This window comes from Dasypus novemcinctus, chromosome 4 (assembly GCF_030445035.2).
Source record: "Dasypus novemcinctus isolate mDasNov1 chromosome 4, mDasNov1.1.hap2, whole genome shotgun sequence".
NCBI classification, from domain to species: domain Eukaryota; kingdom Metazoa; phylum Chordata; class Mammalia; order Cingulata; family Dasypodidae; genus Dasypus; species Dasypus novemcinctus.
In genome coordinates, this window is record NC_080676.1 from 1,162,565 (window position 1) to 1,226,863 (window position 64,299).

General features: G+C 37.9%; 2 protein-coding genes across 4 annotated transcripts; one reads left to right on the forward strand and one right to left on the reverse strand.

Moving 5' to 3' along the window:
* The first annotated feature begins 4,858 nt into the window (after positions 1 to 4,858).
* On the forward strand, positions 4,859 to 17,588 carry UBA5 (ubiquitin like modifier activating enzyme 5). 3 transcript variants are annotated; one of them, XM_012518325.4, is made up of 12 exons: positions 4,859 to 5,178; positions 5,675 to 5,720; positions 5,830 to 5,919; positions 9,152 to 9,261; positions 9,946 to 10,032; positions 10,639 to 10,723; positions 11,611 to 11,715; positions 11,893 to 12,020; positions 13,927 to 14,062; positions 14,327 to 14,402; positions 14,554 to 14,660; positions 15,538 to 16,556. In XM_012518325.4, the coding sequence occupies exons 1-12, from the start codon at positions 4,988 to 4,990 to the stop codon at positions 15,619 to 15,621; spliced, it is 1,245 nt and encodes a 414-aa protein (XP_012373779.2). In that variant the 5' UTR covers positions 4,859 to 4,987; the 3' UTR covers positions 15,622 to 16,556. The 3 variants fall into 3 exon arrangements, with proteins under 3 accessions (XP_012373779.2, XP_058150945.1, XP_058150946.1); XM_058294963.2 differs by lacking the exon at positions 4,859 to 5,178 and adding an exon at positions 5,541 to 5,557 and having other exon boundaries at positions 15,538 to 17,588; XM_058294962.2 differs by lacking the exon at positions 5,830 to 5,919.
* LOC101411864 (nephrocystin-3) lies at positions 16,708 to 60,047 on the reverse strand. Its single transcript, XM_058294961.2, has 28 exons — positions 59,649 to 60,047; positions 57,347 to 57,472; positions 56,641 to 56,791; positions 54,713 to 54,865; positions 50,254 to 50,387; positions 48,546 to 48,706; positions 45,852 to 46,008; positions 39,927 to 40,001; positions 38,335 to 38,508; positions 37,371 to 37,474; positions 36,306 to 36,420; positions 35,906 to 36,049; positions 35,331 to 35,428; positions 34,217 to 34,319; positions 33,703 to 33,785; positions 31,553 to 31,691; positions 28,181 to 28,345; positions 27,168 to 27,262; positions 26,601 to 26,723; positions 25,200 to 25,389; positions 24,773 to 25,014; positions 23,889 to 23,964; positions 23,009 to 23,136; positions 21,939 to 22,179; positions 20,332 to 20,457; positions 19,677 to 19,792; positions 18,985 to 19,158; positions 16,708 to 18,606 (listed from the first exon to the last, which is right to left on the reverse strand). Exons 1-28 carry the CDS (start codon positions 60,045 to 60,047, stop codon positions 18,558 to 18,560), a joined length of 4,041 nt encoding a protein of 1,346 aa, XP_058150944.1. The 3' UTR covers positions 16,708 to 18,557.
* Positions 60,048 to 64,299: the final 4,252 nt, after the last annotated feature.

Consider the following 64,299-nt stretch of genomic DNA (forward strand, 5'->3'; position numbering starts at 1 on the left):
AAACAGATATCTACCAAAACACTTGTACATAATGTTTATAAGAGCTGTATTCATAATACCTCAAAGGTTGATACAACCCTATTTCTCTCTAGCCTAAAACACCGTCTCCAAAGAACAAGAGTGAGGCCAGACAGAATGCAGCAGCAGCTCTGGTGTCTACAACTTTCTCATACAAGCCAGACCCATCCTCCCCACCAATCATATCAAAGGGCACTGAACTTGGCATCACTTAATCCTGTGTATGTGTGTGTGGGTGACATGGGACAATTTTATTGGAGAAGTTGCAAAGAGTCAAATTGTAATGAACCTTAAAGCACTTTTTTTTATGCCAAATGTCTGACTGGATGCATTTTTGATGATGTAGTTCTTGACTTATATATGAAGTATGGAACTTTCATGATAATAAATGAACCAGATGAAATATAAAGTGAAAACTAAAAATAGTTACCAAATGACACATCAGTTCTACTCTTCAGCATATATCCAAGAGAAATGAAAAGATATGTTCACACAAAAAATTATGCACAGATGTTCATAGCAACATTATTCATAATATCCCAAAGGTGGAAACAACCCACGTGTCTGTCAACAGATAAATGGGTAAGCAAGATGTGGTATGTTCAAACAATGGAATATTATCAAACCATTAAAAGGGAATAAAATACTGATATATGCTATAGCATGGATAAACCTTGAAAACATTAAGTGGAAAAAGCCAGAGAAAAAGATCACAGATTACCGCAGCTACTGTATATACCAACGTCTGCATCCATTCTCTGTCTTCCCACCAGAGTTGCTGGAATGTTCATATTCCTATCTAAGGATATCCCCTTCTCTTGTGAACTAGATCTCAGCCTACTCTTGTCTACTCAAGGACTTCATTCTGGCCCTTTCTCCTCCACAAATTCTCTCTTCTGATTACTGTCATCAGCAGACAAGCATGCTATTATTTCAAGCATAAAAAAAGCCTTCTCTTGACCTAACACCCCTCTCTCATGACAATATTTCTATTTCCCTTTGGCAGAAAAACTCCACAAGAGTTGTTTATACCCGTTCTAATTCCTTTCTTCCAATTCTCCCTGAAAACTGCTTAAATCAACCTTTTCTGCCTATCTTTCCACTGAAACTGTTTTTTTCAAGGTCACTAATAATGACTGTTACCAAACCACGGTTTTCTTCAACCTAAACCACTCCTTTTCAGACTCCCTTGCAGGTTCCTCCTCGATTTTCCAATTTAAGTTAGAGAGTGCCTGAGACTCAGTCTTTAGACCTCTTTTTTGTAGACTCATTTTCTAGGTAAGTTCTCTACACTTGTAGTTTTAAATACCTTCACTGTGTTGATGACTCCCAAATTTATATGTCTAGTCTAGACCTCTGCCCTGAACGCTAAACTAATACATATTCCTTTGTATGTCTAAAGGGCACCTCTAAACTTACCATTCCAAAACTGCATCTCTTATATTGCCCCTTAAATCTGCTTCTCTGGTCATGCCCATTTCAGTTTATGATAACCCTGTACTTAAAATTATTAAGGCAAAAAAGGAATAGTTGTTTGTTTGTTTGAATATACCCCACATCTGATCAATCTGCCAGTCCTTTAAAATATATCTGGAATATGACCACTTCTCACCTATTCTACACTATTGTCCTGGTACAAGTCACTAATATCTCTTTGCAGGATTGGTGCAAATAGACATAATAACTGATCCGTCTTCTTTTGCTTTTGATCCCTTTCGGCCAACCCTCAACACAATAGGCAAAAAGATTTCTTTCATATAAGGCAAATCATGTGCCTCTCCTGCTCAAAAATCTCTGCCTCCCCATCTCAGCTCAAAGTAAAGGCCAAAGTCCTCACGATGGTGGAAAGGGTCATTGTTGCCCACCTTTACAGTACTCCAAGCCTGTATTCCCTCCACACACCAGGTATGCACCCCCTCAGGGCCTGTGTTCTTGCAGTTCCCCTCCCCAGACAGCCACATGGCTCACATCCTCACCTCCCTCAAGTCTTTTTATTCTGTCTTTCCCAAATGGAAGTTCCAAAAAGGCAGGGATTTTTTTTGTTTGCTATAGCCTCAGTGGTTGGAACAGTGCCAGATAAATATTAGGCACACAGCTGCAAATCACAAGGTTTGCTGTATCAAAGAATGAAATGCTTTAACATAGTTTGTATTTCCAATAAGATCTGTTCTACATTTTGCAAATTTTTTAAATTTTAATTAGTAAAAAAGAATACTTGCAAAATTTGTAAGGCATAAGGAATAATATAACAGCAGTGTTTTCACTACCCACTTAAAGAGAAAATTACATCTCTCAAGTTCTCAGAGGTAACTCAATTTTGTATTTATCATTACTTTCCTTTCTTCATACTTTTACTGTAACGTTTATCTCCTTAACCAAAATGTTGCTTATTTGTCCCTTTTTTATTTTTAAAGATTTATTTATTTCTCTCCCCTTCCCCAACCCCCCACCCCGGTTGTCTGTTCTCTGTGTCTATTTGTTGTGTCTTCTTTGTCTGCTTCTGTTGTTGTCAGCGGCACGGGAATCTGTGTTTCTTTTGGTTGCGTCTTGTTGTGTCCGCTCTCCGGTTGTTATGTCCGCTCTCCGGGTGTGCAGCGCCATTCCTGGGTAGGCTGCACTTTCTTTCTTTCCCACTGGGTGGCTCTCCTTACGGGGCACACTCCTTGCGCGTGGGGCTCCCCTACACTGGGGACACCCCTGCGTGGCAGGGCACTCCTTGCGCACATCAGCACTGCGCGTGGGCCAGCTCCACATGGGTCAAGGAGGTCCAGGGTTTGAACCGTGGACCTCCCATGTGGTAGACGGATGCCCTAACCACTGGGCCAAGTCTGCCGCCTTGTCCCTGTTTTTAAACGTTACTAAAAGGAAATCATTGATTTGCCTGTTTTCCTCACCAGTGTTCCTAAGAGTCTATGTTCTTGTGAATAGACAAAGCTGAATCATTTTCACAGCTATGTGATATTCCATCCTATAACTATATTGTTTATTCATGCATTCTATTACAAACAGAAACTTTACAATATTGAATTTTCCTGTCCATGAACATGGCCTCTCAATTTATTTAAGTCTCGTTTAAGGTCTAATACAGTTTTATAATTTTTGCTACGAAGGTCTTACACATCTTTTTTAGATTTATATTTAGGTACTTTACATTTGATGCATTTAATAATTATATCTTCTTCAAAATTAAATTTTAATTTTTGAGGTACAGAAATTTAATTGATTTTAATATACTAAACCTTGATCAACTCTATTATCAAGTTAGATTATTGGTTCTTTTATTTATGAATTTGTTTCTTTGGTTTGTTTGAGGTACCAGGGCCTGGGGATTGAACCTCATATGTAAGGTCTGCACTCAACTTGAGCATTATCTGCTCCCTGTGAATTATTAATAGTTCCTAAACATGTATTTTAGCTCTCCTCTATTGGTTTCTAAAACTTTGGGCACTTATATTCTGAAAATATGGTCTTTATAAGATTGAGACTTTAGAGTTAGAGAACGTCTTTGTGACCTAATATGTTTTCAATTTTTATAAACTTTTTTCCTGGGTACAAAAAATGAGCATATATTCTCTGTGGATGCATATTTCTATACATACTTATATTAAATTAAGATATATAACATTTCTGGAAGCAATGTTTATGCCACAGCTAATTTCATTTATCTAGCATGATTCTGGTTATTTAGCACCCAAGCTAATTCAGAATTAAGTGTCTTTCAGTTAGGTAGCTCTTCAACAAAGCTAGGACAGATATAACCATCATAGTTTAACAAAGTGAGACACCATGCTCAAAGGGTTAAATACCTAGTCCGGATTACCACAGCAAGTGGCACACCTGTAGTTTGAACTTTGATTTGTTTTGCTTTGTTTATAATTTAAGGCAAGAAACCTTGTATTATAATTCCAGGCAAGAAATCTCAACTACCCCTTTATTCCACCTTCTCGTTGGCATTTCAGTAACCACTGGGGTATGGTGCTCTATAATTCTACACCCCAGAGCTCTCTCCCAGCCATCTCCTTTACTGCTACTTTTTATTTTCACTGAAATAAACATAAATGCATACACCTGTATTGGGCAACGGTCACGGCGGCCTCAGGCTCGGCCCTGAAGCCCGGCAGGTGCCGGCTCAGGTAGTCCTCCAGGGCTCTGCGATCCAGCCTGTGTTGTGGCAGCTCTTCGGCCGCCTCGGGTTCGCCACTATTCCCGCGCTCCATGGCTGTCGCCGCTGCAGGCCGCAGGCCCCACGGGGCTCCAGGGTCGTTTTCCTCCAGCCCCAGCAGCGACTGCACCGCCCGGCGGGCGGGGCGGGGCGGGGGCTGGTCTCGGGGCGGGGGCTCCAGCCGGTCACTTTGCGGGCACCACTGCCCAGCGGGCGGTGACTGCGGCTCCGCTGGGAAAAGCCAGAAGTGCCGACTGTGTGTTCGGACTCCAGAGGGTTTTCCAGTCAGCCTCAGAGCTGGAGGCCTCAATTTGTAAGAAAGCGAAGTGGCGGTCAACGCTAAGAGGGAACAAGAAGGGAGAGACCTCCACCCCAAATGTAAAACGCCGGCGGCGCAAGAGCCTGGAGGGTGCGGGTCAGAGGAAAGCTCCTCAGAACCTCCAGCCAGGATAAAAGAGCCTGGCGTTTTTCCTGCCGGAGCAGTGGAGGCTTTGGACCCCGGCCCTGGAGTCTTACACCCCGGCCTTGCCCATCTGGGTCTCCACGACCCCGGGAACCGGAAGCCAACGAAGAGAGGGGTCCCGTTGAGGGCGCGACGGCGGGGACGCACCGGAAGCAGCGGCGGGGAGGGGTTTCGTTGAGGGGCACGATGGCGGCCACGCGCCGGAAGCGGAACCGCGGGGAGGTGGAGACGTGTCTGCGGGGCGCTGGGCCCTCCCCTGACTGAGCCGAGAGGCCGGCGGGGGCCTCCTCTCTTACCCTGGTGGGCAGAGCCGGCCGGCAGCGCGGGGCGGCGGGGAGGCCGGGATGAAGGCCTCGGCGGCAGCGGGCCCGGCCGTGGCCGAGTGTGCGGAGCGGCTGCAGCAGCGGGTGCAGGCCCTGGAGCGGCAGCTGGCCGAGGAGAGGAGCCGGCGGGCCGTGGGGGGCGCCGGCGGAGGGGTCGTCCGGCCCCGCGTGGAGCAGATGAGCTCGGAGGTGGTGGACTCCAACCCCTACAGGTGAACGGCGCGCCCCCAGTTGGTGCCCCCTGCTTCCCTGTTCCTCATCGGAATTACGTTCCCCGAAGGGCAAGGCTACGTGCTACGCTGGTCAGACGCCCTTTCTCTTTAAAAAACCCACGCGAGTCAGCCATGTGCTGCTGCTGCCGTGCCAGCAGAGGACACGAACCCAGAGTTCTCTCGCCTCTGCCTCGAGGCCACCTCCCTCCACCTGAGGCGTTGATCATGCCAGTCTCGAGGAAGCCCTGCAGCTGGTGAACTGCCAGAAGGCGACGTTCCCTGTGAAATCCCTTAAGCGTAAACGTCCAGTTTTCTAAAGGGCCCTTAAATCAGGGGCCGGGGCGAGGAGCGCAGGGTTGGCGCCGCTCATAGGTGTTAGGTGCTCGGGAGCTTCTCTGACCATTCTCCTTCCCCAGTCCTGCCTGTCCCTTTCCCTTCCTCAGGCTTGTTAATTCAGCAGGAAAAATGTCTAAAATATTTTTTTCCTTTTTTTCAGCCGCCTGATGGCATTGAAGCGAATGGGAATTGTAAATGATTATGAGGTATGATAAACCTTTCCAAATTTTTGAAGATGATTTGAATAAATGAAATTTTCTGGTGACATATTGCTGAAGTTACTAAGCAACACATACGTAATTTTTCATTTTACAGAAAATCCGTACTTTTGCTGTAGCAATAGTAGGTGTTGGTGGAGTTGGTAGTGTGACTGCTGAAATGCTGACAAGATGTGGCATTGGTAAGGTAAAAACATTTCTCTTCACCGATCATACAGAGAAATACTAACTCCTGGAGTAAACGAGGTACAGGTTAGGATTCTTTCCTCATTACTAATGGTTTATTGATTTGTGGCATATTTATTCAGACGTTAGTTCTTCCGAGGGTTTAAGACAGATCCCCACTCAAATGGAAGCTGATGTTATTGCTAATTAAAGAAAGAACTACGTTGTGTTCAGAAACTTTTTAGTTTGGGTGATATGACCATTTGGACTTACATGTTTTAGATAAAGAAGCTTAGGAAAGAAGCTTTTAAATTGATAGCATGTGAGTAAAACACTGAAACATCCAATATTCTAAACACATCCTTTATGCTAGATAGATTACAGCATGTGCCTTTATTACTATTAATTTGAACTGGAGAATGATCCAGATTTTTTTTAACCCATTCATATTTTACTTTTTAATAAAATTTATTTGGATTGTGGGTGGTAAGTTTACCAGTCTTTAATTTATAAAGCTAAATGTTAGATACATGGTAATTGGATAAGCTTTCCACAATCATAGACCTTCTAGTTTATCATTTCAGTAAGGTTGGAATTCTCCTACAAAGTACCAATGCTTTTAAACATGTGGATTCACGTATATCCCAAATTCTTAAAAGAAGATGGTTTTAAAATTGGCACTCATTTATCAAGATAGAAAAGCCAAACAGCAAAATAATAAAAATGTTTATTAAAATGTTAATACCTCTCGAGAAGTTTTAAAAAGCCAGTCAAAAATTGCTTTTAGCTGGCTTGAGTACTCTAGATGATTGAATAGGTCAGGGGTTCTTAACCAGGGATCTCAGGGGGTCTGTAATCTTGAATAAAATCAACTTACTGTATTTTTTCTGATCTCTAACTGAAATCTAGCATTTCTTTCACTTTTGAATGTATGCAATAAATTATAGTAGTCTTCATATATTATAGTTGTTGAATATCTCAAAAAATCACTTATGCTCATCCATTCTTCAAAATTACGGTTGTTATCAGACCTGACACTAGTCATTTGTCATAAAACTATCTGTCGCTACATTCTGAGAAGGGGTCTGTGGTTTTCACCTGACTGGCAGAGGGTTCCATGGAACAAAAAAGGTTAAGAAAACCCCTGGACTAGGAATACTAGAGACCATCGAGGTCAGTGGTTCTTAAATTTGCATCAGAATCACAAGGCTGGTTAAGACACAGATAGCCAGACTTGACCCCAGTGGTTTTAATTCTGTAGGTTTGGGGTGGCCTAAGAATTTGCATTTCCAAGTTCCCAGGTGATCCGGATGTTACTGATTCAGGTATTACAATTTCAGAACCACCATATTCTTGTTATTCAAAGTCTAATTCGTGGAGCAGCAGGAGCACCAGCACCAACATTTAGGAACTTGAAGACTCGAAGCCTAACCCAGACCTACTAAACCAGAGACTATATTATAAGATCCCCAAGTGATTCACGTGCACATTAAAGTTTGGGGCGCTTGCCTGTATTTCTAACAAGTTCCCATGCTGATGCTATTGGTCCAAGGCCACATTTTGAGCAGTAAGGATCTAGATCAGTGGTTTTCAAATACTGCTGTAATTAGAATTACCTGGGGAGTTTTTAAAAAATTCTGATGTCAGACTGTAATGATGGGACTCAGATACCTGTCTTTTTTAAAATTCTCCAAGTGATTCCAATGTGAACTTGAGTTTGGAAGCTAAGGATCTACCTAGATAAATTTCAGGAAGTCTTTCTTCAATATATAAAACAGATAAGAAACTGATTCATGAGTTTTAAGTAAGGAAGTGGAAGATGAAGACCCAGAGTCTTTTACCTCTTAATGGTATCTGGAAACCCTTGAGTGTCCTAGATTACTACCAGATCCAGATCAGCTGCTTTACTATAGATGCTACAAGCCTAAAATGTGAATTTTTACCCACAATTAGCAAATTAGCATCAGAGATTGAGTTACAGGTCACACCTTCTATTCCCAAGTTAGTATTTCCTACAACCTACTCATAAGAACTTATGAGACAAACTCAAATTTAATAGTTTGCCAGACCTAATAAGTATTTATTAAATGAACTTAAATCACGTTTTGGAGAAATTTTCTATGATTAGAAAATTACCACAGAGGGATAAATGGTATCTTTTCTAGCAGTTAAGGGTTATCTAGATTTTGTTATGGGTTAGATTAATTTTTTTCTTTATAGTTTCTGTATTTAGAAGAAGAAAATCCCATATTTGTTTTCATTATTAAATTTAAGATACTGAAAATTGTAGACTCCCATAATTGTAAATCAGGAAGGGACCTCGGAAATCATTGGGGCCAACCTCTTTTCACTGATAAGGTGTGGGATCTGTGACCCTTGCATACACCATGTGTGTTGGTGTAACAGAGAGACAGATGCTGTTTGAAACAAGCCTAAGTATATGGCAGGAAACAATTGGTTTCTGTAGTAATGTGAACAATCCTATTTGAATTGGTGTTTGCTGGCATGAGTATATGTAGTGTCATATTCACAAAAGGATTCAGGTATACTATAGTTGTAAGTTATAACATTTTTATCTTATTTAAAGGTTTCATTTATGTAATAGGTTCTTGGTTTTTAGCATAATATTAAAATTTAGAATAAAATAGGATTTTGGCAGTTTTTAAAAATCCAAATGAATAAGATGAAAATTAATTTTCAGTGACTCATTTACTATACAGATTCTTAACTGTTTTTGTTCCAAGGACCCTTTTGCCAGTCAAGTGAAAACCACAGACCTCTTCTCAGAATGTAATGGCAGATAGTTTTATGACACTCAACATCAGATATCAGAGAAAATAAAGATAATAAGTTGATTTTTTTTCAATTCAAGTTCACAGATCCCCTGAAATCTTTTCACAGACTCTTGGGCATCCATTGACCCCTGGTTAAGAACTCCTGATTTAGAGGGGCAACACAGCATTCTATTTAGGGTGCAGACACTGGATTGAGAAAGTGTGATTTTGAATCCCACTTCTACTGAATATTAGGTAAGAAGTGGTTGGGCAAGTGTCCTTGTTGCCTCACTTCTGAAATGGAGATGATAATGTCTGTGTACTTACCTTGTTTGTTGTTAGAAGCATTAAGTGAATTAATATGTGGCCATCTAGTGTTTTAGTTAAACTGTTTTAAACATATCAAATGTGAAGTCCACTAGTTTATTTTTTTAGTCAGTTTTTCGATAAGATTTTCACTAGAGTACCACTATTTTTTAGTTGCTGCTCTTTGACTATGACAAGGTGGAACTGGCCAATATGAATAGACTTTTCTTCCAACCTCATCAAGCAGGATTAAGTAAAGTTCAAGCAGCTGAACATACTTTGAGGTAAATGGAATAGCCGTTAAGGACCATATTAAGTGAAATCCTTGTATATTTGGGTATGAGTTAACCTGGTATATAAAATGGACCCCAATTTTTCACTATACAAATGCAGGTTTCAGTTAACAAAGAATTCGCTTCCTGTTAGAGGTGGATTGGTAAGCTTTTATGGACCCTGAAATTTGAATTTCATAATGCTCCTGTCATGAAATGTTATTTTCCTTTTGATTTTTCCCTAAACATTAAAAAAAGTAAAAACCATTCTTAGCTTTCAGACTGTACAAAAATAGACGGTGGGCCAGATTTGGGCCATGGGCTTGGAGTTGTCATTTGCCAACCCTGCTCTAGAAGTTCCTCTGTGGTACTTGCACTGAATTGAACGAGGAACGAAAAACTTTTTGTTAGGCTAAACTCTAACTACCAGAGATGGTAAAGATTTAATTTCCAGCATATAGATTGACCAAGATTGGGGTAGGAACATTTTTATAGTTCTTATCAGTCTACTTGCTTTTGAACCTAGTCCTTGAAATGCAACATGAAATAGAACAGGACTTTGGATTTTCCTTAAATAGCTTGAATTCTTCTTTATTCTGTTAAATGCTCTTTAGCTTTTTTCACTCTTTTTCCTTCTTGCTTTCTCTTATTATTCCTACTAGTAATCTTTATCTTCATTCCCCTTTTCTCTCATAGAAACATTAATCCTGATGTTCTTTTTGAAGTACACAACTACAATATCACCACAGTGGAAAACTTTCAACATTTCATGGAGAGAATAAGGTGAAAATGTTTACTTATGATTTTTTGTATAACATCCAGTTCAGTTAAATATTTATTAGAAAATATACTGAGTTGTAGATAAACATCGATATATATATATTAATATATTTTAATCTAGTAATTTTTGTGCCATTTCTGTGTATTAGGAGCTCAATTAAAAGTATACGTTGTCTAAAAACAACAAAAAAAACAAACCTTGTAAATTGTAATGCTATAACAAAAGATCCAAAATATAAGTTCTGTGTTCCATATGTTATTTCTACATAAAACCAGCTCTACAGAGACTGGCATAACATCACTGAAATAGTAAACTGTATTAAATTTTTATTACATTCACATTTATAGTGAAATGTATAAAATGAATAAAAGTCTATGAAAAAGCTGATAGGGAAATGCTAACTCTTGTGAAGAGACTACTACCTTCAATTTTTGTAGAGGAATTATTACTACAGTAACATATGTTTTATTCATAAGTTATTCAGTACTTGCTATAAACTAATGCTTCTAATATACATAAACATTTACTCAATGACTTTGTAGCTGAACAAAGCCTAATTAGAATGCGTTTTGTCTTGGGATTTTCAAATAAAATTTTTCTTTGACTAGTAATGGCGGGTTAGAAGAAGGAAAACCTGTTGACCTAGTTCTTAGCTGTGTGGACAATTTTGAAGCTCGAATGACAATAAATACAGTGAGTATTCCAGTTGTATAAGATATTATATTCATAGATATATGTATTTTCTTGTATAGTCTGTCAATATATATTATCCATCCTAAAAATAATCCTGAATCTAAACCTTTTAATAATGTATATTATTATTTTTTTAAGGAGTATCAGGAATTGAACCCAGGACCCCGTACATGGGAAGCAGGAGCTTAACCACTGAGCTGTATCTGCTCCCCTGTATATTAGTTATTTTTGGTGTGCTCTTAGGCTACTTTTGAAATTTATTTCAACAGCTGTAGGACCTGTCTTGCCTTGCAGATATTGTATATTTTGTATTATTAGCCTAATCTCTCATAGTGATAGACAAAAGTATAAAATAACAACTTCTGATACACAATTTTTTAAAAATAGATTAATATTTCATACTACTCTTTTTTGGTCAGCTTTAGTTTTAACTTTTGTTAGGTATTTTAAAGTAAATTTGTAGCTATGTACAAATTGCCAATAAAAACTTTGGTTTCTAAAAAATAAAATTTTAGTTTCTCAAAAATAAAACAATTATTTTGTATTATTTTAACTTATCAAATTAAATTTTGGATTTTTTTGTTGCTGAAATTATTTTAGAAAAGTGAATTTTTACATAAATTTTTACTTAAGAAATTCAGTAATCTGTGGTTCAATTTAAACAGATATTCATTGATTGCTTGCTTGAATACTGTCAGTTTTATTCTTCAAATGAACAATGGCAATTGTAAAGAATTCCATTTATATAGCTTCCCCCTTTTTTATTCAGGAAATTAATTTTTAAAATCCTTGGTAATTCATTTAACCTGAATTTTTCATGAAAAGAATTCGTGATGAACTACTTGTTTTCTTATGTTCTTCCTTTGTTTTCACCTATTTCTACTAAGGCTTGTAATGAACTTGGACAAACATGGATGGAGTCTGGGGTCAGTGAAAATGCAGTTTCAGGACATATACAGCTCATAATTCCTGGAGAATCTGCTTGTTTTGCGGTATGCATTACTCATTTTGGGCTATTTTTCACTGTTAGGTACTGAATTTCTTAGGGGTATTGAAAATATAGTACGCTTTACAGGAAAAAGAACACTTTGAATATGATAGAATGCTATTCAGAATATCTCATACTTCCCTCCTTTGAAACGTGTTTTCTTTTATTCCTTTTCATGTAGTGTGCTCCACCACTTGTCGTTGCTGCAAATATTGATGAAAAGACTCTGAAACGGGAAGGTGTATGTGCAGCCAGCCTTCCTACTACGATGGGAGTGGTGGCTGGAATCTTAGTACAAAATGTGTTAAAGTAAGTGGGGGCTAATTTTTCTGAATAGTCTTATCTGCTTTTGATAGAAATATTTCCTGAAGAATTTAAAACATTTAAATAACCAGCTAAGTATTTAATTTTGTTTTGTTTTATACATGTGTGTCTATTATATATAATCATATTGTGTGTGTATATGACTATATAAGAATATTATTTCCTCCCTGCATTTGTAAGAGCTCATGTTATGTGGTATATGTTGGTACTGATATATTTATGAAGCATTTAACCAAAAGATTTAAATCTCTGCAGGCTTGACCAAAAGGTAGTGACATAGACATGAAAACCCTTGACTTCTGCTATCTTTATTTAATTGTTACTAAAAATAATCTGAATGCGATTAAAAACTAACCAGGGTATCATTTCTGCTATCCAAAAACAGATATCTAGCAACCACACCTATCTAAACTGTAACTAAAAAGAAAGAAAAAGGTACCATATTAGCTAAAATTAATGTCCAAGAGTTTATGAACCAACTCACAATCATTTTATTAAAGGCAGAATACCTTTAGGTTTTTTTCAGTCCATAATTTTTATTTCACTTTACAACTTTAATTAGCTTCTTATGTGCTTCTTAAGCCTCCCATATATTAAGATCAAACTGGAACATGAAACAAGGAGGCATCCTGATATTAGTATCAGCTGCCGGAAAAGAAATGGTAGAAAGCATATGTAAGAACTTTCAAGGTAACAGTCTAGGGCTATTGCACGTAACTAAAACATTTTGTAGCATGGTACAAAAAAGAGAGAGAGAGAATGCATGGTTACAAAGTATTCTTTTAAGGATGTATCATATTTAACCAGCCCTCTGTTGGTGGACATTTGGGCTACTTAAAGATTTTTGCTATTAACAACATTGCTGCATATATCTTGCATATATTTTTACGTACTAGACTTTTGTACTGTGTGAACTTTTAGATGAGGAATTTGAGTAAATGCAGGTTTTTTGTTTTTTTTTTTTAAAGGAGGTACCAGGGATTGAACCCAGGACCTCGTACATGGGAAACAGGCACTCAACCCCCTTGAGCTACTTCGCCCCAGTACAGTATTTATCTTCACAGATATTATAGAAGTTCCCCTTCCGAAGGATGTACATTTCACTACAGTATAAGAGTACGTTTCCCCAACACTTTGATAATAGTGACAATCTAATAGGTGAAAAATGGATCTCATTTTAATTTTCATTTAATTGTGGCAAGGGCTGAGCATGTACCTTTTTCTGTAAATTTTCTGCCCATCTTCTTTGCTCAGATTTTGTCTTTCCTTAGTGACATATTGTAAGACCTTGTATATTAAGAATATGCACTTGCAAATGTTTGTCCTTTCATCCTTTCTTTTGTACGTGATTTTTTTTCTCTATACAGAAGCTTTTCAGAGGAGTCAGATTTGACTTCTGGGATACTATAAACATTCTATATCTTGATCTGGTAATGCTTACTTGGATGAAGACTTGTGTAACAATTCTTTGAGCTGTACATTTAAGATTGTATATTTTAGTGTGTACATTATATATGAAAATGTTTAAAAATTAAGGATTTGGTATCATATTTCAGGAATTTTTGAGACATGCTTTTCCCATATTTTAACCTCTGAAATCAGGATGCTTCTTAAATGTTGTTGACATGTCATTGGCTTTTTATATTTTTCAGTGATTCATAAAATAAGAGTGTGTTCCACAGTTAATGAAATAACCTTTTATTTCCTTCATTCAGTAACTCTTTAAGCATCTCCTATGAGCCAGGCCCTGTGTGCAAGATAGAAAGTGTTTTCTGGGTATCATGCTACAAAATCATTACCTATTCCAAATCATTTTTTAAGTATTCAAATACTTTCTTCTAGAACTTTTACGGTTTTATTTATATAAATCTACTTTGCTTCATTTTTCCAGGTTTCTGTTAGGTTTTGGTACTGTTAGTTTCTACCTTGGATACAATGCCATGCAGGATTTCTTTCCTACCATGTCCATGAAACCAAATCCTCAGTGTGAAGACAAAAACTGCAGGAAGCAACAGGATGAATATAAGGTCAGTCTATGAGAATATATGAAGGATCACGGTGCTCAGGACAATAACTCAAGAAATAGAAACAAGTATTTAGATTTGGAATACAAGATAAACAGATTCCTCAATTTTTAAATTTTTATTTGTTTACTTCTAAAATGGAAGTAAATTTATGTACAAAATCTTTACTTGCTTTTGCTAGTATAAAAAGCCTATCTGAATTCTTGATTAATGCCTCAGAGAACTGAGAATGGATAAAAACATCTAGATATTGTTTGATTTCTACAGAAAAAGGTAGCTGCACTACCCAAACAGGAGGTTGTTCAAGAAGAGAAAGCGATAATACATGAAGATAATGAGTGGGGTAGGAATTCCTTTATGAATTGAAATTGCAGCATAAAACAAAATCTTCCATGGCAGGGAATATAATTATTAAAATATTTTACAAATTTTTAATGGTTATTGCTTGTTAAATTAAGATCCTTAAAATTATATCATCAAATTTAACGCTATAGGTATTGAGCTGGTATCTGAGGTTTCAGAAGAGGAACTGAAAAACTCTTTGGGTCCAGTTCCTGACTTACCTGAAGGGATTACAGTGGCATATACAATTCCAAAAAAGGTAATTTTAAAATCTGATTTATCCATAATAAATATCACATAAGAAAAAATGTGTATTTATCATCACCATGCAGTATTTGTTTCTGATATTTTATACTATATAGCATTAAGATGTGATAAGTATTCAGTGCTAATATAGCGATATACAAAGCATTTTTTTTTTTAAGATTTATTTATTTATTTTAATTCCCCCCCCCCTCCCCTGGTTGTCTGTTCTTGGTGTCTATTTGCTGTGTCTTGTTTCTTTGTCTGCTTCTGTTGTCGTCAGCGGCACGGGAAGTGTGGGCGGCGCCATTCCTGGGCAGGCTGCTCTTTCTTTTCACGCTGGGCGGCTTTCCTCATGGGCGCACTCCTTGCGCGTGGGACTCCCCCACGCGGGGGACACCCTTGCGTGGCACGGCACTCCTTGGGCGCATCAGCACTGCGCATGGCCAGCTCCACACGGGTCAAGGAGGCCCGGGGTTTGAACCGCGGACCTCCCATATGGTAGATGGACGCCCTAATCACTGGGCCAAAGTCCGTTTCCCATACAAAGCATATTTTAAAGTGTGACAACACAGACATAAAATAGTTTCGTTTACTCATTAACAGATCACGTATTCTAGATTTTGATGAAAATATCAAAATCAATTTGTACATTGATAGTTTTAGCCATACCACCATTTAAAAATGCTACTTCAGTACAGATCTCAAAACTATTAAAATTGCTGCCTTATTTTGAGTGGCAGGTAGGGATAATAAAGGACTTTTTCTCTCCTAAAAATTAAAAGACATTAAAGAAAATTTGCTTTATAAACTTGTTGAAAATGGTTAGGTTTACTGAGTATATCCTCCTAAATCAATAATTTTATATGCTTCTTTCCTTCATTACTGGACAGCAAGAAGATTCTGTACCTGAGGTAACAGTGGAAGATTCTAGTGAAAGCTTGGAAGACCTTATGGCCAAGATGAAGAATATATAAATAATGGACTGGCAAATATTTGATATCCTATGTTTAAGCTTATTCCCTTGCAGTTAAAAACATTTGTTTTAAGATTAGTAAAACTTAGGGCAACATCAACTGATGTATAAATTTTCACTGAATTGTTATACCTTTTGAAAATATTTTGTTGCTTCATGCTTCCTTCCCCAACCAAATCACTCTCTTGAAACTCATGTTCCACTCTAATAAGTAAACGTCAAAGGATTATTATAGGTGTTTATGAATTTAATGTTTAAATGTTTTGACTAATTTGGGGGGTGGGGGGGGTTGTGAGAGGGTGAGGCAGGACTGATGTGATGCTGTAGTCTTCCTTTTCCAAAAACCCCTTGTCTTGTGTTGCCTGAGGATCATGGATAATAAAGTAGTATGTGATCCTCAAATGCAGCGTGGAAGGCCGGGAAGTACAGCCTATTGAGGTGAGCTAGCAAGTGCAGTTATCTTTTGAATTGCTCTGTACAGGAAAGTTGCCCACTGCTACTAACTTGACCTACAATGAATTAAAATTAACCTATAATATAAAGACATCTTATCTTAAAGGTTTCCTGATGAAATACAAGTTAAAATGTAGTCACGGTAATAGTTTGTAAAGCTACCATTTTGGATAGACAGATAAAGGTTCTTTTATGAAATACAAATTATATTTTATACTGTACCAAGGAAAAGAAAGTATTGCATCTGTGGAATATATATCTGGAATCACTGTATTTATTGTGGAGCAAAAGACAGAAAATTTAGGCTCTTAAGATATCCATATCACTTAGGCTACCTTCTGAATATTTTACTTCCTTTGATCCTGACCAGAAAACTGGCTTTCTTTGGAGGGATAACAAATAACAAAAGCATAAAGAACCTTGGTTGAAAAAAAACCCCTAATGTTTTGGAAACCAATAAATAACCGGCAGGTAAAACCATTACCAGTAGGCTGTTTCTATTCTGAATCTTTTGTTTTGGTGAGTTTTGGTTTTGAAGATTTGAATGTCTAAATTATATATCTAGGGGGAGAAATGTTAAAAAAAATAGGACACCCCATGTATAAAGTAAAGTTTTTCTAAAAACGAATCAGAATGCCCCAAATATCAAATGTTTTTAATATACACTTGAGGTTATCAGATCATATTGTTGTGATTCTTGTGTTTACCATTAAGTCAAGAAAATAAGGGCATAGTTTGTTTTACTCTTGAAATTTATCTTTTACCATTTCTTTAAAATTCAGCTGTCTTCATCTGTGAAATACTTTTTCTAGTTTTAGAGAATTTTTTTTTTAATTACAGAAGTTACAGGCTTACAGAAAAATCATGGAAGTAATTTCCTTATACCTGCCCCTATTTTGCATTAGTGTGGCACTATAGTATTACAGATGAGACACTATTGTAATTGTGACATTAACTACAGTCCACAGTCTACACTAGGTTCTCTGAGCAGTACAAGCCTATGTTTTTTTTTTTTTTACATTAATATATAATTTTTATACTGGTAACAGACACCACCCCAAATTTCCCCTTTTAACCACATTCAGAATATATAATTCAATGGTGTTAATTATATTTATGTTTTGCTACCGTCACCACCATCAATAACCAAAACTTTTCTATTACCCCAAACAGAAACTGTCAATTAAGCATTAATTCCCCACCCCCTAACCCTACACATCAGCCCCTGGTATTCAGGTTTCTGATACCATGTATTTGCTTAGTGTAATTATTTCACACCTGTAAGATCATAAAATATTTGTCCTATGTCTGGCTTATTTCACTCAACATGATGTCTTCAAGGTTAATCCATTTCACATGTATCAAAATTCTGTTCCTTTTCACAGCTTAATTATACTGCATTGTGTGTATATACTACCTTGTCTCTGTCCATTCGTCTGCTGATGGACACTTGGGTTGGTTCCATCTTTTGTCAATTGTGAAAAATGCTGCTAGAAACATTGGTGTGCAAACATCTTTTCGAATCTCTGCTTTCTTTTGGGTACATACCTAGAAGTGGGATTGCCAGGTCACACGGTAAATCTATACTTGACTTTCTGAATACAGATTGCCAGAGGACAGGGAAGAATAGGGAATAAGGAGTTAAGGCTTAAAATACACAGTTTTATCTGCGATGAAAGAAATGTTTGTGGTAATGGTAGCACAATATTGTGAATATAATTAACAGCAATTGATTATATATTTGAATGTGGTTAAATGGGGAAATTTCAGGTTGTATAAGGTACTGAAATAATTTTAAAAAGTAAAAAAATCAAAACCCTGTAGTCACCCAAGCGCCTCAACTTGAAGATGCTACTCAGCAAGTATTGGACACATAAAAATATTCTGTAATGTTCAATATACTTTTAAGTAATAATGTAAACTTTAGCCCTCTTTTATAAACTGGAAGGGAAAAGGGGACTTAAAATTGCACTTTTGTTTTAAAACAGTGAAGTGTGGCTGCTATATCTTTCACCTTTATAATTAACACAGAAAGTTACATGTATTAAAATTATTGATTATAAAAATCATTGTATATAAATACAGCAATTGGTACAAAACAATATCTACAATGTAACATTTATAAAAATCTGTAAAAAATAATTTTCAGTATAAAATTGGCCAAGTAATTTGCATTTGAGGTAAATGAAGACACAGACTTAAGACTATTTAAGAAAGAAGATAACAAATATTACATCCAATTTTGGGGAAAGGTCAATAAATGCCAAAGAACTTGACCTTTACTGCACCAATGTGACTGTAGACCTTATGCAGATATGTACTACATGGTAACACAGAATGTGGAAAGCAAAGGAAAAGCAGAGGGTCTTGTCCAGTCTGCTCAAGGAAAAGTAGAATACAAAACAATTTTTTTTTAATGCACCAATCAGTGATTCCTGTGACTAGTTTTTAAGACAATCCAAATCTTTCATAAATATTGTCCATTTAATCCTCAAAATTTTTCTTTAAGGTAGAGAGGTGGGCCAGACCACTGCTGAAAAGCAAGACCAGGAAAACAAGGTGTAAAAAGCTTTTGAGAGATGGGAAAAATCATGGAAATTTTGAACTTGACCCTAACTGTTCTGACAGCTCATGGAGAAGACTAATCCTTTCTTCATGTCTTTAGAATTGTGTCTTTATGCTTGCATTCCATACACTAGGAAAACTTTAAATAGAACAGGCACAATCATGATTCAAACATCAGTGCAGTCCAATACAATCTCATACAAATATCAAATCACATAAAGTTAGTAAAAGTAAATTTTCTTAAAAACCTAACATTTTTCTTACAGTTTTAAATTCTAGTGTTCTAAATGTTTCGTAATTTTTACCCTGAGGTGCATTTGCACTGAATTGGGATTGCTGCTGTTACCTTTGTCCTTGAAGGAAAACATTAGGAGAATGAGTTGTTTTTAAGCTAAATGCGTCTCCACTTGATGAGTGTCGTGAAGGAGCTTTTTCACCCAAAAGTGATGTTTCTGCTTCTTTTATTTCCATTGCCCTTTTATACAGTGCAGCAGCCTTTTCAAAATCTCCTCCTTCATAGCTTTGATTAAAAAAAAAAATTTCTTAAAATGAAAATTGACATAACCTCTTAACAATTCTAAAGGACCTTGTAGAATACAGAAAAACAAGTTACACCATTTTTTTCAGCAGACAAATATCCAAACTCTTCTCCTTTCCCTCTATACTGCTGTGGAACACTGCAGTGTTTTATATAGATGTATTAAGACAGTGTAGTAATGGATGTAGGGAATTTGCAAGGGGAGGTAAGGTATTCCCTTTATCCTCATGTAAACACAAATGAGGAAGCAAAAGTCATACACGATTCATTGTAAATTAGCTCTGAGGACGTCAAATTGACCATTTTGCTCCCACAACCAGTTAGTTACAAATGTAAACCATCCTTCACCATTTGCCATGATATACTCCTCTACAGAGCATCGTACAGCCTTCATTTCACCTGTGGATATGCAGTAATAAATATTCTGTGTTGTTCTAAGAGGAGTCAAAGCTGCCCTAAAAGAGAGTTGGGTTGTAGAAGGAAAGTGAAAAAATTCTTACCTAAGCACAGCTAAATTTTTTAATGTTTCTCCAACTCGAGGATGCATCCGACCCAGGCTGTCTTCATAAATCTTTAATGCCCTTTCATATAATGGCAAGGCTTCAATGTGTTTTTTCTTATTAAAAAAAAAAAAAGTAGTAATGCTTACTTGAACAGTGGGTTTCTGAAATTATTTGAGATTAAGCTGGCCTATTGTGGTAAGCACTTAATATCCATAGATTAATTTATAAACAATCATAATATGAGATGCAGTATAGCAGCCAAAAATCTGAGCTTTAGACCTGACTTGGTAACCATTTGACCTTAATTGGTAAACATAAGCACAAACCTCTCTTGACTGCCCAGTGAGTACACATCTGTTCTTTACTTATCACAGGAAAATGCCACAAGCCTAAAGACATTCTTATATAGGAATTAGGAGTCTCCAGTATTTAAATATTAAGCTCATATCCTAAACTAAACACTCAGTTGGTGTTTTACACAGAGGAAGGAACCATCTTCAGTAGTCTCAAGTATTAAAAGAAGCATTAGAGGATAAATAATAAATCTTAATTTTCTCTAATCATTTGAAATGTGCCATACCTAACTCATGTTTCTCTCTAGCTTATAACAAAATATCATTCATTTGTAAAGAATTAAAATGGGGGAACTTACCATTTGGCTATAAAGAACAGCTAAATTCACCAAGGCAGTTGCCACACTAGGATGCTTTGGGCCAAAGGATTTCTGTCGAATTTCAACAGCCAACTCATACAAAGGTATAGCCTTGTCAAGTTTCCCCTAAAAAATGACAGTGAAATCTGAGGGAAGAAATGTTAAGGCAATAAAAACTACCTGATCAGAGAGCTGTTCCCATTAAGATAAAATTTGGTATTATTTGAGGGAAACTGATGGGGCTCAAGTGATTGGACTCCTGTCTACCATATAGGAGGCCCAGGGTTCGATTCCCAGGGCCTCCTGGTCAAAGGCAAGCTGGCCTGTGCAGTGAGCTGGCTTGAGTGGAGAGCTGGACCTTGCAGAGAGCTGGCCCATGTGGCATGCTGACCCTCACGGGAGGGCTAGCCTGCACGGGGGTGTTAGCCCATGCGGAAAGCTGGTGCAGCAAGATGACACAACAAAAAGACACAGGAGAGAAAATAAGAGACACAGCAGACCAGGGAGCTGAGGTGGCGCCAGAGATTGAACAACTCTCTCCCACTCTGGAAGGTTCCAGGTTCGGTTCCTGGTGCCCTCTCTAACAAGCAGACACAGAAGAACACACAGTGAATTGACACAGCAGATGGGGTGTGTTTGTGTGTGTGTAGAAATAAATCTTTTAAAAAATTATTTGAGGGAAAAAAAATCTCAGTAAAAGCATTCTTCTCAGATCAACTGTTAAGTTTATAGACTAGAATAAAATATATGAAGAGATTAATGGTAAAAAATATAAAGGTAGAGGTATATGAATAAGAAAACACTCTCTGATGATTCAGAAAGCCCTTTAGGATCACCAATTTACTTCTCACTGTTCCTGGTGGTGGAGAAATGTCAGTCATTTGCTACTGTACATAGTAAGAGACAGCATTATAAAACTCATTTTCCACTTATCTCTTTCCCTTTAAACCCCTTCCAGACTCTTTTAACTACTTCCTGTTATTGAAGGTTGGGCAGAATTGGTAACAATGATAGCAGTGTCCACTTCAGTGCCAACAAGAATCTCAGAAAGAATAAGGAGAGTTTGCAGCTCTGTGACTGCAGTAAATGACAGCAGACTCAGCTGGGGTTTGTTTTTTGTTTTACAATGGCTATAAAAATTCCAAGCATTTCTCAGTCTAGATCTCTGTCGTTACATTTAACTTAGAAAATTCAAGACAGAGCTCTGTGGTTACACTTACTTTAGAAAATTCAAGAAAGAGTGAACTAGAAATGCTCAATCAACTGCAAAGACCTAAGCCCTGACAACTGAGTGATTTCTTATGTCTATGGCTGCTCTGCACAGCAAATTTAATATTGGTTGAATTTTAGAACTTCTGAAATGTAATATATGAATGAGTTCTAATTAGAATTTAGATGAATGCATTTGTATTTGGAATGTATCTTAACAAAATCAAACCAATATCTTAATTTAGTCTGAAATAATATTTTTAAATGCCCTACTCATGTATTTGTTTAAAAATTAAATCATTATGATTGAAAAGATCACATAAATAATTTTTATTATATTAATTATGGTCTAATTAGTCTATCATAAGATACATGCAAACATACCAAGGATTACTTACCACTTTCTTATGTAAAATTGCAAGATGCTTCACTGTATATGCCAAAGAAGGGTGATCAGGAGCTAATGCTCGTCTCCGAATGTCTAAAGCTCTTTCGTAGAGTTCCTCTGCTTTATCGTACTGTTTCCTTTCATTGCATAGAGCTGCCAGATTATTCAGAGACTGGGCACAGTCAGGATGGTCTGGTCCTAGCACTCTCTCCCTCATTTCTAAGGAACGCCTTAGAAACTGTTCAGCTGTTCTATGAACAAAACCCAAAATGGTTTAATTAATTTATACTCTAGAGATCAGAATCACTCGCTGTCGCTACATAGAGAAATGATACAACATTTTTTATTCTTAAATCCAAGATAGTTAAAATAAAGGATTAAGCTCAAGATTCTCTCTCTCCCTCTTTCCCACCCCATCCCTTCCTGCCCTTTTCTGAAAACTGAAAATGCTTTCCCTCAAAGTTTGAGGACCTAAAATATAGATTCTAAAATACATATTACCACTTCTCCTGAAAGACAAACCCCATAAATATTTTCCTAAACAAACTTCTTAAAACTTTAATATTAGACCTAACTCAAACAAAAGACTTTTACTTACTCCCTCTCCCTTTGATGTTAGTACTAAATAGTTTTTTAAAAAAGAACCTTCTGTGAAGTGGGGATAAATATTTACATTTTTTTCTAACATCCAAAGATGTCAAATCTGTTCTCTTTTTCTGACAAAGAAATCCAAAAATACTTTTTCAGAGAGTACACCCGTAAATGCCATTTTTGGTATTTTATATCCAAAGAACCTGAAGGAATAAAACCAGCAATCATCCTTACTCTAGTCTTTACTCTCCAGTTATCTCAAGTTTCACTTTTCATAAATACATAAAAGATACTACAGAATAACTTTCTAAGTACTAAGGAAACACTGTGAAAGCAGACAAAATACATGAAATTTGGCATGGTTTTTACCAGTTTTTTCTAGCTTTTATTAATTTTTTTCTATGATAAACTTGAGAGAAATGGAAAATAGCCTTGCATGTAAGAGACAAATGGACACATGTTTTCATTACCCGACACCATGGTACTCACTCCAGGTTATTTTGGAGATAGTAGAGAACGCCTAGTTCATTGAGCGTCCGGGCGTTATCAGCTGTGTCTTTACCTAAAGTGAGCTCTTCCAACTGTAGAGCCCTTCTACGTAAAAGGGCAAATCCATACTGGAGCAAACACAGAAAGAAAAGCAATCACCAAGTAAGCATAATCTGTGATTCTGGAACAATATATTGAGTGTAAAAACATGAAAAATAAAAAGACTTTTCTTTTTTCTTTTTAAAAGTAAATCACATTATTTTAAGTGTCACACTGAATCTAAATGGTTATTAAGACTACACATTTCCACATGGCATCACATTCTAAAAATAAAAGCTTTTTGTGTGAGAGGATTATGAGATATTTTAGCAAAGTGAACATATACCTCGAAGCATTTCAAAAGATTAGAAAACAGAATTAACTTACAGATATTTACCAGCCCCAATGCTTAAACATTTAAACAGGTATTTAAAATTGCACATAGCACTTTAAGTTATAAACAAAGAAACATGTGATGTTTGGATTTTACCAGCAAGTTAAAGAATAATGTTTCTTGCTTTCAAGGGAAATAATTTCTCTACATTTGCGTCTAAGATGAAATGTTAACTAAATTTCTTTTATTCCCTTTTCCAACTCTATAAAAGAAGGATCAAACCAGCTTTAAAATCCATCTCCCAAAGTTTAACGTTGAAATTAACTTCAAAATTTTACTAATTTGTTCTCAATAATACATATAAGCAAATAAGAAAATTGTTATCCTTTTTCAGAAGTCATTTTAAAATAAAGCTCCTAAATGTGAGAGTTATGCGCCTATATTATGTTATGTCAAAATGCTCTTTACCTCGTTAGTGCAAACTCAATACAAAAAATCTTTCATTACCAAGTTGCCTTTTCTTCTCATGGCTCTCTGACGAATTTTAAAGGATTTTTTCCTAAAATGTTCAGCTTGTTCGTATCTTAAAAAAAAAAAAAAGGTAAAGTAAGTCAAAAGAAACATGTTCTAAATATCATACTTCAGTGAAATGAAAATATTCCTCTCCTAGTGTAAAAATTGCTTTTGACTATTAAATATATTATTATTTCTAGAAGTGATATTCATATGGAAATATAAAACTCTAACAAAAACCTTCAGAAAACAAAATCTTATGGAATAGGAATGAACTTAGTCCTCCAAGCAGCTGGCATTTGTTTTTAACTGGGTTTAACTCAGTAGGGCAAGCTAACTAAATGAAAATTCAAAATTTGAGTTTTATGTCACCTTCCATACAGGGTAATTTTTGGTCAAATATAAATCCAAAATTCTTACAAAATCTGTGTTAAACAATACTTCTAGAAGTTAAAAGAAAAAATTCTAGTATATCACTTATGATGGAACAAAAGAAATGATTTCTGATAGAGGAAGAGATTCCAATCAGTGGCTGGCTGGATTTGGCACACAGGCTATAGTTTGCTGACCTCCATATTATGCTAATTAATATTCTCAATATTACAAAGCTAATCAGCGAATGAGACAGGACTCGAACTCAGGCCTCTATGATTCCAAAGTCTATACTACACTCTCCACGCATCTTCAAATTCAGATGAATCTTGTAGTTTTAATTTTTGTTAACCCCGTGAATAAAGATGAATATTATTTGAACATGGTGCATTCAAAATAGAGAACAAGGAAAAGTACACAGCCACCAAACAAAGCCTATCACAAAAGTACATTAAAAACTGAAACTCTCCCTCATAAAACCAGAGTGTGACTGATCTAAATCTTACTTATTCTGCTTCTGGTACAAAGTTGCAAGTGCCTCAAGTTCCCGAGCAATATGTGGATGGTCCACCCCATAAGCATTTTCTGAGATTTCCAATGCCTGTTTATATAACTGTTCTGCATTGCCAAACTTCTTCCACTGCACGTACACGCTTGCTAGCTGGTGGAGGGACTGAGCAACTCGTGGGTGATCTGGATCTAAAGCTGTTTCTCGAATTTCTAAAGACCTCTGCAAAGGCACCACAGCCTGGGAAAACAAAAAGGTTGAAGGGCAATTAAAAAGTGAAATACTATAATATCTGTCATCTGATGAACGCTTAAGAATCTTAGCACAATAAATGAAAAGCTGTACTAGCCCCTTACAAGGAACAAGAGTAAACGTGTCAGACCTCATGAAATCCCACACCATCACTGGCTCCCCGATGAAGTTACCTGACTAAGAAGGCCTAGATCTTTGAGAAATCGCCCCAGAGTTTCATAAAGATCAGCTAAGCAAATCATGCTCTCCTCGCCTTCACAGTCTTTCTCATACTGCTTCAATGAATCAAAATATTCCGCTGCCATCGCACTTTTGTCTTTGCCAACAAACTGCCAATAACTCAGCAACTCAGCAAAGTGTCCTCTGTTTTAACAAATAACAGTAATTTCATGAAAAACAAAATTTAAAATAGTGAAAATGCCAGAATTCATATTGTGCTGATGACACTGATTAGTAGGTAAGTATAGTATAATAAGGTAAGGCTATAAACTTGGAATGATCTCGACTTGAATCTGTGTGACCTTGAGCAGGTTGTCCCACCTTTTTCACCTCATTGTCCTCATCTGCAGAAAGGAGACACCAACACTACATGCTTCAGGTGTTAGACAATGGCACATAGTAAACACTCCATAGCTTGGCTGTTATCACTAACAACATTATGATCACTCAATAATAGAAATTTATCTGCATCCTTTTTAGACATCTCATGATATATATAGTTGACTGCTGAGCTTACCCCAAAATCATCTCAAATGATGGAAATTAGAACAGAAGAAACTATTGAAATACAGCAAACTATCACAGTGTCTATGTTGTATTTTCATCAAGAAACAGATTGAAGAAAGTAAGCTTATTCATTTGTAAATGATATGAGTAGGATGGCAGAGCTGGTAGACCTAAGAATGAACTTGATTTCAGAGCAAACACAGAAAAGTGGGGTGGAGATCAGAAATAACGTAAGGAGTTCAGTGAAGAAATTTGACTGTTCACTGAAGAGCAAAACAAATTATGTTATGAGAAGTGACTACATTTCTAAGTGAGGCAAGAAAATCCTCATGAGACTCAGAAGATCAGAAGTATGGCCCATAAAAAGGTGGTTCTGCCACTGACATATTCAAACATTCTGGAGGAGACAAACATAATAAATTTATGACTCACAAGGTAACCCCTTCTTTAAATTCAACACAAGTAAGATCCTATTTGGAGCCCAGAGTCTGGTTTAAAGGCCACACTTTGAGTTGTCTGAGGTCCTGAGAGGCAGACAACATGAACAATTCTGGGTGCTTAAATTCAGTAAGCTATGAACCTGCCCCAGAAGACATGCCAGCTCTGATTTTATGTTGCAACAATTACACTGTCATTTTACTTTTACTCTTGGAAAAGAAGACTTCATGGCATATTTGCAAATTGTCCTAAAATTCCTCCCACACGGTACTTCAGGTACCACTATAAACTGAACCAATTTTTAAATGGAAAATGCCATTTTTCTCTTTGCTAAACTGAACAACTATTTTAAATCTGTTTTGTTTTATTTTGTTTCCCTGGAGAAAGATGTTCTACAACAAGTTTCTTACCTTTTATAAAGGTTTTGAGACACAAAGAGATTGAGGAGGCAATGCTGCAATTTCTGCTTACTTCCCTGCTGCTGAAAAAGCCAAGGGAGTTCGTCTGCACTTCTCCACGTCACTCTGTCCTGACTATTACAAGAGAAGGGACAGTACTCAATGATATCTTCCCACAATGAGATTGCTTCAAACAGTCTTCAGGAAAACCTATTTATCATACGCCCTGACTCTTTAAGAACACTCTATACTGAGAAAGTTAGCTCAAAGTCATAAACTTTACCAAACTATGAAAATAAACTCAATAAAATTCAGGACCACCAACCAACCAAACCCTAAAGACATTTCCTAAAATTGAACTATCAAAACAAAACAAAAACTTCAGTGGATCTAAATATACACACTTGGATACACAATGGCACACATATTTTAAACTATTTAACTAGAATTAAATAAAAAAAAATAAAAATAATCTTGACTTGATTTCACCTAAGTTTAAACCTTTGGAAAACTATTAAGGACCCAAAGGTAGAGTGTGTTGTAGAAGTTACATGAGAACAACACGGATATTTAGAATACCTTAGCTGCATGGTGAAATACTTAATGAGCTTTTGCCTGTATGAAGAAATAATGCTTGGACTGTCTATATACTCCAATCTTACTGTTTCCCAAGCCTGGAGGAAAAAAGGAAAAATAATACATCTTATTTTCTCTAAGTTGCTATACATATAACAATGAATGTCTAAAAAAGAATTGATAATTTTTTCAATTTTATAGCTGTGTAATTGAAATGGCATTAGAATATTTTTAAATTCAGGATATATTCACATGACAAACATACATTAGAAAAAAGATTCCTGTACTAATATTTTAAGAATTCAAAATGAAATTGAATTCAAAATTTTAGTTAATATATTAAAGATCCCATAAATTTGGAGTGAAAAAGTACTAAAAAGAGTAAAACATATTTTAAAAATACACAATAAAGGAGAAGGTTAAATCAGTGAAATAACAGTCACACCCACAAATACCATAAAGCATATTCAAATAAAAGACTTCATTTGTATTTGTACACATCTATAAATCAACCACAGAAGTGCAAATGATAATATAGTATTAGCCAATATTTACTAAGCATTTACTGCTCTGTGCCAGACCTCATGTCTAACCTCTCGGAAGGACCAAGGGCTGTCTCTTTGCAGTCCCTGGGATAAGCTTGAAAGTTGCCAAGGTTGTGGAGCTATTAAGCTGTGAAGAACTGGGCTGTGAATGGAGGCAGACTGACCTACAGAGGACAAGCTCATTACTATAGTATAATTAAATGGAACATAAAATTGAAAACAGTATTCTTTCTCTTCTAAAAAAATTCTACTTTTAAAGTAAGAGCTATCCCCTTAAGGTAGTACATAAGCAAATTTTATAGCTAACCTAAAATCATTACAAAATCTTTTGTAATACCAAATTTCAATTTTGTCTTGTATTTGAAACATTTAAAATAACATTGTAAAACCATGCAATGATATGTTGATGTTTCTAAGCAAAAAAAAGAAAAGAAAAAAACCTTATTATGAAGATATTAGAATGAGATTTACTTGCAGATGTTGAAACTTGAGCAAGCCACAACCATAAGTCAACAAACGCATCTTGTGTAAACTGTGAAGAAGGGAAGTGAGGGCAGCGCAGGACGTCTCAGGATAGAGTTCCATCAGTTCTGATTCACTCACACCATTGTGACTAATATTGACAAGGCAGAGAATCTAGGGAGAAAAACAAATCCACAATGATACACAGCACCTCTGCAAGTAACCAGCAGTCATTTAAAGTTCTACAATAATTCTTTTGTTAACTTTTTATTCAAACTTATCATTAAAATGATGCAATAAACCAAAAAAGATTTCTGACAATAAAACACACCATCCAAAAGGCTTACTCAACTAAAAGTGCATATTTATCACACCAAAGATAGCACACGCAGAAAAATGTTTAGTGAAAAGTAAAACTGCATGAAATGTACTATTAAAACTGATGCAGGGTTCCAATTCTGGGAAGATGGTGGAAGAAAATGGCCTTCCTACAACAAACACCTAACAGTACCAGACAATGTAACAAAACATTTCTAAATGCTCAGCTGAACTTGCAGATTAAGAAAGGGAAATCCCCGAGGTGCCGAAACTGAGCCTGAGGGCAGTAAGGTGGGGTAGGCATGGCTGAGGTGACAAGACAGGCAGCAGGGCCAGTAGCTGGGATTCCCACGCCCAGGCGAGGAGCTGGACACGAATGCTTGCCAACACCAGCACCTCCGAAAAGCCCTACCTCCAGTTAGGAAGTGCATGAGCAAAACCTGTGCCCATAGGCACAGGACAATGACAAGAACGCTTATAGATGTGAGGGTGGGACAAGAAGTCAAAACCCCAGGAGGGAAGCGGATGTGGCTCAACAGATAGAGCACCCACCTACCACACAGGAGGTCCAAGGGTTTGCTATCCAGGGCCTCCTGGCTCATGTGGTGAGCTGGCCCACGTGCAGTGCTGCTGCACGCAAGGAGGGCCGGCCCACGTACGGGTGCCCCCATGCAAGGAGTGGCCCCTGTGCAAGGAGAGCTGCCCAGGAGTGGTGCGCTGACGCAGCAAGATGACACAACAAAAAGAGACACTGATCCCCTGTGCTGCCCGACGAGAATACAAGCGGACACAGAGTGGCCACTGGAGGTGGTGGTGGGGGGAGAGAAATAAATAAAATCTTAAAAAAACAAAACAAAACAAAACCCCAGGAACCTACAAGCTGAGAAATTAACATAAAAATGGATTCAAGTTCAAACTCTAAAAGCAAGGTTGCTGGAGATAAAGTACTCAAAAAGAAGAATTAAACACACAAGCAACAAACAATTTAAAAATGTTAATTTTAACTATATGATACTAACACTTGGAAACAAATTTTTAAAAAAGATGTACAGGACCATTATGGAGAAGAAGATAAAACACTATTGAAAGACACTAAAAATTGACTAAATAAAGGGAGGGTTATTTAGGTTTCCATGGAGGAGAAAACTCACATCATGATTTTCCCCAATTTAATCTTTAAACTCAATGCAATTCCAATTAAAATTCATGACATTTGCTGAGCCATTTCTAAATTCATATACGGCAAATTAGCCAAGACGATTGTGAAAAATAATAATGAAAGGGGACCTGCCCAAGCAAATAGCAGGACTTACTTTAGAGTTCTAATAACCACGGCAGCGTGGTATTGGCAAGGGGCAGAGAAACCTGGAGCAGGAGAGTCTAGAACCAGGCCATGGTGACACGTGAGTGTGCTGCTTGACGGGGGCTTCACATTTATCATGCAAATACACTTACATAAATGATATCTAAGTAACTTCATGAGAGCAAAGTTTTTTGTAAACAAGACATAATAGGCATTAACTATTAAGGAAAAGAGTTGATAAATTTGACTTCATCAAAGTAAATCTTTGTATTATGAATAATACAATGAAGTTAAAAGACAAGAAACAAACAGTACACATTTATTTGCCAACTCTATTACAAAGGATTTGTATGCAGTACATTCAAGAACTCCTATGCGTTTCATATTCTTAAAAATGAAAATATTGTTTGTAACAAAACACCTGTGAGAATCTGTCACAAGAAAAAAACTGGTATTTATGACCTAATCTTTCAGTTATTTTGCCTTGATTTTATTATTTCTTGGTCATTTCAATCACCTTATACAAATAAAGAATTCTAAAATGTAATTTAAAATCTTGGTTATACAATCCAAGTGAATTCCACCGTGGCTTGGGAATTACCTGGTTCTTGAAATGAGCCTGAAAGGTTCTGCTGGTGTTTTTATACTTTTTTTAAAGATATCTAGATTACGTTAATGGTACATAAAATATGGAGGGGTGCCCATCAGCCCCACCGCGTCCTCCCCGCTCCCCGCACCGGCTCCTTCATCGGCGAGGCACGCCTGCCGCAACCGATACACACGTGGGAGCGCGCCGCCAAATGCGGACGGCAGCCCACATCATCGTTCACGCTCTCTCCCACACAAATGTGTAAGTTATGACAAGATGTACGATGGCTGCGTCCATCCCTGAACCGTCAGGCAGGACGACCCCAACGCGCCGGACACTCCACCTGAAAGACCGACGCCCGCCTCCGCCCGGGCGCCCACTGCGCAGGCGCCTCTGCGCGTCACGCCCCCCAGCATGCTCCGCGGCTACACGTTCCAGCAGGCTCCTTCAGATACGCGGAAATGACTTCTTAGGAAGGATTCTTTCTGTTTGTTTGTTTTTTACAAAAAGACAATTCTAAACTGTGATCAAAACACCTTATTACTTGCAGTGCAATTAGGACTGGCATTAATCTCACTAGAAGCAAGAATGCCTACGTTACCTTTTCTCTTCTTCACCATGAAACAAATCTAGTCAGAGTTATTAAATTCTCACCCACAAACTTTTGTTAATCCTGATCATGGGGTTATTAAGTAATTTGAAACCTACACAGGAATATAGGAAAGTTTGAAAACATGAGCCAAATGCTCAACTGTCTTTTTTATTTTGCTTCAAATGAATTTGTGGATTTGCTTTTGGTATTTTTTCCCTTATTTTTGTAATAAGTAATCAATACAGGTTATCTTTCAAATTTATTATATATATCAGTAGTACCACTAAAAAACAACAACTCCTACACATGAGAGTAAGACAAACAATATGTTTACAAAATGGGTAAAGAACTCACAATTCACAAAAAAGGAAACAAGAACAGCCAACAAATATAAAAAGATGGTAAATCTTAGTGGTAATCATGACAAGGCAAATTCTCCCAAGACATCATTTCTGGCTAACAAGCTCACTATGGTTGCAAATGTACCTGTATATGTTTGTTTCACAAATTTAAAAACAAGTTTTACCTTAATTCATGTATAAAATAATCATCTTTGCATAATTTTTAATTACACTTTACCTGTTTCATTAGTTCTTTATCCGTATCATTGGCCATGGACTCCTGGATAGATTGCAGAACAAGTCTATATAATGAAACAGTATCTTGACACTGGAAACACTGATGAAGTACATTATCTAAATTTCCTGTCTGCCCAGCACTGTTGGAATTGAAAATAGATTTCATTTCTTACAGCCTACCAACATTTGTGAAAGTCTGGGGGTAAATAAAACAATACTGTTTCTATTTTTTGTACTGCAACTGATAACAGGAATTCAATAAAACATGATGCAGGAAAATGCAGTTTTATGGGGCTGCTAGAGTCATTGAGTTAATTTTGGTGTACCATTTAATTCAATTAAATTATCATATGCTGGGACTTACTATGCATTATTGAATATATGCTGCTATTCATTATGATTATAAAAATGAGTAAGACATGGCTCCTATCATCCAGAAGCATGCCACCTGTATATATACAGAAAATAGGAAAATAATTTTATGTTAAGTTTTATTAGTTAGTTAGCCATGCAAATTACATTTGTTTACAGCCAGAATTTAGAAAACATCAGGCTAAAAACAATCATTAAAGAAAAGGTTTGTTTTAAAATAGTGACACAAAACTTACTAGTAGTCTCTTTGTTAAACATTAAGATGTGTAAAGAAGACAAAAAACAAAAGTGGTCCATGGTCCCTTTTAAAATAGATCATTTCAATAAGCATTATGAAATGTATGGAAGATGACTCACATTCTAAAACTGTACTTATGCCAGCTACTCAAGTTGACAGCTGTCAGATATAGTGCTACAAAACTGATGACAGTAGAAAAGAATGGTAGAAATATGGGTAACTTAAAGTTTTACAAAACTGTTTTCTCATTTAAAATTTGGTGCTTGCGATGAGAGTATGGAATTAAATGCTAGGAGTACTCAATTCAGTGTCTAGAAATAAGAGTTGTGCTAGGATTATTATCTATTGTGATTGATACCTAAATATTAAATTTTTTTAAACTCTGGTTTGGAACAGATAAGGATAAAGATGTATGGAAGAAAAAAGGAGTGGAACATTCTAATGCCTTACTGAAAGGCAGAATACTAATGGATATGTATAAAAGAAGAATTTCTATTTTAAAATGAAAAGTTTATCAGGATTTTGAGAATGGAGACAATTACAAATTCCAACTATTTTTCTTTGAAACTCAACAAATGTAAGTTAATAGTATAAAATGTTAATATCAGCCAAAAAAAAAAAAAAACCACAACACTATACTAAGTGAAGGAGACCAGACACGGAGTACTACGTATTGTATGATTTCCTTTATATAAAATGTAAATATAAATCAGTTTATAAAAATGAAGTGAGATTAGTGGTCATGTAGGTCCGAGGAAGGAATGCTAAGGGGTGTGGAGTCTTTCTTTTTGGAGTAATGAAATTGTTCTAAAATTTTTGAGATGATGAATGTACAACACTGTGATTATACTAAAAGTCATTGATTATACACTTTGGAGAGAATAGCCAGAAGCTGCAGCTATGCAGAGTGGGGGAAACATAGATAGATGAGAGGTGAGACATTTTCTTGTTTGTTTGTCTGTTTTTGTTCATTATTATCATTGAAATAATGAAAACGCCCTAATAATGATGAAGCAATGAACACACAACTACACAGTTATACAAAATACCATTGGTTGTAACTTTGGATGAATTCTATTACTATGCTTTATTAATATGTCTCAATGAAATTGAAAAAAATTCCAACCGACATACATATCTACCTACATTCAAGGACACATGACAAAATAACGTTTTTGAGCCTTGGCTACATGCTCCCTTTCTCAGCGCCGGGGGCCTCGAGCAAGTGATACAGAGCACTCACGGGTGGGTCAAAGGTGAAGACGGCCTTCTTTTGCCATCCCCAGTAAGGAGAGGGGGAGAGTTAGTATGATGAAAACTGAGCAAACATATCCAGCAAGTCATGACAATTCATGACCTACTCAATCTTCAGTCATTAATGTAGTCACATTCCACAGGTTGTTAGTATCGCTGTTAGAATAAACAGAATCTGAGTGGCCCAAGAGACCGCTGGAGTGATCCGTTCTCAGTTCCACACGGTGAGGAAGGGTCAGCAGCAAACGCAAAACATGCAAAGAGCATTTAAATTAGCCAGCACTTACCGTGTAACCATTTTGCCGAAAAGGGTGACATAAAGAGCATTGCAGGTTGTAGCAGAACGACAGTGTCGTTCTAGCTTCTTCTCCTGCATCGGTTTCCCAAAAAACAAAACAAAAATACAAAACCATCCTGGAATTGAGCAGTCTTTACAACTGAGCCATCAGCAAACACCCCAGCGAGCACAGCACCGTCCCTGCCGCCCCATCAGCGGCATCGCCACGGGGAAGCCGGGCTGGGGGCAGCCCTCCTGCCACAGGGGTGCACAAGCCCAAATGCGTTTTGCTTTGAAGATACTCTCTGTTATACGTCAAAGTAAATCTTAAGACCAAAATCTTTTTAATGCCTATTCTATATCTGTCATTAGTTTTTAAGATGGAATGCATTTTACAAGGTAATTACTCAATGCCAAATAACCTTGTCATAGTAGAGAGTTGTTTTTTTTAATTTTGAGTGTCATGTAAGAAAGGCAGGAAAGCTGATAGAAGGAAAGACAGCATCAAAATGAAAAATACTTACCTGCTCTTTACTCAGTTTAAGGTCTACAGAGTCACATTCTGCAATTATAACAGATTTTGCATCTTTTGGATTTAAAGGATCAAGATGAAGTGTAGGCCACAACCTTTTATTTGAAGGAAAAAAAAAATGAAATTTTTTTCTAATAATACAAAAGCTATAATCTACTCACAAAGGTTAGAATTCATTAAGAAATTACATTTTAATAATACCTTTATAAAGTAAACAAAGCTAATTTCTGTTAATCATATTAATAGTAATTCTAATTTATTTCATTCATCCTAACATGAGTATCGTTACTTTCAACTATTAATCACAACACAAATTATAAAATAAGGAACATATGTATTACTATTATACAAGTAGGTGGTAAACCATTCTAATTCTATGTTCTATACAATCAGGAAAAGTGAAACGTAGGTACTGGTTCCTTTAAGAAGAAGAAAAGACACAGCATGTTCCACAGGTACATATATATAATCCAGTCTGAATTTAATTTTCGTGCAGCATGCATTCTCACAAGGATGGTGCAAATTGATTGAGGGGGGTGGTGTGTGTGAAAAAATCTTACTCTTTTTATGCACAAGCACAGATATACATATCATACACACATACACTGATACAAAGAATATGTGTGGTATTAACATTTCATGGGGAGGAGGCGATTAGGAGAAAAATGTCTAAACAGAAAAACAGTTCTCCAGGATATCACCCCTGCCTGGCACTCCCTGTTCTCCTCATCCATAAATTAAACTGCCCGCTAGACATTGCTACTTGGAGCTACAATAGGCAGCTCAAACTAATTATGTCTAAAAACTAAACTCAGGATCTTTCCCCCACAAACCTGAGCCTTCTTTGTGATTCCTATGTCAGCAGATGGAACCACAATTTACTTAAATTCTCAGGTCAGAAACTTGTATAAGCTTTTCCTTCTCTCTCCCATGTCACATCTAAACTTCACCAGATCCTACAGATTCTATCTTTACTTTAATTCACCCATTTCTCCCATCCTCACTGATACTTACATGAAAAATATGAAAACAACAAACACATATCAAAAACAGTTTCCTTATTTGCATTTGAAACACTTTACATAATCTAAAAGTTAGCATCCTACCTCCATGCTGGAGGGCAAGTTTCTACATTCACAGAAACAATTACTCTTACATTCACTGGCAGTGGATCTATCAGCCATTTCATGTGCTTTTCAACTTGCTTAAAAATATAAAAACAAAATTCAATCTATTAATTTAAAATCTACTAGACAACCCAATAATAGCTCCCCAAGTAAAATGGAATTCTCATTAAGTTTCTCTTACTCTGTTATTAATTAAGGATAATATCTTATTTTGGGATTATTTCTCTCAGAACATTAAAAGAACAAATAGTAAAACACTGTTATTACTGCTCTGAATTCTGAACACTTAAGAAAACATTAAGGCTTCTAAAAAAATGCCAAAGTGACCATTCTTTGCTAATTGTGTTAATGCAGTTGGACTTTCCCAAAAAGATACTAGTGTCCACTGACATAAGGTATACTTTTATCCACATACTTCCTCCCTAGGAGTTAAGCAAAAATAAAATAAACAACATCAACCTCTTCTCACAAATTTCTTCATGTGAAAGTCTGCTACAGCCATTACTAGTATTTTTGCCTGAGTATATTAGTAGTTTACAAAGTGAAAACAGTACCTGAACTTGATCTATAGAATCAATGATGATGATGATGCTGCCCTGATGGCGGGCAGAGAGCTTTTCTAGCCAACGTGGAAACTCCTCCAGGAGCTTAGCAGGATCCAGGGTCAGAGCAGATACTGACCAAGCGTGCTGCATCAACTACAAGATAAGAACACATGCCAGTTAAGAGAGAGACACTTTATTACAGCTAGTGGGAAATATTCCAGCCCTACTTTTAAACCCAAATTGAGTCACCAAGATGACCCAGGTGTATAAAGTGTTGATTTGTAACCTCTACAAAATCAAAACAAATGGATACCAGTGAAAATTGGTTTATCATCAGGGACTTACCCACCTCAACAATCTCAGAATCTGAATTAAAATGCTAAATATTCTAAAAGCTGGCATACTATACCTTTAAAGTGAGTCGCTTAATAATTAAGGAAGACTCTGAGCTAGTTGACATGGGCCTCCCCACAAAATGAGAAAGAATTAGTGTGTTAGGAGAATTCTTCTGTTGCAACTGAATCCTGGAAGAAACAGATAAGACTTTTTTTAAAGACTGATGAAGGCCCTTTACTGTCAACAACAAAAAAGAACTCACAATTCACTAAACATCAAATGCCACCTCCAGGCACCACATGGTCAGCCACCTTCATAAATACAGAGATTCATATTTTCACTCCATTTGTTGATCCTTTAAATAAACTTTTAAAAATAATTATAGATTCATTCTAATTACAAATTGCATGAACTAATTTAAGTACAGTAGTCTGTACTGGAGGTTAAGGCATTAGTAAAATGAACATACCTTTCATTATTAAGTATAAAAATATTATTTCCCAAATATGACTTAAAAGGGCAATAAAAAGGAAACAACATATGCTAACACTTCAATGTAAATGATATTTATGAGTGAAAGAATATACTCACTATTTCTTCTATTTTTAAGTAATGTAATAAACTAAAATGAAAGAAAAAAATTTATTCTCTTATATTATTTGAAGTCCATAATTAAAAGAATTAGATTGCACTCATGGTAACAGTTATCCTGCCTTTTGGTGTTCTTTAGGATTTATTTCATTCTAAATAGCGCATATTTGTCTTATGGTTTCAAATATTTAAAATCTCAATGAAACCTTTAAGATGAAGTCAATGTTTGAAAATAAAAGCACATCACCTCCATAATTCACCTAATTCCACAGCACACAGCCCTACTTCCTTACACAGCCCTACTTCCTTAGTGCTTCTATATAAATTATGTATGTAAGTACAAATGCCCACCATTCTTATTTCTTTGTTAACCTGTATCTTTCTCTTATATCCAAATTATATATATACTTCGGGCATGAGCCTATTACTTTACTTCTTTTCTCTTTAATGTTTTGTACAGGTCACACAGGAAGGCAGACGCAATAAGGTGTTCTGTTGAATGAATTCAGCAATTTAGACAACAACAACAGTTTGCACTGCATCATACCACTTGGATAAAAGAAGAGACTTTCCAGAACCTGGTCCTCCAGATACAAGAAGAGGTGGAATCGGTGCAGGTGCTGCCACTAGATCATTAAGTCGTTGGTAATACTAGAAACAAAAAGGAATTTAAATTGTGATGATGCAAATGCCTCGGAATACTAAATACAGTTGACTTATAATCATCCTCCATCATTTAGTTAATAATAGTAATAATACGTCTCTCATAAAATAAATGACTAATCTATCACTTACTATGTAATTATTCTACTAAAAACTTTGCATGTATTGTTTTATCGAATCTTCACAGTAGCCCTCTGAGTATTATGTTAGTTCTCGTTTTACAGACAAGAGAATCCAAGCTTAGTGTGGTTGAACAACTTGATCAAAATCCACAGGTACGAAACGGTGGAGACAGGACACAAACCCAGGCAGTCTAAATTATTAAAGCACAGCTGTTGATGCTAGCTACTATAATATTCTTTAGCATATTAGTTCTTACACTGATTTTTTACATTATTATTTTTTGAAGTTGGACATAGATTCTTTTGCACTTCAAATTCTACTAATTTGTTCAGATATTTAAGGATGCTGATTAGGCCCATAGAAAGGGACTAATCTGCCTATTGGATAAACTTCTGCGCTTTGTTTTCTGAATGTTTTGATAATTTGATTCTTCTAAGAATTGCCTTACTATTTCTACCAGGCTTCCTAAAATCCTAATCTTGGTCTGGGTGGTTACGGATGGTGGTATAATGAGCATGTGGGTTATAAATCCTAATCTATAGATGAAAATGTTTGATGTTTATAAGTTTATTTGACTCTTTCACTATACAATAAACTTAATTACATCTCAACATGGATAATCAAAGCATAAGTGCAGTCTTCACCTTGACTCTGTTTAGGTGGGAACACAATCACAATATAGCCTTTAAATGGGGACTGATGTCTGTTGGAACAAGCATGCTTACTTTCTCAAATCCCAACTCATGGGCTGAATTAGAAGCCTGTTGAAAAGTTTCCATCTGCTCTTGTTCATCATGTATGTCCCACAGAACATCACCAAAATCATCTTCTTCTGGAATGGAATCTTCACTGCCCAAATCCTTACTCTCCAGGTCTGTGTTCTCAAAGCCCAGTATGTCCTAAACACCAAGAACAAGCACATGGAAACGAGCGAGCGTAAAAACCTTGCAGTGTGGGACAGCACACAGGTCCACAGTGAGCTTTACCTACTTACGAAGGCAAGTCCGAGCCAGGAGGCCTTTGTACCACTACAAAAATATGTCTACAGTTATAAAAACAAACACCAATTTAGAAAAAAAGGAAATACTAAAAACAATAAAAAAGAAACACCTTTTCCTTCTTTAAAAATAAAGCTAGGGGGGTATTTGAATCTTAAGGAATCTGTTTTCTGAAAAATGTTTCACTATATCTTTGGTTATATCTGGTGGATGAAAAATTTTAAAGATTTGTACTAATGCCTAAGAAATTGATTGCTTTACATTTTGTAAGAATTTAATTACTAAGATGGGGTTTCTTGGTATCAAATACCTCTGCCGTTATGTCTAGTCTTCATATTAGATGACTGAAAATATGTTGTCTGTCCTTCAAGCATTAGAAGATGGTTAATAAGTCCATTTTCACTTGTGGCCATTCATTCTACCCAATGCATTTTACTTATCATGATCCTAAAATTCACAATGTTATCGGCAAGATCAAAATTGGTAATAGCCTTTAGACTAAAGAATACTCCACAAATGCGTTGGCAGAACTTGTATCATTAGGTTTGGAGCTCACTCTTCTCAGATAACAAATCTCCATACTGGTAATGCAAATTAATCAGGAAAGATAATCTAATCCCCTGCTTCTCAATAGGGCCCCAGTACCCTGGGGAGGTGGTCAAGGGGCTAACCATGGTATATTTTCCTTTAATATGCATTTTACTTGAAGATGGGGCTATTTTGTTTTATAATCATTATTAGCATTTTTGCTAATGTATACTTTAAAGCTGATTTTTATATTAAATATAAATAGGCATACTACTGAGCAGAATATATAACTCATATAAAACCTCAAGATAATACTTGGAAGCTTCAAAGAGAGTTTGACCTCCAGACAACTCTGAGGTCCTCTCTTCTCAGACCCTAGAGGTGAGCTGGCTTCTTCTCTGCTGTCAGGGATCATGTGGTAGAAACATTTGAGAAGGACTGTTCTGATACATAAAAATTCAAAGTGTACAGGGAAGCTGGGGAGACTCTATTGCAAAAACCTAAAGTTTTCCTCAAATACTTACCTTTGAACTGGCACTTTTGAAATATATTTTACATATAACAAGCATTCAAGCACCAGAGAGCTCTGTGAGAAAGACGAGAAAGAAAGATGCCTAGTGCGAGAAATATCATGGTAAGATCGTGAGGATGAACTGCCAACAAGAACAGCTGCATTGTTTGTAAATAACAAGTGGTTTGAAAAAGAAAGTGCTTTTCTCTGGAAAACTCCATTTTACGGAAAACAGTCTAGGATATTTTAGATGAAAATCTTACAGGGTTTGCATATGTACCTGTTTAATAATGTTTTCTACATAAATATAAGTTTTATATACTCCTTCTACAGGATCTCCTGAGTGATCAATGATCTGAAAAAAAAGAGAAGTGTGAAAGTAAGATATACAAAAATAAGAACAACAGAAGGGGGAGGGAGTAATAGTGGTAAACATTTTTTTATACATTTTTTTAGTTAGAGAAGTTGTGGTTTACAGAAAAATCATGCATAAAATACAGAGTTCCCATATAGGGGGTAAACAAGTTTATAACGCTAGATTATGCACCAGGACTGTTCTAAGTACTTTACAATTATCCTCACAACAACTCTACAGGGAAAATATTATTATCCCCACTTTACAGAGAAGGAAACCAGGTAAGTTCAGTAACATGTCCGAGGTCACACATTGGTCACATGGAGTCTGTATTTTTGTATTTCACAGAGCATTCAGTTATAGGGGATTTTGTGTGGACAATGTTACAACAAAAACAAAAAGTATACATTTTTTGCCTATGTGTGCAAATTCTGTCTTATTTCCATACCACTCAATGTAAATAACCTTTGAAATACACCAGTATCAAATTTTATACCAGCAGTTATAACTCTACAAAATATAAAAAGCAAAATGATATTTTGCTATATAAAGATGGTACTTTGCTGAGTTTACTGAAAGAATGCCCTATCTGTAAAGAACTTACATATGGTTAATAAACGATTAATATTTGATAAGATTAGAATATTAAACTAGAATGGTTTCACAAAGCCTATCAAGTGAATTGGCATGGAAATTCATTTTACATTTACAAGTATAAATCATGGTAGAGAGAGCTTATTTTACTCCTATTTTGATCAAATAAATTCAGCATTCTAGTATACTGCTTCTGAAAAGCAGTATTTATAGGATAAACGTAAGTAATAGGAATTAATATCTTTTCTCATGGGACCTGGAAGAGTAGCTTGATACTAAAATAATTAAAACAAAGAATGAAATGGTTCTGGAGATGAACTATAATAAAAGTACACTTCTTTTTATCCTTAAAGCTCTTTGGTTTAATCTCTGCTAGTCTCAAACTGTCTTTTCCACATTAAAAGATGCAAAGAAAAATTCTGGCTGTGCACAGAAAATTAAAAACTCTGTCAGGATCCTAGAGTTGTTTTCAATATACTCTTAACACTAATTATAACACATATATCAAGGTATCTCAGTCTACAGTATTGCAAAGCCTATAATTTGTTCTAAAATCCTGCCACACATCTCTCAAACCCATCCTCAGTTTTTTGCTTTTCCCAGTGTTCTTAGAAAGGTCACTATAAAAAGGCTTCTCTTTACACTAATCCTCAGTGAGCAGAGGGAAGACTCAGTCCTTGGGAGAAAAGCACAGAGAAGAACCTGTCATGGCCACTCACAGAGCGTATCTGTAGTCATATATTGCTATTTATTCCTCTCCTCTCCATCCACATCTAATCCATTAGGAAGGCTGGTTGGCTCTACTGTCAAAACTTTATCCAGAATCCAGCCACTTCTCATCGCCCCCTCTACCACCACCCTGGTCCAAGCCACCAGCGTCTCCTGCCTGGAAGACTACAATAGCTCCCTGACTTTGCTTTCCCCCACCACCCTCCAAACCAAGGTCTACTCTCAACACAGCAGCTTAAGACTTCACTGTCACACGACCACGCCAGAGCCTGTCATTCTGCTTCAAGTCCTCCAACGGCTCCTATGCCATTCCAAAAACGAAAAGCCAAGGTTATTTAAATGGTCTCTAAGGCTCTTCACGATCAGGCCACCTGCTGCCTCTGGCTCTCTCTCCTCCTCAGCTCTCCTCCGTCACTCTTCCAGCAACACTGGCCTCTATTCTCTCCCCAAACATGCCAGGCTCACTCCCATTTCCTCCGCTCTAGCTCTTTCCTCTGCCAAGTATGTTCTGAACCAGACAATTTTTATAACTGTACTATCAATTATAGCTCAAGGTTTAATTTAAGGTTCACTGTTTGTGTAGTGCAGTTCCACGGAGTTTTAAAAAATTGTTACTCTACGGCCATACATACAACCTAGTCTTCCCCCTTTTAATTACATCTAGATACATATTTCAGTGCTGTTAAGTACATTCACAATGTTGTGCTACCATCACCACCATGCATTACCAAAACAATTCCATCATTTCAAATAAAAACCCTGTACATTTTATGCCTCACATTCCATTCCCTATCCCCACCCCATTTCCCGGTAACCCACATTCTAGATTCTGACTCTATGAGTCTGCTTATTAAAATTATTTCATGTCAGTGACATCACACAATACTGGTCCTTTATGTCTGGCTTTTTTCACTCAACATGATGTTTTCAAGGTCATCCATGTTGTCTCATGCATCAGAACTTCACTCCTTTTCATGGCTGAACAGTGTTACATTGTATGTATATATTTGCACCACATTTTGTTGATCCATTCATCCACTGATGGATACTTGGCTTACTTTCATTTTTTGGCAACTATGGAGAAGGCTGCTATGAACATCAGTGTGAAAAAAGTCCTAGTTTTCAGTTCTTTTGGTTGTATACCTGGTAGTGGGATTGCCAGGTCATCAAGTAACTCTATAACTAATTGTCTGAGGAACTGCCAAACTGTCTTCCACAGAAGTTGCACCATTTTACTTTGCCACCGGCAATGAATTAGTGTTCCTATTTCTCTTCATCCTTTCCAATAATTGCCATTTTCCACATTTTTAACAGCAGTCATTCTAATGGGTATGAAATGGTATCTCATTGTGATTTTGATTTGATTTCTCTGATGGCTAATGATATTGAGCATCTTTTCATGAGCTTTCTGGCCATTCGAATATCTTCTTTGGAGAAATGCCTATTCAAATCTTTTGTTTATTTTTTTAACTAGGTTGTATGTCTTTTTTGTTAAGTTGAAAGATTTCTTTATATATTCTGGAAACTAAAGCTCTATCAGAGAAAGATGGAGAAAGACACAGGACTCTCTTCTCTCCCAGAAAAATAGCTAGAGGACAGGCAGAAATGGCCTGGAAAAATATCTTGTAGGGTTTAGCATACCAGAAGGCTGGACACTTCCCAGAAGAGAGAGGGGCAAAGGAAAAGAATCACATTGGTAAAACTGTGAGTTAGAAGGAGCAAGTCTGGCAACTTCCCCACCCTATAGACACTCTCGAATTCCCAGGCCTTGGGGCTTGCAGCTACAGACAAAGGGGGCCCCAGGGACCCAGCTCCTCAGAAAGGGGGGAGAGAGGGATGCAGCCCAAGGCTGACTCGGCTTCTGACCCACACATCTGGTCTGCTGTGCCCACGAGCCTGTCCAGGCCAGGTGGGGCCACACCATTGTTTGTCCTGGGAGCCACTAAGGGGCTAAGGAGACCCGACCCTCTCAATCTCCCTCTCTACTGACCGGGACTGGTTAAAGACAGAGGGGAGTGGAATTATCCCCTACCTCGGGAAAGGGAGGGGACTGCCAGCAAAGGCTGGAGAACTGCCGCAGAGAAGTTTGAATATACGGCTCTTCGCCTCCAGGCAGGAGCCTCTATCACACTGATGTGGTCCCTGTTGCAGCAAACATACTCCAACCAGGATTTGAAATGAGGCTGCCAACAACTGCCTTCTGCTGGAGAACTAAGGAAGTGCATGGGAGGAAATTAAAGCAAATATGATTTCAAATGTTTTGTCCATTAACTTTGGTGGAAAAGCTTTCTATTTTTAAATTGTCAATTTTCATGCTTGCCAGCAGTAAGAGAGATGCTCTCATTCATAGTTGGTAGAAATATATTTTGGTGCTGTCTTTCTGTAAAATACTTTGAAAACATTCTTCAAATGTCTACAAATGTTCATAGGTTTTGAACTACAATCTCAATACATGAGAATCCATCTGAAAGACATGAACGTAGATCAATTCTCCATGTACAAGCACTTTTGGTGTGTATTTATTACAATTTAAAAAATGGAAGTAAAATCTTGCTTTTGTCCTTTTTTGATTAGTAGTGAAGTTGGATATGTTGTCAGATCCACATTTCTTATTTGTATCTGTTCTTTAATGCTACAGGTTTTACTTTTATAGTTTAATACTTCCACACCAAGACACAACTGTGGCAAAGTTTAATCTTCAAAATTCTTACAAATCATTTTAGGGGAAAATATGTGGACTGGGAAGAAGAACACATTAAAAGAGAGAGAAAAGTTTTTTTAATGCTTTTATTATTGAAATTAAAACATATTTGTGGCATTATGTGGTATTTGCAGAGTTGTGAAATGGTAACAATTTTTTTCTTAAGGAAAATAGCATGATAATAAATATGAATGACTTTTTCAAATGTATTGAAAGACACTGTGCAATAATAAATATACCTTTTCTTACTACCTGTAAAAAAAAAAAAAATTTATCTGGCCTTTACAGCCTCCTTCCCCAAGGCCCTTGGAAGCCCGTCTGCAGCCCATTACTGGGTCCAGGTCCAGATTTGAGCAACTAACAGGGACAATCCTAAAGACCCAGATCAGGTTAAACCAAGAATCAAAGAACAGAGTAACACACAGCTTCCTGCTACTAAGTTCCTATGAAAGAGAGAGCGTTTAAGCATCTGAGTAAACTCACCTTCCTAACCAGATTCCTAGACATCAGCAAAAAATTACAAGCCATACTAAGAAAATGGAAGAAATGGCCCAGGGAAAGGAATAGATCAAAACCCTAAAAGAGACACTGAATTTGAGACAACTAATCAATGAGATGTACACAAATTTCCAAAAGAATATTAATGAATTGAAAGACAATATGGCTAAAGAGATAAACAACAGCAAGAAAACATGGATGAAGCACAAAGAAGAACTTGAAAAACTGAATAGAAAAGTAACAGAGCTCATGGCAAGGAAAGACATGAAAGGTAAGATCAGAAACACATTAGCAACATACAACAGCAAATTCGAAATGACAGAAGAAAGAATAAGTGATATAGAAGACAGAACAGTCAAAATTGAAGAGAGAAAAGAACAAAGAAAGAAAAGGATGGAAAAAATGAGCAGGGGCTCAGGGAGTTGAATGGTAACACAAAAATGCAACAACGTATATGTCATGAGAGTTCCAGGAGAAGGGAAGGGAAAAGGGGCAGAAAGAGTATTGGAGGAAATAGCTGAAAGAAATGGATTTACATGTCCAAGAAGCACAGTATATCCCAATCAGAATAAATCTGAATAGACCTACCACAAGATACATATTACTCAGAAGATCAAACATCAGAGATAAAGAGAAAATTCTGAGAGCAGCAAGGGAGAAACAAACCATCCCACTTAACTATTTTTTCTTTTGTTGCTTCTGCTTTGGGTATAAAGTCTAAGAAATCACTGCTAAACACAAAGTCCTGAAGATGCTTTCCTACGTTTTTTTCAAGGAGCCTGATACTTCTGGCTCTTACATACAGGTCCCTGATCCTTTTTTTTTTTTAAAGGAGTAATGGGGATTAGGGCCTCATTACGTGTAAAGTAGGCATTCAACCACTGAGCTACACCTGTTCCCAAGCCCGTGATCCATTTTGAGTTGATTTTTGTAATATGGTGTGAGGTAGGGACCTGCCTATATTTTTACAATCATTTTTCTACAGCACTTGTCACCTTTTAACATAATACATATTTTGCTTATTTATTAAACTTGTTTATTATCTGTCTCTCCTCACTGAAATAGAAAGGTCTACAATTTTATTTGGTATCCCAAGTACCAAAACAGTGCCTGGCACATAGTAGGCACTCAATACATTTGTTGAATGAATGAATGAATGAATGAGCTGATTCATTCTTAGTTCCCTAAAGACATGGAAGCAAATATCAATTTACATGAAAATATCCTTACCTAATTTCCTTGTCTTTGTTAAAAGTCCCACTATTCTTGATATTTCTATGATCAATTTTCACATATAAGATTAAAAATGGAAACTCTCTGAATTTTACCTTGACTTTGTTGGTCTTGTTCAGGTTAGAAACTTGATCAATCAATTGCTGGACAGAGTTGGAACTAACTTTCCCATCCTCCAAACGATGATAAATTAACCGTGGTTTTCCTTCAGGGTTTTTCAGAAAAGCTTCTTCACAGTCTTCCAATAAAAGGCTAGATTGGAAATTGGCATTTCTTGTGCTACATTGCACTGTGGCAGCAAACCATTAGTCAATCAACCTTAGTGCCAATAATGGGATTTTACTACAATGAATAACAGTCAGCAAACGCCCCATTGAAGAACAATCAAAGTTTTCAAAAATGGATGTTTTTATACCTCTGTTCCCTTTTGATATTAAAATACAACACATTTATTAGCAGGCAATGAGAGGAGGTACATTCATTGTGCATTCATTTAAAATTTAAAGCATATGTAACTTTGTTTTACTTTTAAACCTAAAAAAAATTTCATATTGTTAAACATGACTTAAAAATAATGTACTAGACCCATGAGACCTTGCAAATAAATGGAAAACATAATTCCATTTATAATACATGATTTCCAAGTTAATATAATTATCAGCCTGAAGGATTCAAGGTTTTTCTCTTCTCTAGTCCATTAGCCTTTTCTCATCCAAGGAATGACCCAAATCCTTACACCCCAAATACATGATAGGGGACAAATGCGGGAGGTTAGAAGATAACTGTGGGAGGTTAAAACTCCTGACTGAGGTAAAGGTAAAATAATTTTTTAAACTTTGCTAGAGGGTAACATAACTACATTTTGTGCTACTCCTATTTAAATTCTAGAAAAATCTTAGAATAATATACTGAAGTTTTCTGCACTATAAGGCAAACTGGAACTAATTCCCCTTTCTAAGTGAAAGTTTGTCTCAAGAGGAAAATTAGTGTGTGTGTATAGGGGAGAGAACTATTACATGGTTGTGAATCTGTATGATAAACTGAAGTACCAGCCCTAAATAAAAAATAGAAGAAAACAATATTGTTATATATTTCTTTGCCAAGCCAATCTATCCAAATCATAGACATTTTACATATTAAAATAATCTTGACCATGTTCTACAGAACAGAAAATTAGAATTTCAAAGGTTCATTTGTTACTTCTTTAGAAGCAAAGTCTGTGACCAAAGAGTGGACCTTCTGTTCAGGTACATGTTCCTAACTCAAAACCACTTCCCACAAAACTGACATGTGGGACTGAAGAGGAAACGATAGGTCATTGGGGATATGGTTTAAATAATTTGGAGGGAGGGAAGTAGATGGGGATACAGATGAAACAAATTGGTCATGATCCGATTATTTCTGAAGCTAGAGAGTATGACAGGTCAGCTGCGAGGGTGGCAATTTGTCCTTTGGGACTCAGTCAGAAAGTGGCCTAACTAGAGCAATTTGTAGAGTGGGGGTGCTAGAGGAGATGCCACTTTGTGAGACTGGCCAGGAACTAAAACTTTGAGGCTGACCAGTAATGACGACAGTTCGGTCATAGTAAAGAGCTCCTGCTTAACTAAGTTCCATAAAGACACTGGCTAAAAAGAATGGAATGGAACCAAGGATAGGGCCTAAGAAGTTCTACAAGGTGGTATGATTATCCTTTGGGCACTGAAGGCTTCCCAAGAGTGAACCCTTTTCCCTTGAGAAAGATAGATGATGCACTGAAGAAAACCAGTCTGCGTCGAGCCTTTGTACTGCCATTCAAAGGGAGAAGACTTCTCGTCTACAAGGTAAGAGCACTCCAAGTGAACCTGCGCACTTAGTAGTTACTTAGCTCCTATACTTCACTCTAAGAGATTTCTCCTATGATTCTAGACAGAGTCAAAAGCATCAGTGATGGGTTATATGCAAGCGTGTCTGGTCAAGTTTAGAGCCCCACATACTTGCATACACAGTTCATATCAGAGTTGATCTGCAATAAAGGAAAATGTTTGGAAAGATTAAATCCAATCAGGCAACAAACCCAGGAAGAAAAATCAACCACTGATTAGACCCATTTTGTCCTTTAGTTATGTATCTAATTCGTAAAAACAAAAAATTGTATTTGAGACATTCTTTGGTGTGATTATATTCACATTATAAGGGACCCTCCAGTTTACTGGGTTTGAGCAGTAAGTGCCTCAGGACATTTTACAGTATGATTCAACACCTATACAAGTATTCAAGTACACATGTAACCACACAAAGTTCAACTGCCTCTCAATCTGCATCCAAAGAAAGACAAAAATGAAAGTTAATATTGGTCATTGAAATCAGGGTCACTTAAATCTTCTGTGAAGGGTCAGATGATAAACATTGTAGGCTTTGTGGGTCAAATGGTTTTACTCAGAACTACTCAACTCTGCTACTGTAGTATAAACACAGCCCCAGGAAATACATAAATGAATAAGCATGGCTGTATTCCAAAAAAACTTTATACAAAAACAGGCAACTGGTTATATTTGGCCTCCATTCCCTAATTTGCCAACCCTTGAATAAAATGATCTTGACGTTGATCATATGACCTATTAAACAAATCTAGCAGCATAAAGCTTTTTATTATTTTTATTTAAGTGTAAAACAGTCATAGAATTTACTGAATATCAGATTCTTTTGGGTTATAAAATGCAATTAAAACTTATCTTTGAAGTTCATTTGGCAATCTCAATTCTATTGACAAGCTTAACTCTAGTAATGTATTATAGCTTTTTTCACCTTACCTGGGTAAAGTTAAATGAATAAATAAAATAACTAATGAACTCTTCTCAATTTCCCATTTTCTTACAGTGAGATACTGAGTTGCAGTATCTATTGGAAAGTACACAGCATGGAAAAAATATCCCATTGTCTCACACATTCTTCTAAGTTTAGGTGAATAGTCCTAAAAACAAATTAAAATATGTAACAGCGTAATTATTTAACTAAAGATCTAGTGAACTTCACACTACTTAAAATAAAAACACACGCTTTACAACAGGTTATTGTTGGATATTTTTCATTTAAAATTTTAAAAAACCACAATCACATTTTAAAGAAAAGTTTGAATAAAAAAGGCAAGCTTTTCTATAAAACAAAGTTAATAATAGTTTAATAACTTGGCAGTTTTCTAGCTCAAAAAATGTTTCATAATACAAACTAAAACAATGAGAGAAGGTATTAGGCTATTTTGCTTTGGTATTTGTTAATTACTGTTTTCATTACTATTAACAATTTGTTTTACTATTTACACAGTGTGAAAAACATAAATACCTAGATCTATATAGTAAAGACCATTTATCATGATATATTAGAACACAAATCTAGACAGATATAAATCCAAAATATGTTGGTCTCCAAGTAATGATGAATATTAGGCAAGAAATTAGTAATTACCTCAAAATGTCCTTGAGACCAACATATATTAAATTAGTGGGTAGAAGCTTTAGGCTTTGAAGTATTTTTATCATTTTACCAAAATTGAGTAATATCATAAAGGAAATCTAAAGGAATTTATTAATCAGTATCTGGAAGATGTTAATATAGCAGGTATATGACACAATACACAATTATTTTTAATTCACTTAGAATAGTGGTCAGCAGACAGTTTCTATAAAGGGTCAGATAGATGGTAAATACTTTTACAAAAATAATAATATAATAGCTTAACAAGTTGGCTGTTTGTAGAGGGGTTTTGGGGGTTCATTCACTATTCTATAATTTACTCTGTCATTGTATTGTAAAGCAGTCATCGACAATATATAGAGCAATGAACAAGGTAGTGTTCCAAAAAAACTTTATTTATTTACACCAAAACTTGAATTTCATATCACAAAATATTCTTCCTCTTTTGATTCTTTTCTAGCCATTGAATAATCTAAAACCCAGTCTTAGCTCTGAGCCATACAATAACAGGCAGCAGGTCAAATTTGGCCCACAGACTATAATTGGCCATCCGCTGCCATAGAATAACTCCAATGGCTGCCTTGAAACATTAAAAACCAAGATAAAGATTAAATTTGGATAAGGAAACAGATTCAAGGATAGAGCTGGAAGTTACTAACTAAAGCAGGCACTATCAATAGCATTCTTAAACATTAGAAAAAAGGGATAAGAAGAATTCAAAAAGCGTAACATTTCAACACCTGAATTTGATATTCAAAACTATCTATAACTATTTAGACCCTTCTTCTTCCATCTTAGCTCCTTAACTCCCAGAAAGTTACAAAAAAAAACTAAATCCTAAAAACAACCTTGATTCGCACCATCTATCCTTCTTTGAATGTACTAATAATACTAAAGAAGATTTTCTCTTAAAAGCCTAAGATACTTCTAAGAATATCATCTAGTAGGTAGTAAACTACTTGGCTTAGATGTAGTAGTATCACAAACAGGATATAATATTGACTTGTATTCTAAATCAGTGAATAGAGAATTTTAAAGTATCCTCACCTTAAGGAAAAGATCCATGTCAGGCTGGGTTTCGTCTGTATAAATGAGGAAACATCTGACAGTGTTGCTCCACAGAGAAGGTGAAAACAAGGGAGTAACTTGTAATAAACTGGCTGCAGCAATATCCCAGTCATCTGAAAACAGCGTTTCTCATAAGTTTGTGTAAATAATACCAGAAAACACTTTGAGAAGACATTAAACGATTCTTAAAATGCCTGACAAAACCACAATGGGGCATCCTAGAATGGAATCTGATCGCATGTGTTAATACTGACGTGGCTTCTAGAATAACGTGTTAGAAGTCAATTCGTTCTCTAGCCTCAAATTCTATCCTGGGACTTGAAGCAAGGAATGTCACCAGTGGTCTTTCCTGGGGCACCTGTGAGTCCAGGCAAACACCTGAACTGTTTGGCCTCAGAGCGCCCATTAGTTTGCAGTTTGAAGGGAGTCCACGCTCCCGGGCTGGCCTAAGGTTTTATCTACTTATTCTTGAAATGCATGGAGTCAAAAAGAAGAGCCCAAGAATGGCATAAAATGAAAGTAACCACATGCTGTTTAATTATAATGAGAATTTAAGATGTACTTGGCTAATTCAAAAGGCCTAAGTAATAAAACAACTTTTATTTGGCTAGAGATGAGTAAATTTATAATTTTAAGAAATAAAGAGTGGAGTTTCTTATACCTTCTTAGGTCTGCAGTATTACTGAAATTCTGAACAGATTCTAGAGCTACTATGGCACCAGATTACATAAAACTAATATAAATATTCTTTTGGATTGAACCCAGGATCTCGTATGTGGGAAGCAGGTGCTCAAACACTGAGCTACATCCATCCCCCAGTAAGAGTTTTTGTGTTTTTTTCATTTGTTTGTTTATTTTGTTTTTAGGAGGTACTGGGGCTTGAACCTGGTGGACCTCATGCACAGGAAGCAGGCAGTCAACCACTTCAGCTACATCCACTCCTTATTCTTTTTTTTTTTTTTTTGCTGTTTGAAAATCCTTTATTATAAAATTATAAAATAGAAAAGTAGCTGGAAAGAAATTACAAATTTTAAAAGAGCTTGCAAGTCCAGGTTAGATATAATCAATTACAAAAAAAAAAAAGACAGCATAGCTACATACTTTGATAAATGTAAATAATAATTCAAATATGATAGAAATTGTAACATAAATCTAATTTTTATAACTCTAATCTCTAAGAATGATAAATATCAGTTTAGTTATTAATTTCCACTTAGGCCATTCTTTCTAGATAATCAAATTCCTATTTGGGAATTTTTCATATCTTATAGGAAGGAATTACAGCAGATCACAAGTTGCCAGTACATAATTTCATAAGGCAGAAAAACTCAAAACCTTGCTCAACAGTAGTCAGGCTAAATCATTATTGACCCAGATGGATTATTTTAATTAAAGAGTATGAATAAGAAAGGGTTAAAGAAAAATGAAGTATCCAAAAATATATCTCTTCTCCAGTCCTCCTTAGTAAAAAGCAAGTGTTTATTTTATATGAAGAAAATTCAGAATACTGATGATAGGAACAATTTGCCAGTTGCGATGAATAATCATTGTTTATACTATAATATTGTTATTTTACATTTATCTGATCTACTTCAGCTCTTTTTTGGTTACTATTTCATGGAATAACTTTTTTCAACATTTCACTTTTAACCTGATTGTGTTCTTATGTCTGGGTGGGTCTCTTGTAGACAATATATAGACAGCTCGTGTAATTTTTTTATCCATTCTATCAGTCTGTGACTTCTGATTGGGGAGTTCAATCCATTAACATTCAGTGTTATAACAGTAAAGAAGGCATTACTTACTTCATCCATTTTGTCCTTCGGCTCTCTGTTGTCATACCATTCTATGGTATGACATCCCACACCTTTAGTTTACCCTTTCTAACAATCTTCATTTCCACAGCTTCTCCAAATGTCTTGACCTTGTTTTTTCCTCTCAAGCTCCAACACCCTCTTTAGTATCTCTTGTAATTCTGGTCTTTTGTAACATAAACCATCAGCTTTTGTTTGTCTGTGAAGACTCTGAACTCACCCTCATTTTTAAAGGACAGCTTTGCCGGATACAGAATTCTTAGCTGGCAGTTTTTCTCTTTCAGTACCTTAAATACATCACACCACTTTCTTCTCTTCTCCATGGTTTCTGATGAGAGGTCTGCATTTAATCTTATTGAGGTTCCCTTGTATGTGATGCTTTTCTCTTGCTGCTTTCAAAATCCTCTCTTTATCTCTGATATTTGTCATTCTGAATACTAGGTGTCTTGGGGTAGGTCTATTTGGATTTATTTTGTTTGGGGTGCATTGTCCTTCTTGGATAGTGATATTTATGTTTATGTCCTTCATAAAGGATGGGAAGTTTTCAGACATTTTCTCAAAGATTCTTTCTGTCCCTTTTCCATTCTCCTCCTTCTGGGACACCAATAATGTGAATGTTTGTGTGTTTTGTGTTGTCATTCAATTCCCTGAAGCATTCAATTCCCTGAAGCTCTTTTCCATTTTTTCCATACTTTGGCTTTCTGTTGTCTTTTCTAGTTCAGACATTCCATCTTCAAAGTCACTAATTCTGCCTTCGAGCAATTAAAATCTGCTCTTACGTTATCTCTAATATATTTTAAAATTTCTCCCTCTTCCTCCTCCCCCCCCCCCTCCATTTTCAGCTGTGTCCATTCGCTGTGTGTTCTTCTATGTCTGTTGTATTCTCATTAGGCGGCTCCAGGGACCCATGCCTTCTGGAGTGGGAGAGAGGTGATCATTCTTGTGCCTCCTTAGCTCCCTAGTTCGTTGGGTTTCCTATTGTCTCTCCTCCTTTTTTTTTTTTTTTTTTTTTTTTTTGCGTCATCTGGCTGCATCAGCTCTCCATGTGGGTGGCACCACTCCTGGGCGGGCTGCACTCCTGTGTGGGGCGGCTCTCCTTGCAGGGTGCACTCCTTGTGTGTGGGACTCCCCTACGCGGGGGACACCCCTGCATGGGGCGGCACTCTTTGCGTGCAGCAGCACTCGGTGTGGGACAGCTCACCACGTGGGCCAGGAGACCCTGGGTAGCAAACCCTAGACCTCCCATATGGTAGGCGGAAGCTCTATCCATTGAGCCACATTTGCTTCCCCCTCTAATGTATTTTTAATCTCATCTATTCCCATAAGGTGTTACTTTTCTTTGCAGACTTTCAAAATGTTTTTTATGCTCACCCAGTGTCTTAACATTCTTTATCTCTTTAGACATGTTTTCTTTCAATACTTTACATTGATTTAGGAGAGCTGTGTGTTTATCATTGATTGTCTTAAATCCGGTATCTCTTCAGGATATTTGTTTTTTTCTCTTGGCTGGGCCCTCTTTTCCTGTTTCCTATTATGGCTTGTAGTTTTTTTGCTGATGTCTAGGCATCTGATTATGTTAGTGAATTTACTCTAATGGCCAATTTCTCTCTCTTGTTTATTGTTTTTTTCCCACAGCTCTTCTTCAATATTTAGTTCAACTTATTCTCAATCTTTAAAATTGCCCAGATTTAGTTTTCAAAATTGGGCCAGGGACTCACTACTGGGCGCAGATTTTCTCCCAGGGGCTGGATACAAAGAACACAAACAGTTTTTGTCTGTGCAGAACCAGCCAGCAGATGGCGCGAGTCAGAGCCCCTTTCCATGGAGGTGCTTCAGGTTAGGCTTCCCTGGGTTCCTGTGTTGAATCTCCAGATCAGAGATCCCAAGTGGGCTCTGCTGGCCTAACTCACTGATAGATGCACCCAGACCTCCCCTCCCTTTTCCCTTGAAATAGCCGACAGAGAGGAAGATATCTGTTCCCCTCTCAGCTGGCCGCACTGAGCCAGGGCTGTTGTCCCTTGGGGGTGGGGAGTCACCATGGGGCTTGGGAACCCCCTTTGTCCTCTGGCGTCTTACTCTCTCTGTCCCTCACCCTCCTGGGAGTGATGCAGCACTGTCCTGATCTGTTGACCCCCAAAGCAGGTCCCCAGACAGCTTTTGACCTTTTCCCCATTGTTTTGTGACAGCATTTGGCTCTGCCTGTCACTGCATCGCCATCTTCCCGCAATCCTGCCTAGATACACTCTCGACTAAGAGTACTACCTAACACGGCTTTTTATGTCAGCTCCTTCAGCTGTTCTACCACCCAACGCCTTCAGAGAAGCACAGGGAAGGACGAGAAACTCCTGTTTGGTATGCTCTTGCTGCTCAACCTGAACACCTGAGAATTCTGCCCAGAGCTCAGGTGCTGCCCCTGGCCGTCCAGGTTGGCTGCAGCACTGTCTGATGCAGATGTGAACTGCACAGCTCATCACCCCGGTCGTCACCCAGCCAGGGCATGTTTGTCAAGGGAAGGCACTCGGAACACAAAACTCATGCTCTGCTGAGGGTGGTCCTCCCAGAACAAGACTGCAGCACCTGCTCGGCCACCAGCTGAGGTCACTGGGAACGGCATGTGTCCTTACCTCTGCTGACGTTTGCAAAGGGCCCGTCCACGTCTACAGAACTGTGGGCGAACTCGGGGCCTCTGAAGGACTGCTGGAGCTGGAGCATGCTCCCCACGGAGGCCGCACTTCCCAGGGCTCCCCCAGCCCAGCACTCACACTGTGTGCCGGCCGCTGAGAAGGCAAGAGATGTCATCTTGAGAAAACCAAATCACTGAACGTTCAAAACGTTACCACACATAATGAACGGGATCCTAATTTTAAAAATACTAGACTATTACCGATGTAACAAATATCCAAACTTGAATGATTTTGAAAGTACTCTGCCACTCACTATTGGCAAAGTTCTAAGGTACTAGTTAACATAATTCTAGTTATCATCTCAAAATCAAAGTGGTGATTAAAAAAAGAACAATGAAAAGAACCAAGAAAACATACAATAAAAATGGCATTATAATAACAGAGAGGAGATAAAAATACCCCCACAAAAAAAATTCGAAAAACCATTTCTAACTGGACAGTTTAGGTATTAATGTAAAATGTGAAGGAAAGAACTACAAAGATAAATTGTTTTTAGCACATTAGTTATTAAGATTAGTAATTTATTAGGATATAGGCTCTTGGTGGCAAGGAGTACATCCTTTTTAACCTTCCAGCTCAACAAAATTGATGTCTGAATCAGTAGCTACTTGTGAGCATGCTGATGATATTTTTAATTATATTTGCCAGAATATTTACATAGCATATGTGACTATAAGTTAGCTGTTATTTGAGCTAAATCTCTGGCAAAATTAAGATTACTATTTAAAGATATTTGAATTTCTTATTTAAATCAAAGTATGAAGAAGAAACAACAAGAAGGGGAAAAAAAAAACCAAGAGATCTGAGATAACAACAATGCAAAAATTCTGCAACAGTATACAAATCAATTTTGAAAAGGTCTCACAGACTAATGCGGGCCAGTAATATCAGGCCAGTAAGAAATAATTCTCTTTTTTCTTCAAAAGTTAGTAATAAAAGTCCAGCACACTGGTCAGATTGCAATGGTGCTAAAATGCAAATTAAAAGGGAGATATCAGTTGCCATATTTCATTCCAAAATGCATTTACTTTGTAAGGATATAATTGCAGTTCTTTATAAATGGGAGAATGCCTGCATTTTTCACTGCATTGAAGTAAAATCATCTTCTTGTCTCAGTATCACTCATACCTTATTAAGATTTTGGGGGATACAATGAAACTTTTCATTCCATAATTTCAGGCTTTATTTCAGAAAAAAATATATTGTATATACAGAATTATAAAATAAAAACATTTTTAATACTCCACTAAACTGCACTGGAAACCATTCAATGAAATATACTGATAAACTAAATGATAGTTGCAAAGGATGCATCATTATGTAGAAAAATTAAGTGACAGAGAGACTTAACTGTCCTTCAATATTCATTCTCCCCTCTTTTCTCTAGTAATGGAACCCCAAATCTTAGTTGGACAATAGCTGCCCAGCTAACAGTTAGACTTGGCAATCCTCCTAGGATTAGCTCCGGTCAATGGGATTTGAGCAGAAGTGCTCTGTGTATCTCCCAGGTTGAAGCTTCGGGGAAAGCAAGGTGTTTAAGAGGCAGATGCCTGGAGCAGCTCAGACCAGAGAGAAAAACTATAGGTTAAAAGGTTGGCAGAGCACCAAGACAGACAGACGGAACCTTGGCTCCTGAAGACTTCATGGACTCTGTGGAGAAGAGCTGCCACACCATCTGGGACTGAAAGAGGGAGCTGAAAAGAGAGAGAGAGAGGAGGGAGGGGGGGAGAGGAGCTCCACTGTAACAGCAGTGGAAAAAATCTCACCTGGCTAAGTAAAAGGAGTATAGCAGGAGTCAGAGTTGGCTCTACGGTACCATCACAGCTATTCTGAAAGCTCAAACTATCATAAATAGGAAATAAGTTTACCAGTAACATCTGTACAGTTGTCATCTGAATCAGACTCTCCGGGATCAAATACGTGGATTCCCTGAGCCTGAAGCCTCTGAAGTTTGCTCTCCAACTCTCGTTTGGCTCTCAGTAAGTCCTGAATTTCATTTTCCTTGGTTTCTCTAAAAATCTTTAAGAGGATAATTTTGATTTTGAAATCTTCTTTTTTCATAATCAAAATGTATGTCATCAACTTTTAAGGGAAAAATCTTTCATTCATGAAACATATTCATCTGGTCCTCAAACTCCTCTTTTGTAAGATGAATAATCCCAGTTCCTGTGAGTTACTGTTTCAGAACTGGAACCCACAGGAGTTCAGGCAGGTCGTGCGCCCGAGGTGGGAGGCTGTCTTGATCACTGCCCAGTGTTTAGCAAATTGTTCCCTCCCAGTAAATGCCAGTAGAGTCACCCCCATGAAAACCCCTCTGAACATTTCCAAATGCCTCCCCCCAATACAGAAAAACTTCTTTTATTCCAAATCTCTATTAAAATGTTCACATTTACACCTTTTCCTTGGAACTCTCTCAAGTTTGCCATTTCCAACTCAAAAATGAGTACTTTATGTGAGTTCCTTTCATGAATCTTACATGAATTACCTCTATAATCTTCACAGTATGCTATGAACATTTTTAGCATACTTTTTTATCCCCTGTTACTTTGGAAGTAAAAAATATAAGGAATTTACCTTGAATTGCCTTTTAACTTTATCTCTATCATGTTCAAATGTAGCTGCTCTCTCCATTGCTTGGTATTTTGCTTCTAAAGCACTTTCCTTTTCCCGCAGTATCTTCTGATATGTTTTTTGAAGTGCCTAGAAAAATATACCTTGCTATTTTCTAATAAAAACAGTATTCCTCCTTGGTTTTACACTATTTTTCATATATATTAAATACATCTTAGAGTTTTAACCAATCTAGTTACAAATTTACCAGTTATCAACAAATGCATATTGCCATTTTATTAAAACAGGCAAAGTAAAAAAGCAAACATGCTTGAACTATAAAAAAGACATGTCAAGATTAAGCTTTCAGTAAAAATGAACACTTTTTCTTTGAAATACTTTCCTACACCTCAGTTTCCCCATTTTTCAGAGAAGAAAAATTACAGTTTGTAAGGTTTAACTTGAGACATAATTAATTCTGTAAGACCATTACAATTTGTATGGCTCAACTAGAGATAACATTAATTCTGTAAGACCATGCGCTCCTTGGCACCATGCCTTACTCATCCTGCTATCCCCAGAGCGCTTCACTATGCCTGCTACACTGCAGGTCTCCAGTATCGGTTTAAATAAATTAAGATGAATAAATATGAAAGCTTTTTTTGAATGCTTAGATATGTGAGAAAGAAGCCAATGGGATTTAAAAAAAAAAAGAATGAAGATTAGCAAAAGGTGTGATCGGGAACTGTGACACTTGTCACCTGCACTCTGCTCTGCTTGGCCCAGCCTTCCTTTCTACTTGCCACCTCAAAGGTCACCTCCAATGTGCAGTGACCCTTCTTTATATCAGTGGCTTGGACACGTGAGTTCAGATATCTGAAATGCGTAAGTTCATTTTTACATACAAGTTCATCAAGACTGCCTGTATCACCATACTAGAATCCTCAGGATTGGGGAATGAACTATGGACTAGAGTGGACTTACTGGTATTCTAGTATAGATCTATTGTGATTCTAGCAATGGAAGAAATTATATAATTAATGTGGAGACTGTGGACACTGCAGGTTTTGAGGGGAGGGAGAGGGAAAACAGGTGTAATATGGGGGCATTTTCGGGACTTGGGAATTATCCTGAATGACACTGCAACAACAGATAAAGGCCATTGTATATCTTGCCGTAACCTACAGAAGTGAGTGGGAGAGAGTGTAAACTACAACGTAAACTATAATCCACACATGGTGGCAATGCTCCAAATCAATTGCAATGAATGCAGCATACTAATGAAGGATGTTGTTAATGTGGGTAAATGTGGGTGGTGTGGGGAGCGGGGCATATGGGAATCCCTATATTTTTATGTCACATTTATGTAATCTAAATATCTTTTTTTTTTAAAATAAAAAGACTGCCCTATAGGAAAACTAATAGAAAGAATAAAACGAAACAGGTGAACTGCTGATAAGCATGTCCTTCCACGTAACAGTGCTAACTACATAGAATTAATGAGGGAGGAAAAAAGTAGAACACCTAACTAGAAGAACACCTCTCTGAAGGCTACCCTCTTTCGGAAGAGTCAGTTGTGCTATTTAGTCTGCTCCTGCAGTGATGAGCCCAGTTACTCTTGGGCTGCCCAAGGGTCTCCAGTAGCAGTTTAGAGTAAGCAAACCAGACAGGCAGTCTCAGAGGGCTCCAAAACCGATGGCACAAACCTCTGGCTTTATACAACCTCCTGAGGAATTACAATGGACCTGCTACACGGAGGGCACGCAATAATTGTTTTTTGAGTTGCTTTTTTTTTCAGGATTAAGAGAATTTGATTACATCTTCGAAAAGTTTTCAAGCACACTATGTAAGATGGTAAAAAGTAGGGGATTTCATTAGCTTCCAAAAAATTCAAGACCATTATTACTCAGGAGGTAGGGAACTTTTCAGAGAGCCAACAGGTGAGGAGCCTCACCTTTGAGGTAGACACATTTTGGTGCGTAAAACTCCTAGGAAGGAGTTTATTGAGTTACTTAAAAGTGTTTTGTGCGCGTGTGCGCCTTGTGTGAGTGTGTGGGCGTGCGCTTCTGGGACCTTCCTGCGATTGGCATTTGCAGCTTCGGGTCACTATCGTGTTGACTCTTCCAAGGAGTCTGAATGAATGAATCAGAGATTCATTTTCGATTATAGAGAAAGGCGGGGGTGGGCCAGTAAGGGGTCAGTGTAGACCCGGATAGGACAAGGCCCTGAAAGTCACAGGGCGGGGCGGGCGCCCGCTGTCCGCGCCGCGCGTCGCAGGAGCCGGGCGCCCGCCCCGCCCCGGGCCTGCCCGCCGCGCCCGCGTCACCTGCAGCTCGGCCCGCAGCCGCCTGTTCTCCGTGTCCAGCTTGGCCTCGCGGCGGCCGCTGCACAGCAGCTCCTGGTTCTTGCTGACCCGGAAGATCTCGTACTCCTTCCGCAGCCGCTCCAGCTCGGCCGCCGCGTACTCGAGCTCGGGCACCGACGAGCCGGTGGACTTGAAGCTGGCCCCCAGCAGCCCGCCGCCGCCCGGCCCGCGGCAGAGCGCCCCCGGCGCCGCCGCCGCGCCCCCGGCCCCCGGCCCCGCCCGGCGCGGCGAGCCGCGCAGCAGGCGGGCCTTGGGCGGCACCTCCACCGGGATCTCGCAGGCCTCGCCGCCGCCCGCCCCGTACGCGTCCTCGATCACCTCCCCGCCCGCGGGGCCCACGAGCGACGAGGCGCTGCCCATGGCGCCGGCAGCCGCGCCGCGGGGCGGGTCCAGCGGGCTCGGGCGCCCGGCGCGCGCCCCCTGGCGGCCCGGCGGCCCCGGCGAGGGCTGCGCCAGGCCGTGGGGTCCCCGCGGAGGGAGTGCCCAGCCAGGCACGGCGCCTGCCCACAGCCAGGTTCAGGCCTGGCCTCGCCCCGTCGTTTCAGGTCACCAGAGACCATCCCCAGCCCGACACTGTTAGTTTTTGCTTTGTTTTGACTCATTTCAACGGGGCATATTGGAGATGGGACACCAGAGGAACGGTGAGGCATCTCACCAAATAAAGGAAGAGATAACTAGTTATTAGAGGATGTGGGAGAGGGTGGGGTTTGGGTGATCTGAAACAAGAAAAGAGATGGGAGGAAAATGTTTAGAATTAAAAAAATAAAAGTCCTGGAGACGGGGAAAGGCTGGCATCTTCTCTCTTAATCCTGCTCTGGGCTCTTGCCTCTCCTTCCTCGGCCCTCTAACTGGGGTTTCTAACCTCTCTGGATTTGAAGGTCTGGGCTCCGTGCCTCCAAATAGAGGACAGAACACAGGGCAGGAAAGGTTTTATTTGGTTGACACTATTGCCGACTGGAGGTTGGTGCTCTTTGGACTTGATAAACGTTGAAAGTTGGCTCTTCCTTTCACAGGCACTATTTTAAGTTCTTCAGAGACACTGTCCCCAGTCCCTGGAGATCTTTAATCTTTAGATCTCTTGACTAGGGCTAGTGCAGCTCTATTCTAGCTATGGCTTACTCCTCGCTCAGCTGTGAGGAATCCAGTGATAATTTAAGCTGTCTCTCTGGTAATATATTTGTTCACTCTTCCAGGGTCCCCACTGGAGAGATCTAAGATAATCCACGCTGACTCACTTGCCCTGGGGCCCACAACCCATCCAGGGTGTTGAAGGTCAGGTTTCCTGGAAACCAGACTCTGAGTTGGCAGTACCCATGCAAGATGCTGTGGAAAGGAAGGGACGGAAGCAAGACGGGGCGGGGGAGAAGGAGAGTATGGTGCAGCCTCAAGGAAGGCGGCATCCATCTCACAGGAGTTCTGAAGCTGGGAGGGCCCTGCATTGTCCTGAGCTGGAGGGAGGAGACAGGGCCTTTATACCCCCACACCAGCGGTTATCCTCTCTTCAGCCGAGGCCATCCCTACTGGGGCCAGCTGAGGACCGTCTGCTGGCAGCACTCCCAGTAGCCAGAGGAACAGGTCCTCAGCCTGAAGGAGGCCCTGGGTGGCACGTTACACCGTCCACCCCAATGGGAAACACCATCTTAGCTCCAAAGGATCCTGGGAATGCAGGCGGTTCTAACTCAGAAGCAACCTCTCCTTCCTCCCTCCATCACAATGCCTGGCCACCCCTTTTCTTATCCATTAGACCTGTTTGTGTCAGATGGGAGTAGACAACAGACCTTTGTGCTCTTCCAGCTCCAGCGGGTTACAAAGGCGGTCCTCAGGTGGTCTCTGAGATAAGGGGCAACATTCCCACTCTCGCAGTACCTCAAGAGCCCTCTCCCTTTTCAAGTCCTTTCTGATCTCCAACTCCCAATTCTTATGCCTCAGTGGGGGTCAGGGGGTTTAGGGTTTTCCACTAGGTTCCTGAGCAACTCCTTTGAAAACTTCTGCATCCAAGGCTGTTGAAGACTTTTTTTTATTTTAAAGATTTATTTATTTATTTCTCTCCCCTTCCTCCCCCACCCCGGTTGTCTGTTCTCTGTGTCTATTTGCTGCGTCTTCTTTGTCCGCAGCACAGGAATCTTGTTTCTTTTTGTTGCATCATCTTGTGTGAGCTCTCTGCATGTGTAGCGCCATTCCTGGGCAGGCTGCACTTTCTTTCGCGCTGGGCAGCTCTCCTTACGGGGCTCCCCCCTTGCGTGTGGGGCTCCCCTACGCGGGGGACACCCCTGCGTGGCAGGGCACTCCTTGCGTGCATCAGCACTGTGCATGGGCCAGCTCCACACTGGTCAAGGAGGCCCGGGATTTGAACCGCGGACCTCCCATGTGGTAGACGGACGCCCTAACCACTGGGCCAAGTCTGCCGCCAGATGAAGACTTTTGATATTAGGCTTGCATAATAATATACAATAGCCACCATCGATGCTCCAAACAAAGAGCCCAGCAAACTACCTACACTAACTTCCTACAGCTTGTGGAGGACATCAGATTCTGCCCCCTGTACTTAGCCCCAAAGGAATGTTTGCTTCCTCTCCTTGCCTCTTATTTATGCAGTACCATTGCTCCACTCACATTCTTCCTCCTTAGAGTGATTTTCTTCTCCTCATACCAATGTGGTTTCTTTTTCAATGTTCTCTGCCAATCTTTACTTCTTTCAAAGTCTACCTTTTTTCTCCAAGAAACTTTTCCTGGATAATCATACACTTTCACACTTTTATAATCGTACACTATTACATTTCAATTCAACAGTCATCACCTACAATTTACAAATATAGTACTTACTGTTTTCCCATTAGTTGCATCTTCCTTTTTCTCTATCTTGGTTTTCAGTAGTCCATCTTGGGCTCTTTGGACCAGCCTGTTGGCCAGCCGGATGCCACTCAGTGTTACTCGTTTCAATGTATACCAGAGAGCAAAAGAATAACCCAGTGTACTCATGCCGATGTATACTAGAGAGGAAAAGAATAACCTAGCCAACTTATGCCCAAATTCTTGATCCACAAAATCATGAAATAGAATAAAATCATTGTTGTTTTAAACCATTAAATTTTGGAGCAATTTGTTTTTAGATCTGGAAAAAGATGTGAGAAAAAAACCCTGCATTTCGTCTAGGTATCTTTAAAATTTAATAAACAATGCTGCTGCTTTTCAAAAATATGTGAATCGCAGAATAAATTTCTGTACGGGTTAGTATATGTTGGTTCTCAGATTATGAATATCAGAATCACTTTGAACACATGTTACAAATCGAGATCTCTACTGAATTTTAATCTCTGAGGCTGGAGCTTACAAATTTACATGTTTAGTTAGCTCCCAGGTGATACTTATGTAACTTCAGGTCTCAGAACCACTGAGATCACATACAAATTATGTCTAGGAATGATCTCATTCTTTGCTACTCCAAGTGTGCTCCACAGATCCGCGAATTAACACCACCTTGGAACATGTTAGGAATCAGATTCTCAGGAGCTACCGCAGACCTACTGAATCACAATTTACAGTTTAAAAAGATCCACAGGTGATTGGAATACACCTTAAATGTAGAAAAGCACTGCTGTAGAACAGTGATTCTTACCCCTGCTTCCACATTAGAATCACTTGGAGAATTTTTAAAAAATACACACACACACAATGTTGCCTGGGTCTTACCCCCAGACCGATTAAGTCAGAATCTCTAGGGTGTAGAGACCTGGCTATCACTATTTTTATAAAACTCCCCAGAAGATTTTATTTAGTACTCAAAGTTGAAAACCAATGGTTTTATCTTCTGCATCTCATTATTCCCAACCTGTGTGTGACCCGCCTTGCCATAGCTTGCCATGTATGTGCAGAGCTGTGGTGCCTGCATCCAGGATCCTTTCATCACTGTTCATCATAGGAAGTTCACATGGGATTTTCTTTAGATCTGTAGTTTAAAGCAGGAAACTACATAGGGCATCACAAATGGATATAATGTTCCTGAGAAGATTTATTACCTGGAGATAAATGGCCTGTCTAGTTGGAGACACTATAGTCAATAACAATCTTTGGAGACAAAGTAGCTCTTTAGAAAGAAGGGATTCTAGCTCTCATTAAGATTGCTAACCTTCTCTTGCTTAGTTCTACCAAGTGAACGCTGGTTTCTACAGTCTCTTGCTACGGAGTCTATAAATATTATTAATTTCAGGAATTAACTAACAATTTGGGGCAACATAATCTGACTAAGCATCTGTGATTTAACATTTCTACCATTAGGGGTCACCATAACTCAGGAAAAAAAACAACAATTTGAGTGGTAATTGGTGTCAGAAAAGAAAAAAGTACCATCTTTCTCATGTGAATGTGAAGACTGTAAAGAATTCAGTTCAGGTATTGGCAATGCCTTATTTCGTGTATTTTACAACTAATAACATAACTCTGGGAATTAGTCATGTTAGACATGGCATGTCAGCAAATTTTTTTATAAAAGACCAAGTTACTCCATATTCCATCCTCTGCAGGCCATGCGGTCACAACCACTGCAGGCCATGCAGTCACAGCCGGCCAGCTCTGCTGCTGTAGTATGAAAGCAGCCACAGTTCATCAGTTAGTG

Excerpts from the sequence above, each read along its gene's own strand:
- UBA5 (XM_012518325.4), top strand. The coding sequence starts at position 4,988 with ATGAAGGCCTCGGCGGCAGCGGGCCCGGCCGTGGCCGAGTGTGCGGAG. Across the intron at positions 5,920-9,151 it reads CAAGATGTGGCATTGGTAAG|TTGCTGCTCTTTGACTATGA; the intron begins GTAAAAACATTT and ends ACTATTTTTTAG. Across the intron at positions 14,063-14,326 it reads AGCAACAGGATGAATATAAG|AAAAAGGTAGCTGCACTACC; the intron begins GTCAGTCTATGA and ends TGATTTCTACAG.
- LOC101411864 (XM_058294961.2), bottom strand. The coding sequence starts at position 60,047 with ATGGGCAGCGCCTCGTCGCTCGTGGGCCCCGCGGGCGGGGAGGTGATC. Across the intron at positions 33,786-34,216 it reads TTAAACTGAGTAAAGAGCAG|GAGAAGAAGCTAGAACGACA; the intron begins GTAAGTATTTTT and ends AAACCGATGCAG. Across the intron at positions 23,965-24,772 it reads TTGTACCAGAAGCAGAATAA|ATACGAACAAGCTGAACATT; the intron begins GTAAGATTTAGA and ends TTTTTTTTTAAG.